We start from the raw sequence: 71,688 nt of genomic DNA on the forward strand, positions 1-71,688 counted from the left end.
TAAGTGAAATTCAACCTCTCTGCACAAAGTCCTAATGAATGGCTGTTCTGGACACAATAAATGGTTCTAGGAACTAAAGGCTCATTTCTGCAGGGTGCTGAGTACTCTGGTCCAAGTCTACTGGAGAACTTCCGCACTTGCTTAATTTTACACTAACAAAATAGTTTCCAGTGATTTCTAGGATGGTATTCATGCTCTTAAACCTGATTGTATTTGCTGACAGACAAGACCTTGTAGGATTAAGTCCTAAACCAACACTGGAAGAAAAGATTCCCTGTTCAGTATGGCAAGGGTATGGGGCAATATTTCATCCTTTCTGCTGACATTTTTCCAGCTTCTGCAATAACGATCTTTTTATTCTGAAAGATCCCAGAGTGCTGTCTAAACTAATAAAACGCAGCCACAGCTAGGAGCAACAATGCATGACATCAGGAAAGGAGAATACATTGCCTGCAGCTTTAAGGAAATGTCAGGGTAGATGCCGAAATCTGCCCCTCTACCCTGAAGCCAAAAGCATAAAGGGCTCTGCATGGCATCCTTTGGGATGTCAGTAGGGGACCTCTGTCACACATAGACATCTAGAGCCATCTGTTTTGGTGACAAGATCACAGAAATGGCCCTTAACATTCATTGTAGGTGGGTACCCCAGTGAACCTTCTACCGATTTTCCTTTCAAATAGATGGATGTCATTCTCATTCATTTTCCTTTAATATGAAAAGCAGATTCTCGTCCATCATGTGTCTGGTACCATTCATATCCTTTCATTGCTGATATGAGGCTTTTACAACAATAAAACTTCAAGCTAGTAAGTATTCCTCTCTTTGGAATTATTATGTAGTTATGAAGAACAATTGAGCCAGACAATGACACAACCTGTTTCTTGTCTCCTCAATGGGAAATGGGCTTTGAGTTTTGTGAGGATGTTCATAAACAGCCAAGGGTGTGTAAGGCGAAGAATGACCTCAAAGCTGAGTTTTACACAGGAGAACAAAGAGATCTGAAGTCCTGATTTGAAAAACACCCGAAGACCAAATCAATGGCATAATATCATAATTATCAACACGCGTCATAATGTTGCTGGAACCCACTCGCCGCTTCTGCCTTTAAACACAAGTAAACACAACCTCCTCTCCTAATTGCTATGCAGCTGTCAAGCTTCGTAAATGATGTTTGTGCTGGCAGAAGCTGGGAGATAACTTCATCTATCTAGCATTCATATGGACTGGAGATTCATCCTCGCTTCTTTCCGCGGGATGTTTTGTGACATTATTGTTTTCAGATTGCTTTCCCTTTGTTACAGTACTTCTGGCTTCCTTCCAGAACCTTTTAGGTTACTTTTTAGTCTCCTTAATCTGCACTTTCTCTCCTGAGCGTAATCAGCGTTGCAGTTGCTCCCAGACTAAGGCACCCAAGTGGTGTGGCTTGCTTTTTCTGTGGGAAACACCGCTTTATGTTTTTCACAGACTTCATTCCCTGAAGACCTTTTCATTATGAAGTGAATACAGCTTAGCACTATACAAAATGTTCCTGAGGGAGAATGCCACGAATCCAAGCTCATGTGATTTGGAGCTTGTCAGGCCTTGATAGCGATTTGAGGTTTAATTAATCACCTACGGATTTGTGTGACTTTTGAGTGACTCTGGCTTTGTGGCAGAAGAAAGTGATGCTTTTACTCAGTTTTACTCAGTGAAAACACAAATAAAAACGACCCAGGGAGAATATAGGATAAAGCATTTCCCACTTAGGTTGGGTATATCAATCTTGAATTTAATTTTGTTCACCAATTTATCTAACTCCTAACTAATTTGGAGTGGATTAGGGGACAGTGAAAATAAATGTCAAACCAGAGACCAAAATTCTCTTCAGGTGCGCTGCTGCCTCTGATGACAGCACCCCTCTAAAGTTAATGTGTAATAAACGAGAGAGACATTTGTTTCACAGGTCCATAGCACCTATGAAGAAAACCAGAAAAGTTGTTTCTCAGAACAATCTTTGGGAATTGCTTTGGCAATAAAATCAACTCTACTGTAGTTTAGATATCTTTTTTCGTGAGTGTTGACATTTGTAATATAACAGATTTTTATTTGATGTATTTTTGTTAACATCGTCTTGATAAGATCTGCTCGCTTGTTCACAGTGTTTGCCTTTGAGAAGTAAAACAGGAAAAACACACGGCTGACTGAACAGGTTCCTGACAAACATCTTGAAATAAGCTGAACCTCCCCCAAGCAGCTCATTCAGTCAGTGGTACTGCTGAGTGAAAATCTTCAAGTCAAAGGTCAGCCATAGAGGCACACACTATGGGCACTGAGGAAAGCATAGTCAGCCTCTATGCAAATCACTGGAAGATACAAATCCTATCAAAAGAAAACCTAAATTAACTTTTTAAATTATTTTATTTTTTAAATAAGCACTGTCACTTTTGGAAACAATTTTGTATTTTAACAGAAAATAGTATATTAACTTTCCCTGAGACAGCTGGGGGATTTGCTGATTCATTATGCTGGGACTGAGAAACCAGTTTGTTGCATTTCTCCAGTGGTTCATTGTAAAGCCTTCAACAAGTATTTTACTTCTCAGGCTCCAGTGTCAGGAAGATTTGAAGCAGGCTTACGTTCACTCTTATTATGAGCTTATAGTTAAGCATATGCTTGAATGTTTTTCTTAGATTTAAAACCAATGCCTTAGTTCTTAGATTGTCCTTCTCCCACATGCCTGGCCTGGGATTTGTCTCAAGCCCTTCAAGAGCTGAAGAAACTAACTGCCTATGATTGAAGGGTCCATTCCTTGGGGAGCCCATGGAAGAAGTCATTGGGATTTACTCAAAACCAGTTTGGCAACTGCAGGTTTCACATATAGCGATTGAAACATGGGTACAAAAATAAAGAAGAAAATATTTAGGAAGTTACATTAAAAATGTTAGCAGTAGTCAACACAAGTCAAGTAAAGAATAAAACAAGGTCAGGATTTAAGGTTTTCACCATCACAAAAAGTATCTTTTTAAACTGTGCGAGGTGGATTGTGAAAGCCATTTTCAGTGCCCATTGCAATGCATGCCACATGCACAGTGTATGAGACAAGAAGAACACAACAAGGAAGAAAAGCTATCTTCACTCGACAACCTTTGTGAACTCAGAATATTCCCAAAAGACAACTCTAAGAAGCAGGACAGTGAGAAGACATGAAAAAGAGGAGGATTAGATCTGAGAAACACTGATACAGAAGTGATAGATTAATTGAAAAGAATTGGATATTCATATGGGCAATGACTCGTCAGGGTGTCTCAGTTAGTGTTGGTGCAAATATTGAAAAGGATCTTAAGAATTAAGCACTAAATCTGTCTGCTACACATGGTTTTGGATGGATTGGAGAGGAGAAACTTTGTATATGGAGTCATAAATGATGAATAAAGTTTGCCCCATTAAATATTTGATGCAGACCACCATTGAAGTGTGGGCATTGGCATAAATGAAACTCAACTCTGATTCAGGATGAATGTTCCCATCTTTAGAGGAATGAGTAACTTACCTAATGATGTTTCAAAGGTGGGGAAGAAGAGACAGGCTTTAAGAGGAGGTTCTGCTTTTCTTCATATTTCTTAAAATACTAATCACTGTGTCCAGAAACTCACTCAGGTGGTCAGGAATAAGCTGTGGGATAGCTTCAACAGACCAAAAAGGAAGTTATGCAACCCGCACACTGAGGTAAAAATAAAACTCTTAAATGTAGGGTCCAAACACACACACACACGCACACACACGTGATTTTCCAGTTCCACATTATTTTAATTATCTGACTTGCAAAATACCAACATACTGTAAATTAGACCGCTGAACTTGGGAAGAGAATGACAGTTGAAAACACGGGTGGCCAACATCATGCTGAGTGTAAGTTTTGAAAAAACAACTACTGAGTTTCAGAGTAACCTGCCTTTCCAGATCCCATGCAGCCATGCTGAGACTAAGGCTCACGAGGATGGGTACGCAGAGGTTCAGCCATCTGCTCTACAAGGTGTTGAAAGTCATCTCTGAAAGAAGCATCCCATTCCCAAATTTCCGGTAGACCCCAGTGGAGTTAAGTAACAATATGGAAAGTCAACATTCTGCCAAAGTCTGTGAACCAAAGAAAATGAAGGTTTAAAAAAGCCCTTGTTCCTTAGAAAGTGTTGGTGCAATTCCAGCAAGCCAAGCCAATTCTGAAGAGCAATGATGGATACTGCCTGTGGTGATACTAAGAAACCCAACAGCCAGATCTGATCCAAAAGAAGAAATCAAAGACAACCCCTTTGCTGACTTCAGTAGGATTTGGATCAGGCCTCTGCTCTCTGAAACCATTTAATATATTTCACAGGCTTTTAAAAAGTGGTGACATATATAGCCCAACAAATGTGGAAGCGTGTTTTGGTTTGGATGAGGAACCTTAAACTCGGGATGCCATGTAGGACTATGGGCCTTGGCTGAGCAGCTTCAGTCATAGGAGCTAAATGATATCTTCTACCAGACTCGAGAGAAAATCATATTTAGGAATATTGGAGGTGGACTTCTGCTGTATCTGTGTTCATAAATGAAAGGAGAGTCATACAAAGCCGCTCAGAAAAGCAAGTAGTCATAAGTAGTCATTCTTGACCCTAGTAATGATTGATAAATTGACTTCTTGAAGCATAGTATTTGATTGCCTGGTTTATCTGACTGCCCGTGTTAATGTCAGTTATGGAATTTTCTGCTCCTTTTCCTAAAAAAAAAAAAGCACTGATACATTGTTTGACGTGGTCCTTAGCTAATACTTATCTCAACCTCTTTGATATGGGAATCAGTGTGGAAAGCTGAGACAACAGGGTTTTTTTCGTGGTATTTCCTAAAAAATTAGGTCATAGGAGATGTGATTCATTTTATTTACATGTTTTATTTTGATTTTTTTTTCCTTCTTCCTTCCATTTCCTCAAATAAGTAACCGAAAATTATATTTTCACTGTTAGACTCTAGTTTAGTTTTGAAAATGTGAGGGCATTGGTGATTTAATTGGCATTTGAGATATTAGGTGGGATGAGACAGCTTCTGAGTATTATAGTGGAACTCCTGCTGAGGTCAGTAGCCCAAAGCTGAGATAGTAGAAACTTGCAGGTGTTCCTGTCTGCCCTGGATAGCCCTCAGAAGTTAGTAACTGGTGTCAAGCTACATCTTAGGGAACTTTCTACTAGGGTTTGGGGGGAAAAAAGAAAAATTCAGAGATCCTCAGGCTTCCTACTCACATCTTACTTCTCTCATCTGTTGAACAGAGCTCACTCATGCTGTTAACTTGGGATCCTGTTTTATTCTGTTCTGTTCCTTACATGAAATACAATAGCAAGGCATCTGATCCAGACTCCATTGACACCAACACAAGGCTGTCCATTGTCAAAGCTGCAGCCTTTTGAATTGGCAGGATTAAAATTTGCACAGGCAATATAAAGGGTTCTCTGATCTTCACATAAACCTTTGGTTAAAACCACATAACCTTTTCTTCTCTCAGCCGTTTTGCTGTGTGTGCACACAGCGAGCTGCAGGACCAGGGAGCACCGAAGTACACAGGACTGCAGGAGCTGACTGTAGTGCCGCAAGAAATACGGCCCTGTATCTCCTTACCTTTCTTATTCTACAGACATACTTGAATAAAGAGCACAATTGGAAAGACAGTGACCTTACGTTCTTAATGTCACAGGGATATTTGGTTTACAATTTACTCCAGAAAACAGGAAAAAAAGGAGTACGCTTTCTGCCTCAGGAAGCAGAACCGCACAAGGTGACGTAAAGGAAATGGCCCCTGAGACTGGAAGAACCCTTTTAGAATATCAGCTCTTGCCCACCCCCAAAATCCTACATTATTAATACCCTGCTGGGTTTTGAGAAGAGATATAACAGAACTGAATTGCAGCAAAAAACAGACCTGAGGGTGTTGGCTCCGTTAAAAGAAAGTGGTCAGCATTATCTAATCTGATTCTATCATTGTTCATGACCTGCCACTTACCTATTGTTGAATACATTATTATATTACATCATGTCTATTAAGAGCTGCAACAAACTGTTCTACTGTTCCCTGCCAACAAGATCTGGTGGAAAGGTTCCTCGAAGAATTTTTCTGTGCCTCCAGGCTGAATGTAATCCATAAGGTTCAACGTGTGGAGAAACCCCACTGCACACATCTGCAGAACTATTGAAATTAACCTTCACTGTGCTTCGGCACAGACATCAGGGTGTCAGGGCAGGAGGAAATGATAATTAGCACTAACACTTGTATTCAATTGCCTCACAGCTAACTTGCATTAAAGCCCGGGGGATTCTGCCTGCTGAAGTAAGGAACAGGTTGGCTACTGATTTCCAAAGGAGGAAGACTGGATATGAAATTTATCTTTTCAGCTGTTCCATGTCTGCGTGTCTGGTAGATTTTCAGGTCTAGGATGTGTACCAGCTATACCACTTTTAAGAACAGAGGCTACAGGAGCTTGACCAGAAAGAGGGACTCTTTGGTCTTATCAGCTCAAGGTTCATAGCTGGTGGGAAGAGAACCAGAAGGAGGAATTTTCAGGCAGGAGGAGATGACAGTGGCCCTGTGTGGATCCTGCTGCTCCACTGGAGGTGTGGGCTGCACTAGGTGCACACAGCAGGGTCACCCTTGAGGGTTGGCTTAGGTGCTCCCATTCGTGTTGTTTCCCTGCTGCGGTTGGAGACTTGGCTCCCCGAGGGAGCCCCGGCCCCCCCAGCTCAGCCCCAGCACTGCTGCAGGGGCACGGGGGCTGCTCACCAGCCGCATTGTGTACCCCCATCCGCGCAGGGGAGACCGGTGTGGGTATCGTGCTGTGGAGTGTGTGCTGTGTCCCGTCCCCCTGACACAGCAGCTGCTGAGAGCTGAGGGTTAAAAAGAGGAAGAGAGTCCTGAGAGTCAACAGTTTTAGGTTTCACCCCTGCCAAATTGTCTGAGACAAAGAATGGCAGTGAGGCCCAAAATCAAGAGTTTCAAGTTGCCAGCACTTTCCATTTCTCATGGTATTTCAGTGTTTCCACTGCTTGTTCCTGGCTAAAACCATGCAGTGCATACAGTGCAAATAAATTAAAATAGACATTTGCAGCTTTCTACAGATTTTGGGAATGGCTCAGAGTGGTGAGCAGGGGGCTGGTTCACCCTTAACCTGTCCTGTGGCTCTGAAATAGGCAACCAGCCTTCATCAAGGGGCAACTTTCAGAGTCTGTCTTCTCAAACTTAAGGGGCCAAACATCTTTTTTTTTTTTTAAATTTTGTTTTGTTTTGTTTAAGGAGATCTGGTTTCACTTAGATGAATTCAATGTCAATATATCTGTTACTGTGAGTTGTTCCAGTGTAGATTACAGCACTATTGTATGACTTTAAAATCTGTGCAAAGGCCTGCTGCTCTGTGCTATTTATGTCTATCTTTTAAAATGTCTAGTAAAACAAACACTTTCATATTGATATTTTAGTGCTTGTTTGTGTATGAAGGTTTTGAATAAGAAGTCTTAAGAAATATCCTCTTTTTCTCCAGCTTTTTCTCCAGCCTATTCAAAGTTTTCTTTTAGTTCTGCATTTGCAATCTTCTTTTCTGCTGTTGAAAGACCTGTATAGACAAAATGATGGAGAGGAAAGGTGTTACTTATAAGGTGATGCTTGCAGAGCTGTGCGTTACAATTTGATGGAGTCCCATTGGTGGTTGGTGAACTGCAGCCCTACCAACCTCCACTGCATTCAGTCATCTAAGCTGAAGTGATCTGAAAAACAAAACTTCTATTTTAAAGGGAAAGTCGAGCCATTTAAAAGCTTTGCTCCGGTGGCTTCAGAGACATTACTATGGATATAAGAAAGATCAGTGATTGAAGCTCCCAGCTGAGGTGTGCTCCAGTCCTGCAAAGTCAGCACAAAAGCACTTACTGAGCTGAAAGCACTCTGGGTCACGCTCTGCAGTGGGAAGCCCTCTCCTACATCCCTGCTCCCTAGAGGTGTAGCTCTGGGTTCAGTTTAGGGGATTTTGTGTTCCCCTTCCCCTTGTAGAGATGCCCTTTAGTCTATTTGTGGGGATCTGAGCTGGGATGAGGACCATTAAATAAAAAAAAACAAACACTTGTAACATAAAGTTGTGCTTATCAGGGTCTCAGGCCTGACCTGTTAGAGACCAAGAATATCAGACACTTTCTGAAGCTGAGCTTTGCTGTTCTGCCAGAGGAGGCAAGTGAAAGCTTTCACACCATAAAGAGAAGTCTATCTTGCGGGCTAAGGGTAATCAGACTCAGAAGCCAAGCAGGCAGCAGACTTACAAGCCCACTCTCATGTGTCCTGAAGCATACCTGGGGGGACTGCTGGCAAACACCTCCGTGGGGCAGTCGTGTAGTGCGCATGATAGGAGATATAGAAATGGTGAATCACAACATGTGCCAACCCTGCTCTGAGAGTTGTCAGAAGCAGAAAGACTGTCTGTAAGTATTAGAATAAGTTAGGTCCCTTTGCAAAGAAGAAGAGTGAAAGGAAGGAAGGAAGGAAAGAAAGGAGGAAGGAAGAGTCTCAATGATGTCCTGTAATAGATTTATTTAGGTTTTCTGGGTGGTGTTTTTTTTTTTTAAAGGAACAAGTATTTGAGTCAATTCCAAAGCAGCTCAAAAGGTTTCTGCTTGTCACATTTCTCGTCTCTGAGCTGAAAGTCTTCCAGGGTTACACAACAATGACTAAAACTGGAAACCTTTCAGACCATTTCCAAAATGAAGCAGGAAACTGAGGTGATTGCTAAACCAACGCTAGAGAGAGAGATCCTCTTCCATCTGTGTGGGGTTAGAGTGAGAGTACCCAATTTCATTTGGAGGTTTCAAGTTGTTTTCTTTTTGATTTAATCTCAGAGCAGAATTATTCTGGAACCAAGATCTTCACATTGTTTTGCTTAATGTTTTACAAACAGGCTGTTGACTGAAGTTGTCACTGAACAAAAATTCACCCCTACTTGTTTACATAATGGGAAAATATAGTCATAAAATGGGTATAGCAACAACTCATTAGGTATTAGGTTAAGGTTCAATATAGGGTTTATCCTTATAAAAGACTGAGCCCTAAACTCAAAATATCAAGATTAAATTGAGAATTACATTTAGTGGAAGTCCTTAAAAGGCTAAACTCAATGCTTAAGGCTTTTAAGTTACTGTTGTTCTGAGTGAGTTGATGAAAATGAAGAGTTAAAGTTCTTCTGATACTGCTTCTTTATTCAAGAGGAAATAGATGATGATGATAAATCTGATAAAAAGGCTTGCTTCTGCTAGTGTTTGCTGTGTGGTAGCTCTTTACTGGATATAAGCAAATGTTGGGTTTGTTCCTATTTCTGCCACTGCACTGCTTTATGACCTTTGAAATATAGGCATTTACTTACCTTTCTCCCATATCTAATTGGGGTGAAATTTTCAAAGACCCTGGTTTGGGGGGTCAATGCGCAGACCCCATGAACATGGGTCGCTAGAGCAGTTCTGTGTCTCCCTGAGCATGTTTCAGTATCCATCACAGTAAGATCCTAGCCTTGGCTTAGATAATGAAGAATACATGCTGATTTTCCAAACTCTGAGTCTGATACATATATGCTTTAGAAGAACTTCTAAACCCTCTCTGCCACTTACCCTAATGCAATCTTTGAGATTTCTCTGTTTCTGTCTTCTTGCTAGCCTGCGTAGCTTTGCTGCTCCTTCTGCTCCTTTTTTCATCTCTGGTAAGTTTTTATTCTGGGGGGAAATACGTTTATAAGAATGGTTAGCAAAAGTACTACTAATTTCAGCACACTTCCTCCTCTGAACAACAGAACAGTATGCAAGAGGAGGCTCATGATGTGTACAAACATGCCCAGAAATAAAAGGAAAAAAAAAAAAGCCCACAGAAAGTAAAAGCCAGACAAAAAAGGGCGAGGGTTTGTGTGCTCGTGTTAGAGGAAGGTGAAAACGCTTCCTGGCAACATCTGAGAATCATTTGCAGCAACCGATCCATGAGCTTTAGTGAGTAGAGAATGCTTTTAAATCCTCCCCCACCCTCTTTGTTAATCTTTACCAGGTAGTAGGACCTTTAATGTAATTCGTATGGCTTTCTTAGGGATGTGTAAAATATTTCCATTTTGAAAAACAAGATTTTTGAAATGGCACTAAGCTTTCAGTTCATAAGTCTGGTGGTAAGTCTGTGGTCTTCTCCCCTTTAAAATTTGGTAATAATAATAGTCTTCAGACTGTTCTGCAAAAGGCAGCATGTCTCAGTAGAGCGAGCAATGAACATCTGGCTTCACAGCCTTGCTGCCTCTCATTTGGAATAGGAAAATCACGTGCCCGTTTAAAAGTGTCCCTATGAATGAAGTACAGATCATAATACTGACTTACATAATTCAGAAACATTGAAGGATGGGTTTTTAGCCTTAAATGTTCTGAGCAACATCAGACAATGTAAAAGAATTCTTAATTATGATGCATGATGATTATTGCACTCAAGAGACTTTAAGAGGTAGCCTGGAAAAGTTCAGATTTGGCTTACCTTTAAGCACACCCAAAATACTGGGCAACATTTTTAGATGTTTTTGAGTGGCTGAGGAGGCTATTTCCTAAGACTTTCAAGCACATTTGGGATTTTAGGTCATCTGGGGCACGTCTCCACTGTGCAATGCCAAATGGCTCTGAGCAATCCAATTTTCAGCACGATGGAGAAAGATTAACTCAGATCCTGACAGCAATATATGTCTGTTAGTGTTGCTCTGCGCGGATTCTTTTTTACTCCATCCAGCTTCAAGGGTAGATTATTTGGTTCTGGTTCTGCATCACGTTCCCTTTCTTATTACAGAAATACTTTTGATAGTTTTGCAAAATCCAATCTGACATCTTACTACATGGCTTCATTTGTGCCAGCCAAAAACCCATCACAGACATCCAAGAGCAAATATATAGTACCACAACCTGTACTTAGGAGAGACCCTCAGTAGAGTCAGAGTTCCTAATGCAAGATGCCTCCCAATCAAAGTTGTCTCCTGCGTGTGACAGGCTACCATAAAATCAGAGTGGACTTTGCCACATAGCTGCATGTGTGACAGTCTGTGACTCTTGCCAGCATCAACAAAATCTAAAGATGGTGCCAGCAAAGCACCAGTTTTGAAATATGATGATTTGCTGATGGCAATAGCAGAGAGTGGAATCAACTCAGTAGTCTTTGATTCATGAACTGTTTAGTGCCTTTTAGAGTCACAGGATGTTTGTGAGTATTTTCAAGGAACTCTAGCTTGAATCAGTCAATAAGAAAAACCGTATAAGCCCAAGTATGTTTTTTATTTAAGACTGTATTGGCTCCTGATTACAATTTGCTTCATTTTCACACCTCATATTATGAGGTTCTTAAAAAAAATAACTCAACTGTTTCCAGTTTTTGTTTATTGTTAAATATGACTTATAAAATGTTAGGTCAAGAGTCTTCAATAGACTAGGCTACACTGTTTGTTTAAAGCTATGAGTAAAGCAAGTCATATGAATGTTTCCAAAGACTGTATTCCAAGAAGTATTTTTGGAAACATTAATGTTGTGTTTTTTAATGAAGGCCACATTCTGAAGCTACGACACCATATGTCACATTCATTTCTGTACTGAAAAAAAAAAAAAAAAGAAAAAAGAAATGGAAACTATGTTTGGCTTTTAAGTGTTTTTGGAATAGTATCTATGCATGCTTGTCATTGTTCCTTGGATGGGAGAAGAGTTCTTGGTCTGTTAATCTAGTCCATCCAATATATATTACAGTCTATGGGCCTGACTCTCTTCTGCCTTGAAGTGTGCGCAGTCATTTATACTCAGGCAAAGTGAATGAAGAGCTGAGGAAAAAGACTACCACTAGGAAACTTTTTTTTTAAATTCATTTTCCATGAATATGTTGGCTTCATTGTAATCCTACATCTGAACTTTTGTCAGCTGAAACCAGCTTAAAAATGGGAAAAGTACTTGTCATTTTTCCATTGAAAACTTACAATTTTTGGAAGAGTAATGACAGTTTTTCCTCAAAAATATTAGCTTTTTTTCTTCAGAAATGTCAGTTACAAGCATGACGTTTGGCAAAAATCTTGAATTGTTCTAGCTGTGTACCCTATCACTTCTGACTTGTCAGTGTGTTAGCGGTTGGGGTATGGTAGAACGAGCTGGAGACCTGCAGGAAAAGGCATTTGCCTTTTTCAGTGCTGTATCCTGCAAGTAATTCATAAGCATCCTGTAACTGATTACTTCAGCTAAGTCTTTCCTTTTTTATTGGATTCCAGTTGATGAGGTCTCGGTATCTAACATAAGTTCCTGTTATTAGTCACTAAATGTATAGCCTAGCACTTCGTACTGCTGAAGTTCATATGGTTGCAATCTGCAAAGACATCCATTTTTTCTCTGATCTGACAGAGGAATCTCCTAATTCACATCACTTACTAAATTTGTGTCATCCACAAATTTTATTAACATACTGCATGTTTTTTTCAAACTCATTAATAAAAATTTAAATACTTTTTGGCAGCTGGATTTTTTTGTTGTTGTTTTAAGGAATGATTTGTGAGGGTTTCCAGGACCTTAGAGAGGTTTCTTTTTTGTTTGAAATGTAAATACTTTTCTACAAATTGAACAAATATGTCTCTGTAGCACTGGCCCAGTAAAGTTCAATTCCATGACCAGCTTTTTCTGGGCAATACTGGAACACAGATGATGATGATGAATGATTGTGTTTAATACGTTTTCTGGTTAAAACACATCAGCACTGAACTTGCCTGCCCATGCTACTGAAGTCGTTTGTCTAAAGGAGGGTGTTTTCCCTGGCATTTCTTCTAATGCAGGAAAACAAACAAACATGCAACAAATAAATAATTAACTACCTCAAATATCTGGCTAACTTTAAGAGGGTTCATGCCATTCCTGTGACTGTTCATGAGACCCGTCCTGATTTGACTGTTACTCCACCAGAACATTAGAAGAGAGACTCACAAGGGGGTCACCACAAAGGTTTTTGATTTCTGTTTGCATCTACATACCAAATTTTAGGGTTGATATGGACATTTCTGACTAGTTCAGTTTCTAGCTGCCTCGTATTTCCAGGCCTAGGGTTTTGAGCTATGTTGTGTAATGAATGTCAGATTCTGTACTCTTCAGAAAATTGCTCATGATGGCCACGGAGTGGATGTATTTAGATTTGGTGTTACACAGTTCTGGCATAGGAAATTAAAACAAAAATAAACTTTTTCTTTTATTTCATAGATTTCCAATGAACAAAGAAAACAATAGCCCTTGGGACCACGTGTGTTCTGTAAACTGACACCACAAGGCAGATATGAGAAAGATGACCGAACAGAGTGGTTGCTATAGGCCTGTAAGCATACAGGGCAATAAGATCAGTTACCGAGGCACTTGTCAAGAAAGCCCTGAAAAGGGGATGAAAAGATTGCAGAAGCGATTTCTCCACAAGGATGGCAGCTGCAATGTGTACTTCAAACACATCTTTGGGGAATGGGAGAGCTACGTAGTGGACATATTTACCACGCTGGTGGACATCAAATGGCGTCATATGTTTGTGATATTCTCATTGTCGTATATTCTTTCATGGTTGTTCTTTGGACTAGTCTTCTGGCTGATAGCAATCCAACACGGAGATTTATTCAATGATGAAGAAATAACCCCCTGTGTTGCAAATGTCCATAGCTTCACAGGAGCATTCCTGTTCTCCCTTGAAACCCAAACGACCATCGGTTATGGTTATCGCTGTGTTACAGAAGAGTGCTCTGTTGCAATCCTTATGGTTATCCTGCAGTCAGTATTAAGCTGCATTATCGACACCTTCATAATTGGAGCAGCCTTGGCTAAAATGGCTACAGCTCGAAAAAGAGCTCAAACCATTCGTTTTAGCTACTATGCTGTAGTAGGCTTAAGGGATGATAAATTTTGCCTCATGTGGCGCATTGGTGATTTCCGGCCAAATCACATGGTTGAGGGCTCTGTACGAGCTCAGCTTCTGCGCTACAAGGAAGACAAGGAGGGGAGAATGACGATGGAATACAAGGACTTGAAGTTGCTAAATGATCAGATCATACTTGTTACGCCAGTGACGGTCGTACATGAAATTGATAGTGAGAGCCCCCTGTATGGTCTGGACCGGAAAGCTCTGGCCAAGGACAACTTTGAAATCTTGGTCACATTTGTCTACACAGGTGATTCAACAGGAACTTCACATCAGTCAAGAAGCTCATATGTCCCCAGAGAGATTCTTTGGGGCCATAGATTTAACGATGTCTTACATGTAAAGAAAAAATACTATAAGGTGGATTGCTTACAGTTTGAAGAAACCACGGAAGTTTATGCTCCTCACTGCAGTGCCATGCAACTGGATCGGAAGGAGCAAGAATGGAACCGAACCGAAAAGACACGGGAAAAAGAAGCAGAGACCTCAGCACTGGGGGTCAAGTCATTTAATACTAACCAAAAGTCTTTTAGTGCAGTTGCCCTCATCACTAGTTGTGAAGATCCAGAAGACCCAGTAACAGCCATCAGTCAGCCTTCTGGAGAAGTTTCTTATCAGAAAGCAGCTGTGACCTTGAGTAGGCTGTCAATAGAGTCCCAAATCTAACTTTTTACTGCAATTAAAATCCCTTCCAACAAATTCTCCCATCACAGCTTTTAGAATGTAAACAATGAACTCATATGCACAAGTATGTATATTATAAACCTCGCTGACAGCATCCCTACGTTGTAATACATTGCTGAGCTGCTAGAAAGAGCTTCGTGATGGTTAGCGTGGGTATCAGTAACAGCTTAGCATTGGCACAAGAGAACAGCTTACATTTAGGTTGACTAGACAGCTACTGTACTCGAGCAAACTTATTGTAAACTTTATTACCCTGCAGGGACCAATGTTGGACATACCCAGAGACAGATAATGATCTAGGCAGGGAAAAAAAAACAATGGAGTGTGCCCTCTAGGTCAGATTTTTCAAAGCTGCCTAATTTATTTGGAAAGCCAGTTCCCAGTCTCTCTCGGAGGCTCTGAAACTCCCCCACCATCACAACAAACAATTACTCATTTCATTGCACCTCTCTAGTGGTTCAGATGAAGCTCCCAACCCGGGGTTACATTGGTGAATCTATGGGGCTCTTCTGTGGAGGAGGGAGGAAAGAATAACTGAACCCAGTATCAAAGTGTAGCTTTGGAAACCTGCTTACACCCTGCCTGTTCCTGTGGGATCCACGGTGGGATCCTGGAGAGCTTTTCTCATTTCCTAGTCGTGAGCCATTCCCAGAACTGCCACTCCCTCGGCAGCTTGAGGTATGTGGTATGGCAGCTGGCTTGGGGCTGCCTGAAGATTTTGTTATGTGGCTCTGACGGCTGGAAGGAACGGCCAAACTGGCTCGTTTGCACTGTTCAGGAATCAAAACGAGACCTCAAGTTTGAAACTGAAATCAGCAAAATCAGGTTGAGCTTCAGAAAGAAGATGGTGTTTTTAGAGTGAGCTGTGCAATATTTTAAATCAAAACGTCTTTCATTTCAGAATGTCAGCCTTGCTTTTCTTTTTAGTATATTATGCTTCTTTAAAAAGACGAAGATCAATCTGGAGACCAAACAGTGTGATTTTGTCAAAACAAAATATTTTTATTCATCTGAAATGACTGTAAAAATGATCCTTCACAGAGAAATTCAACATACTCAGCTGTCAGCTCAATTTAGCAAAAAAAGGAAAATCTTAATGTTTTGAAGTTGTCTGTGACATGGACGTTCCATACTCTGCACATCTCTGTAATTATTCAATAAGCAATACCTCATCATGCTTTTTTCCCCTGATGATTATGGTTGATTTGCATTGTGTTTAATTATCATGCTAGTGTAAAAATAATTATCTCTGAGTTAGTGGTTGCCTAAAATGGGATTTATCTCACCTGACTTCAGCCATCAAGAAATTAAGTGTTTGCCTACTGGTCGAGGCTCCCTGTGGTTACTGGAACTCTTCTGTCTTCACAGGGGAGTTCATCCCTCTCCATTTATTGTTGGAGGAGATGTGATGACTGTCGTGGAAATGCTGGCTCACTTTAGGCTGCTAAAATTAGGTCTGACGAGTCATTCACATCATCCTGACTAATTAAAAGTTGTTAGGAGCTCATCACATTTAACAAAGAAAAATAGCATGCTGAAGCTTTTTTCCTGAAATTTACTCCATATAGGAGTATTGCTGCATTATTTTAATGTATCTTGCTTTTCTCTTCTGCTAGCACTTGACTTTGGATATATGCGAGCCCTTTAGGTAAAACCAAGCATATTAACAAGCTTGGGGGGAGGTGGTTATTACGAAGCTCATTAATGAACCTATTTTATATGCTGAATCATCATCGGCATGCATCTATAACTGCAGTAGAAAACATCTTATTGTGTCCTGGATTTGAGCACTGGTAGGCATTGGGGAAATAGTCTTAAAAAATGGAAAGGGATGTAGGAAAATGGAAAGGGATGTATGAAAATGTATATGGATCTCAGTACTTACCTGGTGTTGGAAAAAACACCATCCGGATTGTATAAAGTAGAATATAACCTTCAAGACATGTGAAGTAATCCTTCCACACTCCTCTGTATTTGAAAGATCTTGGCTGGGTTACTTTATTCACTGTTGGGTACCACGCTTTGGGAAAGACATGGAACAATCTGAAGAAAATCCAGAGATGTAGAAAACATGTCAGTGAGGAAGTAGGAAAATAACTTAAGGTGTTTCAGTCCAAAAAAGGGGTTAGGAAACAACAAAACAGTTCTTAAAAATTGCAATTCAAGAGAGGGGATAATCTATTGCCTGTATCTGGTGGGTGGGACAGGAAAACATGGCCTTAACCTGAAGCCAAAGAGATTGAAGTTAATTAGGAAACACTGTCATAGTGAAGGCGAAGCACCGACAGATCTGTGGGGTCTGTGATCTCTGTGGTGGTGGCTCTCGGGACCCCGTTGGAAAAGACGGCTGTCAGGAGTGGTACAGAATGGTCAACCTTGCCTTGAACTTTCCAACCCTGTTTTTCCGTGGTCCTATGATTTTTCAGAAAAAGGGAATGCCTAACGTGAAATCTGCTTAACTGAGCACTTAGTACTTACACACATGTGAATATTTGCGTAATTACACAGGTAAAGCTACTCAGAGAGATGAGATACTACTGAGATATGTAATCAAAATCCCCAAAATATCTTCAAAAGGCGCATATTTCAGGTGCTGTTTGTAAAAGTAGTTTCCCTTGCTAAGCTGTGAACCTCAGCTGCCTTTCCCTCTCGCAGTTATGTACTGTGTGAGCCTCTTGCGGTGAAGAAAATTCTTTTCCTCAGAATGACTTTCCTGTAAGTGAAAGTACCAGAGTCTGATTTAGCGTTTGGTCACGTGCTTCTTGGTATAGATAGATATAAATACGTGAGCATGTATAGTAATGTATGCTTTGGCATATAAGTCAACCACTAACTGATGAGGGTCAGGAAGAAACGTCTCTCCTGGGCATGTTAATTCGTAACAGGCTACTATACAGTTTCTTCTACTTTTATCTGCAGCATCTGATACCAGCCAGTGCTGGAGACAGGATACTGGTTGAACCACTGGTCTCAACCAGTCTGGCTTTTTCTGTGTTTCTCTGTTTGATATTTTAATTTCATTTATCGCAGTATAAGAACTATGTATAATAATGTCTAGTAAAGCATGCATTGCATTTTTATGAATAAAGACACAGAAATAAAGAACATGCCTCTACCACACACCTTGTGAGAGCACAGTTTACTTCTCTCCCCTTCAGCCTCAGTTTTAAGCTTCCATGTCTTAGGCACTAAGAGGTCACGGAAAGATTTATAAGGTGCTGAGTAGTCTTTTGACTTTAAAAGATGCCAAATCACAAGCAAACCCACAAAGTTATAAATACATTCTGTGGAAGCTTCTTAGCATGAACTCCGTTTGTTTGGAGGAATGAGCCAAACAAAGCCGTGCTCACAGACGTGCTCGCACACGCTTCTGCCTGGCAGTTGCATGCAGAGCTTGCATCCCGAACCTGCAACCTCCTCACCTGAGGAAGGACCTTTGATAGCACCGGGTGGGTAGGACAGGAAGGGACGGAGGTGCAGAAGGGATACACAACCACACAAAGTGTGCAGACTCCATCCATAACTGTCATTTAGGTGGACCCTGACTGTGCTCTTGATAGGGCCAGTTCTTCCATCCTCCTTGCCTTGGAGAGGACCTAGGAAAGACTCTTGAGGTACGCTGGTGTACAGCAGCTTTGGGAAGTAGAAGGGAGGATCTCTTTCACCCATCTGCTCTTTCTAGAGGAGGATGTTTTCCAAGGATTTCCCTTTGGCGCTTTTTTTTTTTTTTTATTCATCCCAATTGCAGAGCTGAGCAATGCAAAAGCGAGCAAGACTCTCAAAAACCCTGCAAAAGTATAAACGGGTGCATCCATACAGCAGAAACGCAGACCTGAGCCTTGAGTCATCCCTAACGAATGGATGAAAGTGCCCACCAGTTCTAAAGTAAGTGCCGGGCTGCATTTTGGGCCCTTCAGGGAGTTGGGAGCTGAAGTACCCTCCCACGCTTCCAGAGCATTCAGAGCATTCCAGTGCTCCTGGGGTCTTCAGCAGAAAGCCAGGACGTCGTGGGAGGGGGGGGGACATCGTTCAGCAGCTTCTTCCCAGCCACCAAGAGGCAGCAGTTGGCATTTCGTTCTGCCTCAGCTGGAAGTTGCTCACCCTGTTCCCATCTTTTCCACAAAATTTACCAGATGAAGCAAAATTTTAACAACAAAGAGAAAGTACAAACCACTTTGCGCTGGACTCCCGTATCGTGATTCTAGCTGCATCTCGGTTATTTTCTCTTGGAAAGTAGCACTGTTGTTCTGGGTCGAGATTAGTTTATGTCAAAGGGAATGTAATAAGAGATTATTATATAATTTATTTTTCCAGCTTTGCCTACCACCGTTCATTAAGGCAGCTGGCATTGCCTTCCCCATTATCATGTATCATTTAGCGCATATTTTCTGTGAAGTTGATTTTCAGATGTGGGACACAATACATATCCCTTTGTTTATCCCTTGGTTCTGACACGCTGCGCGGGAGGTCTGACGCCGGCTGCCTACCTAACATTACAGTTACGCTCACTTCAGGAAATAACAGGTACCTTTCGGGGCATCAAAAGTGTTTGTGCGGGAAGAAAACGAAAAGGCTTGTCAGCTTTGTTTAGCTCTTGCTGGTTTTGAGCTGGGAACCTGCAAACAGAAAGCGTTGGTGTCTCTGTGGTGGGCCTAAGAGGCCCATTCAGGGAAGCATCTGACAACAAATTCGGTTCCAAGCAGACGAGAGGAAGCATGACAGAAACGAACCAAGAGTGAAACAAGGAGCAGTTACAGTTTTAGTCTGGGCTGGAAGAATGCAGATCCGTGTTTTCATGGGGCTTAAAATCACAAGACAAGAGCTACTTCCAGAATGTAAAGGTTTTCTTGGGATCGGACCCCGTGGCTGAGGAGATGATGGGGGAGTCAGATAAACATCAGGCAAAAATGCTGTGAAGTTGGATAATTCTGTTTTGGGCTCATGTTGCTCCCTAGAAAGGTACAGCACAGGGCTACGGAGATGATGAGGGGACTGAAGTGTCTTTCTTACAAGGAGAGGCTGAGGGACGTGGGGGTTTTGAGTCTGGAGAAGAGAAGACTGCGGGGGATCTTCTCAACGCTTATCAATCCCCAAAGGGCGGGTGCCGGGGGATGGGAACAGTCTGTTTCCAGTGGTGCCCAGTGACAGGACAAGAGGGAACGGGCACCAACGTGACCATGGGCAGTTCCATCTCAACCTGAGGAGGGACTTCTCTCCTGTGGGGGCGGCAGAGCACTGGCACAGCTGCCCAGAGAGGGGGGGAGTCTCCCCCTCTGGAGCCATTCCAAACCCGCCTGGACGTGTCCTGTGCCACTGCTGGAGGTGCCCCTGCTCTGGTGGGGGGTGGCACTGGGGGGGGGGGGGGGCTCCAGAGGGCCCTCCCAGCCCTGACCACTCTGGGATTCTGTGAAAGATGGGATTTTTTTGAAGCAGTGATATTGCCACCTGTCAGCCGCTGGTCGCTTCCCGCTCCGCAACACCTCGGACTGTCAAGAACCGCCCAAGAATCTCCTCCCCGGCAGTGTCTCCCCGGAGCCCCCCATCTTTCCGGCCCAGACCCGGGGCGCCCCCGCCACCCCCCCCTACGGCCGCCCGTGGGCTTCACCCCCGCGGGCACCCCCCCCCCCCCCCGCGCGGGGCCGCGCCGCCGCGGGCGCTTTGGCGCCACCTGCTGGCCGACCGCGGAGCAGCCGCGCCGCTTCCCCCCCCCCGCCCCACCGCCGGGTCCCCCCCCGGCCCCTTCCCGGCCGGTCCCCCCCCAGCGGAGCCGGCGCTGCTCTCCCTCGCAGGGCACTGAGCGGCCTCCCCGGGGCATCTGTCGGGAGAAAAGCTCCGTAAATGCCAATGAAGGCCCCGACGCTCGGGCCCCGTCTCTGCTCCGCTCCTCCGAGCGCTCCTGCGGGGGTGGGCTTTGCGGTGGGGCACCGTGGGGATGGTTTGGGGGGCACGGCGTGGTGGGGGGGGGTGGTCCCCCACCGGTCTGAAACGGCACGTAGAAAGGTGGTGGTATAACCACGGCATGAGCGGAGAACCCGCTGTCAGCAAATTCCTGGTTTTGCCTGACCTTCCTGGGCAAAGTGGGGAGCAGAGGTTGGGGCTGCCTCTGGCCGCCCTCTGAGGGTCGGCGCAATAAATCAAACACAGAAATACAATGATTTCAGTATAAAAATCGACTCGGCGTGCGCTCTGTCCGGCTGATTTATTCTATATCATTCCTTTTTATATATAGAAGCAAAAGCTGAGAGGTGTCTTGATTTGCCAGCTTAGGTATATATAGCCAGTCAAAACTGGCTACACTCCACCAGGAACTTTTCAAATAGGGCAATGATCTATTTGTGGCCGAAGATACTTACTTCAAGAGGTATCAGTGACAAGAAGCGAAAAGCTGCTTGTTTGTTTGGGCCGGGGAACGTGTGTGCGTGTAGAAAGGCAACGCTAACGTTTATTATGTAAAACTACACACAGAAGGGCTCCAAAATAGAAATGCCTTAATAATTATCTCATATTCAGTGCCATGTCCACTTCTGAACGCACATTTTCCATTGAACAGCTTCGTGCGTTCTCTCACGCATGGGAGTAGCTCCAATTAAACATCTGCTGAACCATCTATAGCATCATCCTTCTTCACATCCTTTCTTCAGGCTCTCCTTCGCTGCGGCGTGTGTAGGAAGCTCCACAACTGTCAGGCAGCTGGTCCGCTGCGACTACTGGGCATTGTATTTGTTCCTCGTGTTTCCCCATCTTTGATCACAGGGTGTCTCTCAGACTTGCCTGACAGGGGAGGGACTATTTTTGGTCTGACGTTCGTTCGGCACGATTCCTTGCTTGGTCCAGGTGCCAAAATGAGCTGACGGCCTCTGTGGGACCCATTGTACAAAATAGCAACAGAGAGGAGACAGTCCCAAAGCCTCCCCGATACCACTGCTCTGTACAGTGCCTCGGTGAAACGTCCGCGTGGGGTGTCTCTAGCACACCGTCCTGGCAGAGCTGCCTGTTGGGCGTGTCGTAAACTTCCACATTTTGACTGATATAAATGTTTAGTTGTGATAGGCATGCCCTAAATAGGGCAGAAAAAGAGGAATTGGGCATAAATGGGTAGGTCTCGTTTGAGATCTCCAAGTGGAAATCATGAAAGGACCCTGAGGAGTGTACCCAAGGGGAAACCTTCCCTGCCCGCCCGGGTCGAGGGCCTTACTCATGTGAAGTAAATGTGACCCCACCAATTTCAATGGGACGGTTTCCAGAGTGACCCGTGATAGGATGTGAGTCGGGAGACAAAATTTGGTAAGTACTTTTTCTGCAGTTCTTGGAATTACTCACTGTACACGCTGATTAAAACCTCTTCTCTTCAGTGATCGCTTTTTCCATAGTCAAAAAAAAAAAAGCACCTTTCTTTTGCCACTTGTTTCGTTTGAGAGGGTACAGCAGAGTGCCGCCCCCGTGCTGGCAGCCGCTCCGTCAGAGGACCCATAGTGCTTTGCCTCACTGGGTTTTCGCTCTCTTTCCTCCCGTTTTATCTTTTCTTTTGTGGAAATACCAGGTAAACCCATCAAATATAGTTCTTCACAATCCCGCAAAACCTTTACACACCACCCGCCACAAGCTGTTTCCCAACACCCTCTGGCCAACCTATGGCTGGTAGGACAGAAGACCCAAACCCACCAACCTCCCTTGATATCGTCTGTCCCAAAGATGTGGAGGGTTGATTTGGAAAACCTTATGCTGGCATTAGCAATCCTCTGGAAGGCGGGTGCGAAGCTCTAGCAGGGAAAATCACAGCCGAGGGGAAGCGCCGCATGGGAGCGTATGTCTGCACAAGTGGATGTGGGACTGAAATAGCTCCCATCACTTTCCTTACGTTAGCCTTCATAAAGTAAAAGGGGATGGTGCCTGCCAAGTCCACCTCAAGTTTCATCCCTCTGAAATATGTGCACTTTCACCAGCTGTATATTTGGCCCATGGGTAATTACCATAGTGCTAATTTTACCTGAGATGATGAAAGCGCTGGAACAGCCTAACCATATAAAGGGAGGGGATGGACACAGCTGATCCGGTCTTCTGGGTCCTTTTTTGAGCAAAGGAAGTCATGACTTTGACTTTTAGATTTGCTCCGTAGGGAGGCTTCTTCTTACAAGAGTTAGCCGAAACTCAACTGAGGCTGGAGAAGAGCGAGGTCAAGGATACTTGTGTGCTGGAAAATAAAAGCACTGAGTACTGAAGTGTTGCCTTGTAGTAAATTACCTTATACAGATTAAATTACTCAAATAGATCTGCTTCTTTTCTTTTCTCTCCTGTGAGAGAAGCCACTTCCAGACACCAACAGCACAAAGATGCTTGAAAGTCTTCTATTTCTCTCTGGACCTTCCAAAAGGATTCAAAGTCAATTGACGTTTCTAATGAAGATTCAGAACAGACACTCATTCTACCTAAACCAGTTCAGCTTGAAAAAATTACAGTGAAGTATGGTCAGAGGAAAAGCAATTTGCCAGAGCTTGAAGAGTGTGAATAATGCAAAGCAAACAGCTCTCTGCAGCGTTCACTTGTGCTTTCAAATGCGCTCACCTTAATTGTGCACCATCCTGGCTTCCCCTGGCGGTTCTGGTGACCAGTGTCACAGATGGGGATGAGCTGGTTGGTGACTTCTGTAACTTGGAGGATTTTATTTATGTATTTATTTTTTAACAAAACACCCAGAAATGATTGGTATTGTTGGCACTTGATCCTAAGCACTGGAGTCACCCCATCAGGAAAGATTAACAAAGCCGCCCCGTTGTGCTCTGCTCTGGTCTGTTCTGCAAAGGTTTTTTATGTCACCTTTGCTGTCAGAGAGCACAAGCGCCTTCCAGTACTGTAACGAGCGACGTGACGAGCCTCTGTTCATTCTCTCTCCCTCTTTGTCTCTCTCGCTTGCTCTCTCACTCTCTACTCTTTGCCACCGGTTGCCTCTCCACGTGATGCCTGGCCTTTGTCAAATCAAGATAGTCACAACCTGGGGGCTGGATGTTCCCTCTGCCCGAGCCCGGCACCGACGGCCTCGGTAGGCGTTTGGCTCCCAAGTTAATTGCGTGCTTAGATTAAAGTGAAATACGTCCCAAAGTGCTGCTCTGAAGAAAGGTAGTTTTCTAGTCTGAGGCCTCCGAGGAGGAACGTGGACTTCTTGTAATCAGCCTGTCTTCTTCATGAGCTGCGCACCGGCGGCGTGTTTCCGCACATCGCTTGGCGCCGACAACAAACTGCAGAGAGCGGTGCCGGGTGCCAGCGTGGCGTGCAGGCGGGGAAGGGCCGGGCAGGGGGCCCTGCACCCCCCCAGGCAACCCGCTCTCCGCAGCACCGTCCGCAGGCGGGAGGAGCAAGCACAGCCCTGGGAAACCGCCGGGGTCCTGGGACCTGCCACGCCACCGGCCGGCCATGCCGTCACCGGGACTCACAGCCACCGTGGGCTACGGCAGCTTCGACTTTTCACGACTCTCCGTGCTGATTTTTTAATACTTGATGGGAAACGGCACAATCCTTTCCCCTCCAGTCTCTGTCACAAGGTTGCTTAATAGGGTTTGGGCATTAGCTCAAATAATATCAGAGGATCAAAGCCAACTTTTGAAGTATTAGGGAGATTACAGAGAAACACATGGCTCCTGCCTTCTGAGGTGCAACATTTCCTTGTGCAAAACAGGGATGAGCCTCCTCCTGCCGCCAGCCTTTCCCGCTGCCTCCGCGTCTCCATCGGGCCAAACCAGAGCCCGGGACACACCGTCTGCCCCAAGTTTTGGTGCAGGATGCCCGAGGGTGGGTGGGGGATCCTCCTTCCCCTGTGCTTCTGCATGTAAGTGAAAGGCAGAATTTAGCCTGGAGGCACAAAATGGCATCAGAAAAGCAAATAAGCAGCACAAGATCATGATAGCTGAAGAAAGGAAGCTGTGGCATTTACTTGCTGAAGATTATTTCCTCTCTGACGACAGATTTTTCAAACGACAGAGGTGTTTCGGTGGGTGGGCCTTGGAGGGCTGGTCCAAATAATCAGTCAAAAACAATATCAGGAAGTTTAAACAGCAATTTGAGCTTGGTTTGGTTTTACTCATCTGTTCAATTTTAGTTTTGAGGGAAATTTAGAAAGGTGCCAGCTAATTTAATTTGTCTCCCTCCTTCCCAGCCGCGCAGGAGTTACGAGCGGGGCTGGACTGCCATTTGGTGCCAGCGATCTACTCCTCTGATTGCCCGGGCGACGTGTCTCCCGGCCAGGCTCTCCGGGCTCAGTTTGGCTTCCTGACGGGGGATGTGCAGGCGCAGGCAAGAAGAGATGCTGTGACGGCTGTGGAAGGTCCCCAGGCTCTCCCAGGCAAGGTGGGACTGCTCCACACCAGCCCCAGGACCCTCTCGGGTGCACCTGCAGACCCGGTAGAGGAATTGTCGCGTTCCATCGGAGCTGAGGGTGCTTTGGGACAGGCAGCACAAACCCACGCACCATCACCCGGGCTCCTATCGGGGACCGCTCCGCACCACTGCCATCAAGCTGGAAGTATCGCATCTGATGTGAACAGGCACAGCGTTGGCTCCTCGGGAAACTTAAGCTTGTTTTCTGCTGGGTTTTTCCTTCCACAGTGGCCAATGATCTAACTCTCCGTTTTTAGCAAAGTTTATTTGCTTTCCAGGAGGGAAAATAAACTCTGATATTGTCATTTACGTTGTGGCCAGGGACTCCAGGCAAATTTTTAGGTTCTGGTCCAAACTGATAGAAAACACTGAGGGCATTTGCATCTAAGCTAATACACTAAAATAAAAAGTGTGAGAAAGTAAGGAGAGCCGTAGTTCATGCGGTGTTAACGCAAATCAGATGCTTCTGAGTTTATAAATGCAGTTTCCACTGGAGTGGCAACACTGATAGGTAATAAAGTGCAGTGATAATAAATGATCATCAGCAGAAATGCAATATGCATTTGCAATGCAGTAAAAGCATGTAGGGTTTTAACAGGTTCTCTGAGTCACTTCTGGGTATAGTGTTCTGCTGATGGAAGCAGGTTTCATCGTGTACCCAAATCTTTCTGATCATCTTTCTCTCAGAAACTACCAAACGCCCCCTGAGAAAGTGAAAGTGCCCAACTTGAATCGCTTTGGTGAACCAAGTTGTGTAATACAAAAGGGTCAGTAGGAGAGCTGCAGAAAAAGCATGGACTTTGCATCAATTTTGCTGAGCAAAGCTGAAAGGTTTCTACCTCTTTCTATTGCAATTGAGTTTTTATTCTTTCTTGCCACTCCCTTTTCCCAGTGGAAATTTTCCACATTTCCGCCTGTGGTGGCACACACATGGCGACAAAGGCCGAAGCAGATCTCTGCTTCAGCTCTCCTCTTGCAGCCGTGGGGAAATGAGAGGAAACACGGGTCTGTAATCATTACCCCTTCCTCACCCTCCACAGCCCACCAGAAGGTAGGTTACCCCTTTGTTGGGGTTTTTTTGCTAATTAGAGCATCGTTGTGCCAGGAAGGTTGGCGGTAAGATGCTGCAGGGGCAGAGGAGCAGAGCAGAAAGTCATCTTTACCCCTCGCAGCTCTGCCCACCCTCACACCTTGGCTGACAACTGTTTATAAGGCCCAACTCATTAAACTGTGGCGGAGGTTGAGGTGTCGTTCCTGCCCGCGGGGGAGGGACCCAACTGCTGTCCCTGAGCGCAGTGGACTCTGCAGGTGGATGTTTGAAAGTTGGCCGAGCACCACGCCGGCGTTTGAGCAAGTAGGTGACTTGACTAGTGACGACCCACAGCAGGGCAGTCATCGACAAACCTGCGACTGTCCACTCCCTTGAGAGCCCTCCTGCTTACATACGATATTTCCATAACCAAAAGTTTGCAAGCCAGAGAAATGCAAAGATATTCTTACCCTGTTGTGTTGAGCTGAGCGTGAGCCTATCCTGATTTTAGCAAACCTGGCAGGCCAGTAGCACTAGCGACTGGAGCTGCGAGGAAGAGAATGAAAGTGTAGTCACACGGTTTTGTATGTGTAAGTCGCTGGCTCTTAACCCTTTTCCTTCCAGGAATTGTCAAGTTCCCTATGTCAGCTCCATGGGCATGTTCTCACCACCCTGGCAAGTTTTATTAACCATTAACTCCCTTTCCCTTGAGATATCCAAAGAATGGGAACTATGGAAGATCATTAGATAACTGTGAGATTAATAGGAAAATATTAGCCTTATTAATATGTAAGTGCTTGGTCGGTTTTATCACTTATCCTAATGTCCTTCTCGTTAATCCAAACATACATTCCCCATTGCTGCCTTTGAGGACAAATTGTCACAGCTGACTGAGGGCTGGACAAGGAAAAATAAAGAACATCGCCATGTCACAAACGATGCTGGATGCGATGCTACCTTCCCGCTTTTGGGAAAGATTATCCATAGTCCTAAACTGTGAAAACAGATCACTAAATGGTAATACAACTGTCTTGCTACAGCACGGCTTCTAGAAAATAAAGAATGGGCAAAGTGTACGTTAAATAACAGATTAACATTTCCTAATCATTTTAAGGCCTGTGACCCCGCAGAGGTGAGCATCTGTTGAGAGCTGAGAGAGCTCACTTCTTCCCAACGGGTATTTATCATATTTCGTTGGGTCTAAAAGTTTAGCTGGAAATGACAGATCCTTTAAATTCGGCATCTTCATTTATTGAGAATCAAGCCGCATGGAATATAGAGTTGGAAATAAGTTTTTGTTGGCAGAACTTCTTGGGTTGCTGTTGGATTGGTACTTATGCACAGTTCCTGTTAGTTATGGATTACTGCTTGTAATTCATTATTTCAAGATTCCTTCGCCTTGCTTCTCTCATCCACCATCTGCAGTGGCAAAGACTGAAGGTATATACTTAAAAATGTAGTCACTGGCTGGTGATTTGACTTTAGAATAAGACTAAATAAGACAGCCTGAAATATTAAGCAAAGATTTTGGACGCAATTCCCAGATCCCAAAGGATCTGGGAAAGAAAAAGAGAAACAAATACGAATGGTGTGTGAGTTCCACTATTCTCAGATATATAAAACAATTCCATTTCCTATGTCGTATTTCACCCCTTCTATGAACAAACGCATTATTATCCAATATAGCTGTGTCACTGGCGGCACATCTGTGTATCCGATTTGCTTGCAAAGCACAAAATATATTTATTTGCTCTCTCAAGTCTTATCAAACATGTAACCGTCTCTCTGTGGAATTGTCGTTGGATTTACCCATTCCTTCTGTTACCAACGGGGCTTCATTTTTCCTTGGAGATGCCAACATTAGACCTACCAAGATCCAGTTAATGTCTAAACCCCAGGGGTTTACTGTGAATGGGGAAACCACCTTTTCCTGATGAATTTTTTCCAGTTGACTTAATGGTTAGAGAAGAAAGGCTAACTTATGCCAGTTTACATGCATGGAAATGGCGAGACCAAAAGAAAAAAGCCCAATGCGTTATTTATGGCATTTCTTCTCGTCTTGTGGAAACCGACTGCTTTGATTCTACCAGACCGTGTTTTCTTTGCAAGTACAATACAATTAAGCTATTTTCAGCTGGCAATAAAATCCTTGAGAACCAAAGCAGATTTGGCCACTTTAAGAGATGAAGACTAATGCAATCTGATAATTAGGTCATTTCACCGCCAAGACAGAAAAAGCAATTTAATAACATCTCCCGTGCAGCAAGACGGGGGGGCTAAAGCCTCTGGTCCCAGCTGGCAAGGACTCCGCCTGCAGTACAACTCTCAAATTCGCTTCCACGGAGCATCTGCAGATGTCTGCAGGATTGAGGGACGGGGTGGCTCTGACGGGCAAAGGTGAGAACGATGCCGGAAAAGAGAAAATATGGGGAGAAAAAGCCCCTCCTTTCCCTGGTAGGGCCTGGCTGAAATTTGTTGAAGAACAGCGTCCTGCTTTGCGCCTGGCTCCTTTTCTTACGCCTCCCACACTGGTATGAAATATGAAGGCTCTGCCTTCCCGGAGCCCTTCTTATCCCTTGACACCGGTTCTTCTGCAGATAGCGGACCTTGTCTTGAAAACTGCTCAGCCTGCGACCACCTCACGGAGCTCTGCTGTGTGTCGGTGGGGAGGCTCTGCACTGAGGCAGTGAGAGACTTGGGGGGCTACACTGCCTCCAATTAGAAACCCGTTCATTGAGAGAAGGGAAACAAACCCTCGCTCACACTTGAGGGTTAAGTTTTCAGCTGTCCCTCACCCTCTTTGTCCTGGGTTGTTGCAACAGGAAAGGGTTTTTTAGAAACTTTTCTTGTAACTTCAACTTCCCTGTTTGGGGGGTTTGGAAGTACTTCTCTTGCTGAAGTCCGTGCAGCCGAGAGGCGGCTTTGTTACGGTTCTTATGATCTGTACAATAGATTAGAATCGATATTTCATTCTAAGAAGAGCTTTCTGGGCAGAGCCGCTCTGACTTTAAGAAAGCTGCAAAACAGTCATGATGCATACGCTGTAGCCGTCTCCAGTACGAAACGCTAAATGGCCTGACCTGCAAGTCCGCGCCGCTGTGAATAAGTCTTACTCATATCGGCGGATCTGGCATCTCTGGGTCTAGTGGGTCTGTAGTTTTTATCGGTCGGTTTGCATGAGTAAAGGCTGAGTAAGAGTCTGCAAGGTCAGGCTGTAATCTGTAATATCGGGTGGATATTGTGCAGAGATTTGTGGAACCCACCCTCCAGCACACTGCGGGTGTTCTCAGCGCAGCACCTCGGAGCTATAGTGGACCACAGCTCTACTTCATTTCACTTACCTGTAAAGGAGCACATACTTCTTCAAGGTGGGTCAAATCGTTGCTATTTTAGCTGTTCATAAGAAGCTCACATACGCTTGGAGGAAAGAGAGATTTTTTTTCCCTGATACAGGTACATAAACTGTGTAGTATTTGTGCCTATGGCTTTCAGATGCTGTGGATTTGATGATCTTCGTCTTACTGAATGAATAAAATAATTTCAGTCATTCGCCCTTAGACATTTTTTTTCCAGATTCGCCATTCATAAGAAACTTACCAGTGTTACAGGACTTTTCTTCCACTTAGAAATGAACAGACTCACCCAAGAATAACTCATAAACAATACGATTGCCCAACCTGCCCGATTGCTCCATATACACAAGCACTTGTCTTTTCTTTCCCTCTCCCCATCGTGTAAATTTTGCGTATCCTGCACACACAGCGCTGGGGACTTTTCAAACCAGCTGCATTTGGCCATTGTATTTGTTGCTGCAACAATGCGGCGCTTCCTCATTCGGAGTATGGGGAACTCGGCAAATCCTGTAAGTGACAGTAGTGGCAGGCAGTGGATGTTGTTCGGCAGCACTCGGAGGAGTGTGTTCCTAAAGCCTATACACCACGAGAAAGCATTTGGGCAAAGCATTTTCACTGAGTATTTGAAGACAGCTGCTGTCAAAGTTGTAAATTTACAAAACAAATGACGAGGAAAAGGAGGAGGAGGACAGTTTAAGCAACTACGAGTGACCGCAGGCACTGGCGATGCTGTGGCAAGTAGGGACTCATATTCAGAGCCTGTTCTGGATGTTCTAAGGAAGCTCCCCGGAGGAGAGCGGCCGACCCACTTGGACCAGTCTATCCCTCAGCAGCTCCAGGCAGGAGACCTGAGTGCTGGTTAACGCTGCCTTGTCCCAGAAGCATCCCCAGCGCCCCTTCTCCGGGCATTGCAGAGGTTACCGTTGCAGCCCGGGCTTTGCGATTCAAGGTGCTCGCGCCACTTTCTAACGCCTCGTGTGGCTTCTGCGGCCCTTGCGTCCCGCAGCCACCTTCCCTCTCAGTGTGGCAGCGCAGCACACAGGGTGCCCTGATGCCTTTCAGCTGTTGGCACTGGGGAACGCGGCTCTCCCAGGGCAGGAGGAGAGCGCTGCCGCAGCGGCCACCTGCCTCGGAAATTGCCACCACTGCCCTGTCCGTCAGAGCCGGAGCTTGGCAAACTTGAGAGTGTGCTTACAAGGCTGTTTTTGTTCCTGCGAGGCTCCCAGCCAGACATTTCATCCTTGTTTTCTTTGTCTTAGGCCACGTCCACTGTAGAGAGGACAAGCTATTAAAAATCATTTTGATTTTGGCGTATTTCAACGGTGGCCAGCCAGCCTGCGGGTCGAGCTGGTGCAGGTGATGTGTGAAACAAAGAAAAGGATCCTACGTGCTGCAGCCAGGCGGACACTTCTCTTGCTTTCAGCCTTGCTCCGAAAGATCTTAGTTCGGGCATCAAAGCTCTTGTTTTGGAGGGAACGCTCGACTCCAGTGAAAGAGAGGGATGTTAAGTTTGATAGCTGCGCTGTGGTGTGCCGGACGTGTTTCTAGCGCGCGTTAGGGAGACGGGCGTTCGTGATGAGATACCCCCACATCTTAGCGTTCCCCTTCACTGAGATAAAGGAACAAAAGGAACAAAACTATCCCCTCTCTGGCATTTCGCCTCGCTGCGCGGGGCCTCGGATGCCCACCCGCGACACGGCGACTGCAGCGCGTGGGCAGACAGACCCCACACCACAGACAGACCCCACACCACACACCCCACACCACACCACAGACCCCACACCACAGACGCCGCACGGGACCTTCCCCAGTTGCCAGCGAAGTCTGGCAAAACCCCTTTCTCGCCGTGGGGTCGGACACACACACACGACGCACACGGACACGGGGACACCCGCGGCAGGTGCCGGCTGCCCCCGGGCCCCGCGGGAGGGGATCGCCGTCCGCCGCCGCCGCCGGGTACCGCCGCCGCCGCCGCCGGGACCCCCCGCCCCGGGCACCCGCCGCGTCCCCCCGCCCCGGCCCTGCCCCGCCCCCCACCCCCCACCCCACCCCGGGCCGTCCTCCCGCCTCCCATTGGTGCGGGGCCGCGCGGGGGGCGTGGCCGGCGGGGCCGCTATTAAACATCCCATGGCCGCCCCGCAAAAAAACGGGGCCGCGGCTCATTGAGGGGCTCAGTTGGAAGCGGGGCGGCGGCGGCAGGCGGGCACCGGGGGATTGGCTCGCTGCGGGGCTCCGTGTGTCTGTCTGGGTGTCCGTCCGTCCGTCCGTCCCCTTCCCCCTCCCCCCCCTCCCAGCTGCTGGATCTTACAGCCTTTTAACTCTATAAGCGCCTCCGTTAAGGCCACCGGCAGGTAAGGAGCGCCTTCTTTCTGCACCTATTCGAGACCTCGCAGCGCCTGCCCGGTTCCCGGGGGCGGGATGTGTGTGTGTGTGTGTGGGGGGGTGATGCCTCCCCCGACGGGGACCCCGCCGCGAAATTCCCGGGGAGAAAAAAAAAAAAAGGCAAAAAAAAAAAAAAAAAAAAAAAGCTTTCCGTGTCGGGGAATGCGTTGTTGCAGGCTCGGGCATAACCGTTCGGAAAGGGGGGGGATGGGGGGGAGGGGGGGAACTCCTGCGTTTCTCATGCACCATCCACGAGCTATTCTCAGTGCTTAAAATAATTAGATAGGTATGCTGGGAACACTCGAGCATCTGCTTGCAGCATCTGTTTATGTTCATAACTTTCCATGCACCAGCTGCTTCCCCCCCCCCCCCGCCCCTCCCCGGGATATTTTATTCTGGGGAAGGGCTGGAAGTTTGCATGACAACTCCGTGTCGCCGAAGCAGCAGCACCGCTCCATCCCTCTCCCTTCTTCTCCCCTGTTGTTTCCTGTGCCGGAGAGGTCCAAAGTACCAAACCTTAAGAGAACGGACGCGCGGTTTTGAAAGGAGGGTCCGAAATGGTTTCGAGGGGTGTGAAATGAACCTGTCGCTTCATTCATTGGCATTGTGGAGACGGGGGATTTTCTTTATGTTTGTAGTCATCCTGCCAAAAAAATAGGAAGAAAGGAGAAAAAAAAAAAACAAACCAAACCCAACAAACAAACGTTGCAGCTGGGGAGGCTGTGAAGAGAGCGTATTGTTTCAACTTAGCTCATGACAGTTAAAGGAAAAAATACTGATAAGAAATGGCAGATTTATTTGCGGAGGTTCAGCGACTGCTTTGTCACGGTCCCGGGGCCGGGGACCCGCAGGTGCCGGGGCCGGGGCCGCGCCGGTGGCCGGGGCTGAGCATCCCCGTCCTCCCCCCGCCTGCTGCCCCCTCCCCAGCCCTCGGGCAGCCGGCACTTGTTCCCGTGCTCCAGCCTTACCTTTACACTTGTTTGCTTTTCCATCCTCGCAGCCGGTGCATCAAGTACACCCCCTGGTGATGACTATTTCACTTGTAGATATTTTGTCATCAGCTAGAAATGCCCTCAACCAGTCTCCTTTGCAGGACAGCAGATGCAAGCGCCACTTGTCCTTTCCTTTCTCCTATTTCTTCGCACCCATTTCCCTACATTATCTGCTTTTTTCTTTTTTTTTCTTTTTTTTTTTACTTCATTTCTTTCCCCTCCCCAAACCACCACCTGATCGCAGAGGACAGATCCTCCTCCTGAAGGCAGCTCGCCACTTTGTGTAACTTGAGTCCTACCCAAACCAGTGGAGAAACCCTGGGGAATTACTTAAGTAACGCAGTGGTTTGGAGAGAGGTTACTGAGGTGGCTGTGACCAGCAGGAAGGCAGTGGGGACTGTGGGAATGGGCTTCGCTGATGGCAGTGGCTCCTTTGTTCTGTTTACCGAGGGCAGGCGGGGAAGGTGCTTGGCGAAGGTGATGCTGGTGCTGCTCTCTTAGCAACATGTGCCCGGCTCGCTCCGCAGGGCTGCGTGGCGTCAGCCTGGGAATAACCGCTCCAAGCGCTCATTAGCGCTCCTCTCTCTACCACCACCTTCTCCCCCCCCCCCCGGCTCTTTTTGCACTTCAGAGTTTTTTGCTCCATATTAAACCTTCTGCACAAATTCCCTCCGAGCTGTTCGTCGGGGAGTTTAGACATGTGATGGGAAGGTCTTTCCTGGGGGGGGGGGGGGGGGGGGGGGAGGTCTTGAGGGAGATGCTTGGTAAGGGTAAAATGAGGGTTTGGGCTCCTCATTGCGGCGTTTTCACGAATGTGGCTTCAGAAATGCTGCAGAAGCAGCACAGCCCCGTTTTTATCTGTTCCTCCAAGCATCCCCTTGTAGCAGAGCAAAGCCTGGGGCTCTCCCATCCCATCTCAGCCCTTCCCAGTAATGCTGCGTCGGTGCCAGTGCTGGTAATTACAAGCTGCATTGCTCTAGTCTTGTATTCTCTTCCAGGAGGAAAGGTAGCCTGAATTAATAATAATAATAACACACCTAGTGATGACTGAATTCACAGCTGTGTGTGCGTGTGTCTGGCTGCAGCACGTTGGGCCCAATTATACAAAGATTTGGGTTGGTTTGTGGGTTCTGGGTTGGCTGCTTTGTCTGGTGAGGATTGCAGGGCTTGGCATCTTCGGTGTCGCCAGCACTGGTAATGGGGAGAGGGGCAGCAAACTAAACCAAGTTTTTTTCAAGGCAAAATGAGCCTATGAGCAGCAGGTGGATTAGCGAAATGAGAAGTACCTCTAGATTTTCATGCTAGTTTAATTGTTTCTGGGCTTTTTGGGGGAACCTCTACTGAAACTAGTTGGGAAAGTCAGGGTGACCGCCGATCAGGTGTGGGATCAGGCAGCCAGCAGATCTACCGGGCATCTTACGGGGCTTGTGCTGCCCCGAGTGGGAACAAGAGCAGACCCGCTGCGTTGCGCTGGCCGGTCCCCGCGCACGGTGCTGGTCGCGCTCCCATCCCGGCATCCTCCCCGCTCCCAGGGGGAAGAGATGCAAGTTGTGCTGTAAAAGAAAGAAGTTAAGTCTGCCACGGTGGAGCATGCTGGAGCTTTGTGGGGTAACCTTCAAGCAGTCTGTAAAGGGAGCACAGGGTGCCCCCAAACACACCCCCAGTTTAAGGATCGTTAGAGCGGAATTGGTGCAGGTCCGCTCCCAAGGGCAGAGCAGCGACAGCGTGCGGCGGGGAAGGAGAAATGCTGCGTAAGGTACAGTAGGTAGAAGGTGCTCGGCCATTCGGAGTGGGAATACGATAGTGTACGATACCTAATTCGGGTCCCAAACTTCTAAACGCAGGCAGCTCACCGCAGGAAGCCGGCGGTAGGATTTCAGCGATTTGTGGAATTCAAACAAATGTCCTTGGGTCAAGACTTTTGTGGAGGGAGCTGCATATTCAGACACTTGAGACTTTACAGCTTATCTTTCCCTCCACCACAAGTTTTCCTCTAAAATCCAAGAGACAATGCATGGGGGGGAACAAAAAAGACTTCAAAATAAAGGGTTTCATAGGCTGTGTGCTTCCATCAGCCTGGAACAAAACAGACTTTGAATGTAGAAGTTGAACATGACTGTGATTATAGGATGTGGTTTATAAAAGTGGTCGATTTGCAGACCAATGCAATGGTTTTTCAAGAAGTTTTTTGTGTGGATCATATTAACAGTAATTTCACTTCCCCCCCCTGTGTTCAGGTTTCTAATAAAAGAATTCTTCAGCCAAAAGAAATAATTTAAGTGAACATTAAAAGAACTCCTTTGTATTTTTGAGAATGAGGTCCTGAGGGGAATGAGAAACCCCATGATCAAAAAGGTGCGAAGGGGAAAAAAGCGAATCCTCACACAGCGTAGGCAATAGTCAGATAAGCAGGAGCGCAGCTACACCATCCCATGAGCCGACATTGCCGAGCGCCCGGCTCAAACCCCGGCGTTCCCGAACCTACCGAAAGCTGCCAAAACGTCTTGTACGCCGCTGAAGTCACAGATGACTAATCTCGGCAAGTAGGCGTTGGGACGCATTCTTGCACAACAAACAGAAGTGAGGGGGGAAAAAAGAGAAGGTAAAAGTAAACCCGCCCGAGACTGCGGCAGGAGAAGCAGCCTGCGTGCAAGCGCGAGCCCCGTGTTGTTTTCTGTTTGTCACCTGCTCTTTTCCCAACAAGTGTTTGCTGACCTAAAGCCCTTGAAACGCGCTTGAAGGATGTGGGAGGGCTGAGAAACTGTTTGAAATCCCTGGAGTTTTTGGAACACCTCTGCAGGGCTTTAGGGGCTGCTCTTGGGAAAGGAGATAGACTTTTATCTACGGCTGTTGTCAGATAGGAATCAGAGGAAGAGCCACAGGGTACTGAAGCCGCCCTGTGGGCAGAGGTCGTGCTCCGTGGCGTCTGTAGTTTTGTTGGGCTTTGGACAAACTCAAATGAGTTTTGATAGTATTGATTTACGTAGGGCACCGTGGTTTAACCTCGCACGCCTGTAAACAGTACCGAAGTCTCCTCTCTCATGACAAGTGCACAGCAGACATTCCTCATAGCTCGCTTTTAGTTTTATTTCCTCCACGGGGCGCATGTGTGGATGGAGCCGTTGCATTAATGCATCTCTTCTCCTCTGCAGAATTTCAATTACATTTCCTGATATACAGTACATGACTTAATGGATGACGCACTTGTTAAAAGCTAAACCTGGGTCTAAGCCAGACCTCCCTGAAACAAGTTTGGTGGCTTCTACCCTCAGGAAGAAGGTTTTGCAGCCTCTCGGCTGAGTCTTAATTGCTGACATTTAAGGCCCACGGGACACTCGGAACCGTTACCCGTCGGAGATGGGGCTGGCCGCCTCGGGCTCCCGCGGGGAAGGTGCTGGGACTTGTTACCGAAGGTGTTAGGAAGACACTCGGCTGGTCCTACTCCATCGTAGCCCTTTGCTAGTTGCACGAGCGGGAGCAGATGAGGGTCGTTACAAGGTTTAGTTGGCTTCGTACAACTTGAGCCTAACGAGAGTGTAAAAACGGCGCAGATCCCCGTGAGTTTACGGAGTTAAAGAGGCACTAACGCAGCCCTTATTCCCGCCATTTGCAGAGAATACACAACTCCTTTTTTTAGCTTCATTAAAAAAAAAAAAAAAGTTCTATGTGATGTAATTTCATGGAAATCACTGGCATTTGCCCTTTCCAAGTTTATTGCTTTTCTCAGCACGCGTCAACGCCCCTTTTGCACACTCCCTGATTTGTCGTAGGTAAAACAGTCCAGGAGACACGTTGTATGTCACTAAAACCTGCTTCGGTATTTATATTTAAACAGACGGATGTTAATGCTAATTGTTTGTTGCAAAATAAACAGAACGCACAGTTGTAAATAGTAGATAGATTCTTTGCGTGTCCAGCTTTAAAGCGAATATTGCTTCGGGGCTTGTGTGATATGATCACTTCAGAGCTTTCCCTCGGGAGGAGTGATGCCGTCTTTGTAGTAATGATGTCACTTCTGTCGATACGCAACTGCGTCCGTTGTGCGTTCCAGAAAATGCTGTCGCTAAGACTAAGGAGACTCACCGCAGGTCCGCAGGAGTAATTTTACTTGATTCTTTCAGGTTTGATTCCTTTTCCTTTTCCTCCAGGATCTAATATGCCATTTCTCTTTCTCTTGCAGACCATGCCCTCTCTATGACGGTTACTTGTTAAGCTAACTCTGCATGCCAGAAGACTGTCCTTGGTTGACCCAAGGGCTTTTGGGGACTCCGGCCTCTCCCCAGTTTTTCTGTGTGTGTGTGTTCCTCTAGAACTTTCAAAACTGTTTCTCCAAAGGGTTTTGCAGAAACTTAGACTGTTTTCTAAAGCAGAAGCACCTCAGTCCACAGCAGTAGTGATGGGCAGCGTGCGAACCAACCGCTACAGCATCGTGTCTTCGGAAGAGGACGGCATGAAGCTGGCGACCATGGCCGTTGCCAACGGCTTTGGGAATGGAAAGAGTAAGGTACACACCAGACAGCAGTGCAGGAGCCGCTTTGTCAAAAAAGATGGCCACTGCAACGTCCAGTTTATTAACGTGGGTGAGAAGGGACAGCGATACCTGGCAGACATCTTCACCACTTGCGTGGACATCCGCTGGAGGTGGATGCTAGTTATCTTCTGCCTGACCTTCATCCTCTCCTGGCTTTTTTTTGGCTGTGTGTTTTGGTTGATTGCACTATTGCACGGGGATCTGGAGAATCAAGAAAACAGCAAACCTTGTGTCTCTCAAGTGAGCAGCTTCACCGCAGCCTTTCTGTTCTCCATTGAGACCCAGACCACGATCGGCTATGGCTTCAGATGTGTCACAGACGAGTGCCCCATCGCAGTTTTCATGGTGGTTTTCCAGTCTATAGTAGGCTGCATCATTGATGCCTTCATCATTGGTGCTGTCATGGCAAAGATGGCTAAGCCAAAAAAGAGAAATGAAACTCTAGTCTTCAGCCACAATGCCGTGGTGGCCATGAGAGATGGGAAGCTGTGCCTGATGTGGCGTGTCGGAAACCTGAGGAAAAGCCACTTGGTGGAGGCACACGTGCGAGCACAGCTCCTCAAATCCAGGATCACGTCGGAAGGGGAGTACATCCCCTTGGATCAAATAGACATCAATGTAGGGTTCGACAGTGGGATAGACCGCATATTCCTGGTCTCCCCCATTACAATAGTACACGAAATAGATGAAGACAGTCCTTTGTATGACTTGAGCAAACAAGACATGGACAATGCTGACTTTGAAATTGTAGTAATATTAGAGGGCATGGTGGAAGCAACCGCCATGACTACCCAGTGCCGTAGCTCATATCTGGCAAACGAAATCCTCTGGGGCCACCGCTACGAGCCCGTACTCTTTGAAGAGAAAAACTACTACAAAGTGGACTACTCGAGGTTCCACAAAACATACGAAGTGCCCAACACACCCATCTGTAGTGCCAGAGACTTAGCAGAAAAGAAATACATTCTCTCGAACGCAAACTCCTTTTGCTACGAGAACGAAGTGGCCCTCACCAGCAAAGAGGAGGACGAGATTGACACTGGGGTGCCTGAGAGCATGAGCACAGACACCCACCCAGACATGGACCACCACAACCAAGCAGGGGTGCCTCTAGAGCCACGGCCGCTACGGCGGGAGTCGGAAATATGACTGACAAACTCTTCCTCTCTCTTTTGGTTGAAAGGAAAAAAAAAAAAACAAAAACAAACCACATCTATCGGTCAAAGGCACGTTGACCTGAGAAGTTGGCCCAGAACAGTTTTCAGACAACGGTACTGTTGAAGAGTGGTGTGAAGGCAAGCAGACCTGAGAAACCCCGGCTGGTTTTAGGGCTGTCCTCAGAGGAGGGACGACAGAAAATGAACTCTAAACACAAAGCACTAAACATGTCTAAGTATGAACAGAAGGCACATATGTTGTAGAATAAATTATGTATATATTTTTTTACAAAACTTGAACTTGCAGGCAAGCTTTGGTTGGGTTATTATTATTTTTTTTTCAACTTTTTCCAGAATGCTTCTCTCTAGGGAACAAGAATGTTTTTAATGGCATAACAAAGGCAAGATTCTGCCTTATTATTATTATTATAATTATTTTTTAAAAAGCTGCTGCTAACTACATGAACACAAATGGTTATTTTTGTTGCAGTGTAGTTTTTATTTTCTCTTGTGTAATTTAAAAAAAAAAGAAAAAAAAGTCAGTGTTGAACTTTTTGGGTTGAAAAGCTCGTGATCACTTCAGAGAGGCCGATGTTGCCAGAAAGTCTAAACTCCTTTTGAGGCCAGTAGTTTGATAGCTAGAATCAATTTCTCTCTTTCCAATTACATAAGGGGCATTATGTAATATCAGGCCAATCAGTAGCCTCCAGCAAAATTATGATTTTTGGGGGGAGAATTTAATTCTCTGTCTAAAGGAAAAATGAAATAAAATATATAGAGAGATGGGAAAAGTACTAAGTTAAAACTACCTAAATGGATACCAAAGAAAATGCACAGTTTTGCACAGTGGAGTTTATTTAAAAAACAAAAAAGAGAAAAAAAAAAAAAAAAAGGAACAGGCTGCTTTAAACAAAAAAAAAAAATTCAAACCTCAGACACTTTTTTTGGTTTTGATTTTTTTTTTTTTCCTTTTCTTTTTTAAGACCTTTATTTTTGCACCTTATTCTAAAAGCTTGAGACTCGGATCTAAAGGGAGCGAGGGCTCCTCCCCTTCCCCCCCCCCCCCCCCCGCTCTCCCGCGGGGAAATAAATTATTCCCTTCTTTTCTTGCGAGGGGAAACGCAGCCGGGGGAAGGCAAACGAGCCCCACGCGCGTGTCCTCCGCGGGCGCTCCGCTGTCGGCGTACGCATTCCCAAACCGCCGCCGGTGCTCGGCGCTGGCACCGCTCTCCTGGCAGCGGGGACCCCCCCCTCGGCGGCCGCCCGCCCGTCGCCGCTGGAACCGGGGGCGAAGGCGACGGGCGAGGCGATCGCCGCCGGAGAAAGCGGTCGGGCCACGCCGGATGAGCCGAGCGATAGATAAATCCCCCGGGAAGAGGTTTTTGAGGAGGAAGGGAGAGGAAAAAAAGAACTTTTCCAACGCAGCACTTGGGAACGGCGCGGGGGGGGGGGGGAAGGGGGGGAGGTTTGCAGCATTTTGTTAAAAAAAAAAAAAAAAAAATGCTTCTCTTCAGCTGGGCCCGGGTGTGAGAAAAAGTGTATTTTCCAGCTCGTTTGGGGAGGAGGAGGCTGCAAAGACCTCCTGCCGCCTCTCCCCGGCACGGACGGAGCGGGCAGCGGCTGAGCCGGGTCGCCGAGCTCCGAGCAGATTTTGTGACCTTCTGCGAAGCTGCGGCTCGAGCGGCATTTTGGCTCCTTCCTTCCCCCCCCCCCATCCCCGAAGGCTTTAAATTCTCTGTGCCTCTAAGATGAAGGAGAGAGCGAACCTGCGCTTGGCGCCTGCTCCCCGAGGGCAGGTGGAGAGGGGAGGGGAGGGGGGGACGCACGATAATCCCAGTCGACTCTTGCAGTATTGGATCACTGTATGCCATTAAAAAACAGCTTGTTCTAGGTCTAATGTCTTCTGCAAACGGATATCTGTGAAGGCCTCCGGCCCCTTCCAGCCCTGCCTGAAAGAAATGCCTGCAATGAACTGGTTTCTGATAAGATGGTATCTGCAGTGGGTGGGTTGGAAACTGTGGAAATTCGACATTGTAAACATAGATTTGGCTACTGGAGAGGGCAGATGATTAAGTGCAAGTACTAAAGGCTGTTACTGGGGTGGGGGGACGTCAAGGAACGGAAAGGCTGAACACGTAAAAGGCGATTTGATTGCAGTTTCTGGGTCAACAGTAGTGGAGACAACGGAGCGCTGCTAGTGCTGCTAGTGGGAAATTCTTGTGAAAGAAAAAATAACTAAACCAAAGAGTATTCAGCGAAACAGAGGGCGCATGGAAACGCGACGGGGAAGGGATGGAAAAGGGAGGCTGATGCGGAGAAAGGGGACCGTTTCTCCAGGTCAGCATCCCCCAGGTGCACAGTGCCCCCACTCCATGATACTTGAGGTGTTTGAGGGAGGGGTGAGAGGCGGGGGACGGGGAAACGCAGGATTCAGTTTGTTTCTTTAAAGCAAAAGAAATTCATAGAGAGAAAAAAAAAAATAATCCCCTCCCCCTTAACTTTTCTGGTGCAGAGGTTTGGGGGTTTGTTTTGTTTTGTTTTTCAAGTCAGTTTTTCAGAAATATTTTTAAAAATGTACATTTTATAAAGTTTATCAAGTATTTTCATATTTAAAGCCAAATGTAAATAGAAGTCTGTAAAGGAGGACAAGGAGAAGAAGAAAAGGAAAGGCCACAAAAAGTATAAATTCTGCTCGGCGGTCTCGGCTAGCTAGTACCTAGATGCTACCGGTTAGCATGATTTTTAGCAAATACTTGCAAGCCTTATAGGATTCCTAATGCTATGAACTTCTCTATTTATTTTTAAGCATGGACTTTTAATTTGAAAACATGTTCTAGTTACCGGCATTTTTAAAAGTTACCAGCTTTCCGAGTGCGAGTCTTGTCGAGGGTGTGCATTGAGGTAATCCATTACACTCTCTGCCGCATTCTTCTTTTTTTTTTTTTTTTTTTTTTTTTTTTTTAAATAACCCTTTGTCTTTGCCGATTGAATCTTACATTGCAGAATTGCACTCGGCCTCTGGCTCCGGGAAGCTGCTAGAAAGAGACCTGCAATGTATGCTCCACGGTACCCTTCCCCCTTGTCCATCATTTCCGTATCTCTCAACTCGCCGTGGTAAGCCCGGCGCAGGACAGACTATTGTAGCACACTTCTACAGCAGCAAATTGGGTTAGTCTTTTTTTTTTTTTTTTTAAATGTTGTTATTTTTAAGGACTACACAGTGACTGACAGTGTTTCTTCAGTTCCCGATGGTCCTGGGCCAAGCCGATGCTTCATTAGGGGTCCTTTAGACTGACTGAGCTCTACCCACAGACTCCAACCGGCGTTGGTTCGGCCGCTTTATCGAGGATAAGGTTGGCTCAACCGGCTCGCACAGAAGGTTTATACTGTATTTCGCTTAGGGTCTGGGGGGGAATATGTTATTTCTGCCCTTCCCTGAAAATACTTGAATGAGACACATTGTCTAAAACATAATACTGCGTACAGTGACAAAAAGCATTTCCGAGGCAGGTGGGGACGGATCGCTTCTTTCCTCTGTCTCTTCCGTGCGAGGTGTCCTTGGTTAAGTAGCAAGGGTAGAAATCATTACTTATCAGCTGTGTTTAATGATACCCTCTCCCAGCCACGAGAAAGTTCGGTGTTAGTTTAGCACTCTTCTTGGAAAAGACAAAGGGTCCAGATGTTTTATTTGTTCTCTTCGGTCTTTCTTTTTCTAATGGATTACAAGGTAAAACTGAGAAGTACTGTAATGTCTTTAAATTATGGCTGCTCACGACCATTGTGAAGTAGAAGGGTGCTGCGTAGTTGCCATCCCACAGCCAACCAGAAACTGATTTTGTAATGACTTTTTGGCCTGCAGCTATTGTAAGGTGAACAATCTAGGCATCTGACAGTTGTCCATTACTATTTTCCTGTTTGCAGCCTTTTTGTATCAAAGTCTTCCTAATGTACTGCACAAATTGTGGATTGTACAGATTTTTATATATTATGTCTTATTTTATTATTTCTAAATAAATAAAAAAAAAATTGAGAACGATGTGTGCAGCATGTATGTAAATGAAGGGGGGAGACGGGTCTGGAGGCGATTCTATAGCTGTGTTTATGGGCACAGTCATTGTCGGAAGCACTTTAGGAAGAGACAGGTCGTTCTCTCCCTTGACAAAAGGCAGGAGGAGGAAAGGCGATCCCATCATTATTTCGCAGATGAGAACACAAACGCGGTGTGCTGTAAGGCAATTTGCACCAAAGGAAGTTCTGCCCCAGCGAGACTGAGGGACTTTCTTAAGGTCACACCTGGAACTGCAGATCGTTAGCTACAAGACCATGAAACAGAGAAAAAGCCCAAAGTCTGCATAAACTACAAAGCCCTGGGGGGAGGGTGGGGGGGGGGGGGTAGAGGGGGGGAATGAAAACACAGAGCGTAAGCATTGAAAGATTTGGAAAGGGATTAAAAAAATTAAGCAGGAAACTCATCTTCAAATCCCCCCGTTTCGTGTCTGCCGGGAACATCCCCTTACTGAAGGGATGCTCCTCACTGGAGCTCAGCTGGATTGCGAAGGCCGTAATCTTCACGCGTGCCATGTTCGTGCGGAGCGCTGAGCCTGAGCCCGGGAGGGGTTTGCGTAAGGGCGCGGGGAGGCGGAACGGGCACGGGCCTCCCGTAACCCAAAAGGGACGCGATGCCCTTATTTGTCTGGGTCGGGCAGCTCCTTTCCCGCTGTTCGTGTGTGGCCTCCGGGGCAGATACTGAGGCTGCACAACTGTGACTCAGCTCCAAACTGCTGAGCTAACCGGAATCAAACAGGCTGCAGCGGCTGAGGGCGGCCGTGCAGCATTTCAAGGCAGTTTTGACCCCTCTGCTGATTTTTTTCCGCCTTTTTATCAGTCCGTAATGCTATTAAATGATGCCTCGGACGGGGCCCTGACCCCGTCTGGAAGGACTCCATTTATAAATTCAAATTTACTTTTCAAATCTAATGGTCTCTTGCAAAGCTTATAATAATAATTACCGGGCTGGATTTAGAGATACAGATTAGCTGTCACAGCCTGGATCTGCTTATTCTCCCTCCTGAAAAGCATCCTCCGGGAGAGCCGCTCGCTGATCCCACCCCGGCTTTGAGGTTTGCCGCGGGGGGCAGCGGGTCGGGGGCCGCTCTCTGCGCGTTCTTGCCCGGCTCTCTCCCCTTGCCTAAATCGTTAGCACCCTCTCCCGTCAGTGCCTTTCCCTTCTCTTGCTGGCCACTCGTCCGGTCAGGTGGAGTCGGCATAAATATAGCAACAAAACACAGACGGAGCGGTTCGGTAGCTGCGGGGTCGGAGCTAAACCCTTCTCCTCCCCACCCGAGCGGGATGCCTCGCGCAAGCATCACCCGTGCGCCGCAGGACCCGCGCGTCCGCTGCCTGAATCGAAACGGCACGGGTACAAGGACACGGGAGGTGCAACGGGGCGTGCGTGGGACGCGCAAGGCTGGGCGCTGGGCGCGCGTGTCCTCGGCAGACAGCCCCGGGGAGGCGCCTTAGGGAAAGCTGCGTGAACCCCCTCTTCCCCGTTTCCCCAGTTCTCTCCTCAAATGGGCACTGCTTGCTGGCTCTTTTGGCGTGCCAAGCGCGCGCTGAAGGCCGCAGGTTTCGCCGCTGTGCAAAAAAATGTATAAGAACGTCTAAAGAAATGTCCATTCTTTCAAAGATGGTTTAACTAAAAGTCGTGACTTCAGGGGAGCCCGTTCCGGGGGTTTGGATTCTCGGGGGTTTGGATGTTCCCGTGCAGCACAGGTTTAGGATGAGACACGCACACCGGGATTCAACACCCACCTCGTCCGGATGAGCTGGTTTGGCCCGACGGGACGGGCTCGGCGGCAGTCTGAGGATGGGGCCGTCAGCTTTGGAGGGGGGGTCAGTGCCCGACCGGGGTCCCCACGGCCTCTTGCGCCCCTCAGGCAGCAGCGCAAGGAGTCGCCCTTTGGCAAACCTGCGTGAGATAGACTACGGGGGAAAGTTCGCAAACTTTTCAGACTGATTTTTGTTTCTCTCTCCACCTGCGCTACCATCTGTATTCAGCTGTTCCATCTGCATTCAGCTAACACATCCCCCCCCCCCATCGGCCACCAGACAGGTAGGACCTCAAAGCGCTTGGAAACTTGGGTCTGAATTCAACGAATTGGCAATTTTTAGACCTGTTTGCAGCTCAGAAGCCGCGACGGAAGTCGGAACAGGACTGTTGATGCTGACAAACACAGAAGCCGCGCGTCCTCACAGGGGGAAGCCAAAGAGCAGGAGGGGCCCTGCGGCCCCCCAGGCCAAGCCGGACGCTGGTCACCCACTGCAGTGGCGTTTCACGGAAATTAGAGGATGAGGAAAATCAGCTGAATGATTGCGGAGTCGCTCGGTGGAGCCTGAGATGAAAATTTCAGATTTCCAGGGAGGGAACAGGGACAGGTTTGTGTGAATTGAGCAGCTACGTGGGAACGACGGCCGCCGAGAGACGGGAGGCGACAGCAGCGCGTTGCCGCTCGCAGCAATCCTGTGGTTCTTCTACCAGGAGAAAGGGAAGGAACGCCGTCCCGGGCGCACACGCTGCCGGGGCAGCACCAGCAGCGCCGCGTGGACCGTCGGTATCGCACCCAGCCGGAGGGTCAGAGGTGGACATGGTCACACAAGGTCCTGCGTCGCACCGAGACCCACAGCAGGCTGCTCCGTGCTCAGGGCGGTTCTCCAGACGGAACCGAAATCCATAGCTAAATCCTTCCACGTATCTTGTGCCGAGGGTAGGCTTTCTTTTATAAGGAGTTGACATAATTTCGTAACTCTTGTGGCCACCTGAAACCTTTCCCTCTTTTTTAGCCTGATGCACTGCCTCTGCCTTCTCCTCTCCTGCCAATGTTTCTCCTGCTTTTCCAGTGGCTGGGGTCAGGACGGAAAAGTGAAAGCAACGAAAATTATAGAAAGTTCAAGAATATAAAAATGAAACATGAGTCCTGAAAACATCCTTCCTTTTCTCCTTCCAAAGTTTCCTCTGAAGTTCAGTCTTTACTCCAGCACCAACAGTTACAGCTTGTTTGAGTGTGCAGATTCAGGTTGTTCTACGCAAGGCGACGCATTTTATAGTTTTGGGTGGGCAGGACAGGGAGGGGCTACAAACACACCTGTTTCAGCAATATATATATTTTATATTAGTGTTTACAAAAAAAACCCAAAAAAAGTACTGCTCTTATTCACTGCCCTGGATTTCAAACCATAGATACTGGAAACAGTTGGGGTTTTTTTTAAATCTACATTGAGAATCGTACAAATGACATACGTTAAATTGCGGAAAAAGCTGCTGAATCACTCTGGTTGGGAAGATGGGCAGAAGGGAGTCAGGAGCTGCGGCACAGGTCCCCTGTCCCCGTTGGATACGCTCCTCTTCGCGCCTCCCAGCTGCAGCGGGTCCCCGGCTAACCCGGCAGCCCAGGTCAAACCCCGCTTCGCTCCTGCGCGCCCAAACTTGGCTTCGCTCTGGTTATTCCTCGTAACCAGGCAGCCGGGGGGGAGGATTCCTCAGGGAAACCCCTCTCCCTCCGGCTGCAAGAGGCTCCTTGGGGAGACCCCCCCCCCCCACTGCAGCAGGTAGGAAGCCATAGGCTCGTGCTTTCCAGGATTGATGTTCTACTAACTTTTTTTTTTTTTTTAAGGCAAAATGTCTTGCTGTGCCTAAACTGTATTTGATATGCAAATCAACTCGTTAATTATTTCACATCACGTGGCATGCAAGGTGCCTCACGGCTATGCCTGCGTTTCATCCCGGCTCGGGGTCGGGGAGCAGCGGGACGCGGCTGCTGTGCTGCCCAAAGCGCCCACCGCTGCCGCGGGGCCCCGTCTGCTGCCAACACACCCAACCAGAGCACCCCGAGGTCCCTCCCTAAGAAATTTCTCATTTATTACACTCGGAGAAAAAAAAATCTGGCTGCTAGGATTGCCCAAGACTGATAAACTCAAAGATAGAGCTTCCACCAAAATCACTATCGGAGTTTCATTCGATTGATGTACAATAGGCTGTTAACAGGAAAGGATAAATTTCTATAGTTTAATAGCACAGGATCTTTATGAACAGGGATGAGTCTCACCCCGACACAAAGAGATTACCCAGAGAAATAATACCGCTTCAGCTCTATTTTTGAAGTCTTTTGATATTCTTAGATGGTGCAGTGGCTGTTAGCTCCCAGGAAGGATGAACGCTTACCTTTAACCAAAACGTTTCCATCCCTACCTCTGTATTTATGTGCGAGTCCTTTGCATGCACCGACAGAATTCAAGACAGACCAACAAATCATTAACTTTTTTTCCCCCCCCCTCTTTTTCCCGTGTTGATACTTGCACTGACATCACTCGGGCTGCAAAGGTAGAAGCACATCAAAAGTTGGTATTTTCTCTGTTTGCACCTTAGGCGAAAGAGCTTCGGCTGTCTGCAGCTGACTCGGGGTACCTCTGTGATCTACGGATGGAAACAAAGGGAATTCCAGTTTTCCTTCTGCAAGAGAGTTTGGCAAGAGATGTCTACCTTCGAATGTGAAGCCCAACAACTAACTGAAGGGGGGAAAAAAGGCTTTAAAAGAAAATAAAGTGACTAAAGGTATGGAAGAGCTCACACACGCTGCGTTTCAAAGCACATGGAGAGCAAAAATGCTCCACCTGCTCTTTACAGCGAGCTCAGTAGCTCCACCCGAAGGACACATCTGCGGGGGGTTTGGGCGATTGTAACACCTGGAAAAGGAAAGCAATTAGCCCAATTGAGGAAGGCATAATGTCAGCTGCACCTCGGTGTGCTGATGGAGACAGGTGCTCCTGCAGAGCCCCGGGTCCTTGGCCTCCCTCCTGCCCTCCCCGCAAATCTGATCCGGTACGGAGCGTTGTCTCCGGGAGTCCCGGTGGGGTCTGGCGGCGGCGGCGGGACGGTGCTGTCCTGCGCGGGTGCCGCGCCGGTCGCGGGCTGCACACCCCGTGCGTGGTCACTCCTCTTCTCAAACAAGCCAAGGGGATTAAAAGCAATTAGGGAAGCCCTGACTTGTCCTAATTAGAGCCAGGATGGAGCTGTATTGGAGTCGTTATCTCAACTTTTCCAAAGCTGTCTCCCAGTGGGCTCGGGAGTTTATTTCTGCCCTTTTCATACTTTCCCCCTTTTTTTCCCCTCTCCTCCCCGTGACTCTGCGCCGGGCTTTGATCTCAAGGACCCTCTGCGGATTTGGTCTTTACCTTTATAGTTGCAACATTTTAATCTAGATGGAGCGTCTTGGAATTTTCAATATTTATAGCTCATTAACTCCTGCGATGAAACCCTTCTGCCGTTCGTTATGCTCGGTGTTTAATGAGGAGGGGTTGCCAGAATTGCTGTGCCCGTCCCTTGGCGTATTATCTGACGGTTTTTCTATTGAATTAACTCAAGGTATGCATTGACTAAACATCTTTAGAACCATTGGACAAACAGACTATGTAATATTCATAAATTAATGCAAATCAGCTTCAAGTATGTCAGACTAGCTCCCCTAGGAATCTCTGGACCTCAGCATGTTGTGACAGTTCTTGTTTAAGCAAATCTGGATCTTTCAGTGCGAATAATGAGAGCTCTTTCATCCTGAGCGGTATTACCAGTGAGACTAATGTGCCATTCTCCTTCTTAAAACCGTAGTCTCATCAGATATAAATTAAACCACAGGGAGAGCAGGGAAAGAAAATGTGAGCAGCATTTGCATGTATTGTCCCTCCTTTTCGTCTGCTGCAGGAATCGCATCGTGGCGCCTTTTTAATGACAATGCTGCTATTACAGCCAATGATTAAACGGTGGCAGTCTTTCATATTCCGCATTTTCAGACTTGGAGATTTTGTTACACGTGTAAATTATTTGCATGTATTTGCGATATAATTAATTGTGTATTGCTTGAAAGCTTCACGCCACACACTTCACAAATCTCGCAGGTTTCTTTCCCCGGGAATTTCCATGTCCCTGGAACGATGGCTTCAGGTGATGGTTAGTGCCGATGCCCGTTCAGGACGCAGCTCCCCGACACGTTTTTATCTGCTTTATCTACTCTAAAGGCTCACGGAGTTTTCCTGACGCTCGGCTCGTCGTCCACGGGAGCACGTACACCCTGGGAGCTCCTGTGGCCGTGGCGGTTGGGGTCTGCTTTGCTGCTGCCCTCCCCCGGCTCTGCCGGGGCACAGGTCTTAGTCTTCTTCCAGGGTGCAGAAGTGCCGTTTGCTATTTCCACCGGTGCTGTAAGAGTCCATCGCGTGACTGTTATTCACAAGGGCAGCACTGCGCTGCATTTCTTGGGCTGAAAAACCTAAGCGTTGCCACTCAAGTGTATTACTGCCCCTAACACATCTTCCCAACTAAACGCGTCCAGCCTGTTCCAACATGGCAGATTTTGTTTCAGATAGGAGATGACCACATTCCTTCCTTGAAGTTTGTCTCCTCCACATATCAGAAAATGTTAACAAATAGGCATAATGTATGCCCTGGGGAGCAGAGAAAGCTGCGTTTCTTTTTCTTGGCTGCCTTAATTCATGCTGGAGTTGGGCGACTTTTCATCTCCGCAGATGGAGGGAAAGGCTAACTCGCAGTGTAAAAGCAGTATGATAAATTGTGGAAAAATAACTTGCTGGCTTTCCGACGAAACTCTCCTCTCCAGCTCCTCCTCTCACTGTACTCCTTCCAGCGCCCCAGAATTCATTGCATCAGTGCATGTTATGGCACCTTGGGGATGCGTTAGTCATAAGAATGGAGCTACTGGTGCTTTGCAGGCATATTTTAACTTTGGCTCTCACATGAGCGCTCTGACACATCCCTGCTGTCTGCACGTCTGGGTAGCGTTTGCTTGCGGGTGCCTCCTGGGACTCCAGACAGCTCAAAAAAAAAAAAAAAAAAAGGAAACATCCAATTAAATTTGCTAAGGTATGCGGGAGGTCCTTCTGTTATGCTTTGTTGGTGGGGAGGGCTTTCGGGTACAAGGTGAGCGTGGGAGGAAGGCAAGAGCGATGGCTCAGATGGGAGCTCCGGGTTCGTGCTGTAACGTCCTGCTCCAGCTCTGTCCTTTCCCTCCTGAACGCCGCAGGGCGGCCGGAGAGAGCGGGCAGACTGTGTTTGCTCGGCCGGTCTTGCTCGCGTATTATTTTCTGCAATGGGAAAATTGGGGCGCAGTTGCTCGGGCTGGGGCAGCCTCTGGGCCGCCTGCTCCCCGCGCGGTCCTCCCTGTGATGCTCCCGTCCCACCTGCAGGCAGCGGGGACGGGAAAAACACAGCCTCCAGGGGTTTGGAGTGGCACCAGGAGGACTCGCCCCGGCTGCCTCCTCCACGGACCGAATTGTCAGAGCGATTCTGCCCTGACGCGGGGTTTTCTGCCTTTGAATTCATTTGCATCTCGGAATTCATCTGTAATTGCGTATAATTAACTTCTCCTTACAGGGCGCTTTCGAGATGAGAGCCGATAAGCGAGTGCTGAGCATCGCTCCCGTTGTTACCGACCTTTTCTTATGGAGGCCGCCCTGTCACGTCCTTTGCTCCCAAACAGAGTAATGTGTGGACTAATTTCAGCCATTTCAGGTTTATATGCAAAAAAAAAAAAGTGAGATCAAAACCCACGCTCTGACCATTTGCTTTTGCGTATAAGTGTAGAAGAACTCCCAGTTTGACCCCTGCAGGTTTAGTACCAGCCCTGGTTTGGAAAACTTGTGCTTTTTAGGCCTAATCTGACGTAACCAGCGCAGAGCGGTCAAATATCCAGGCTTGTTATCAAGCAAATGTACCAAGGTCAGTAAGACTTACAATACCGAGGTGTTCTGAATTAAAATACTCGGGCACTACACGTATATTCGGGCCTTTCCATGCTCTGAGTCATTTGCCGATGTTTTGCACATAACCGCGATCATTTTATGGAAAAGAAGGGACGGGGCATGGTCTGAAGGGGAACTGTTGCGGCCTGTCCGCATTAGATGTTCTCAGATTTAAGAAGCTGTAGCTCAGAGAACAACCTTTTTAATTTTTCTCTCCCTCCAAACGCATGACCAGATAGAGATCTGGTGCACAAGCAGGGGAAGAAAAATGCATTAAACCAGCAAAGTATTGCGGTTAGTAAAGGTTTTGTTAAATGGAATGCCGTTTTTGTTTTTCCCCTTAGGGAACAATAAGAAAACTTCTCGTTGTACATATCTCTTTCTGCAACAAGCTCCGTGACTGGTCGCAACCTGTAATAAAAATGCCATATGCAAGAGAATATATTTAATATTGGGGAGGCAAAATAGAACGATATGATCTGTTTGGGGTTTGAAGGTAAATGTTTAGACATTTTTTTCCTTTAAAATAATCTGTGATAGATGCAGGTTAGCTGACTGGGAAATGAAATCACAGAGGATTTATGCCATTAATGACAGGCTATGATGTCAAAGACATTTGGCCTGTAGCCATAACCTTTTGTGTGGCTCTGGTTGATTCTTATAAATAAACAGGACCGCTCGGCTGCTGCTTGGATAGGAGTCCCCATCGCTTGGGAGCACTGGAAACCGGGCGAAGGAGAGCACTTAAAAATATCGAGCAAAAAAATTGAGGGGAAGGGATGTCCTGCAAGAAGCGCTTTCTCCCTTTAGTGTCTCTGGTTTTCCGCAGTGGGGCTTGGTTAATGTTTAAAGAAGGAGCAGGTTACTGAAATAACACCGAAACCGATCTCACTTGCTGAAACTCTGCTGCGTCATGTCGATTTACAATTAGTCACAAGCCCGGACGCATCGTCAATAGCGTACATCACCACCAGTTTTGTTCCTCTCATCCCATCTGTAGTACGAAAGAGCAGCCTGGGTGGGCTTTTGCAGCCGCTCCAGTGTGGCGCCCATCCTTAGCATCGGGTGGGAAGCGGTGGGACCGCTCACCCCGCAGCTCCCGCCCGGGAGAGGGGCAAACCCCAGGACACCCCGTTCCAGTAACCTATGAAAGCAAGCTGCAAATCTGACCCCAGAGAGACAGGGAAACCCTGAACTACGTATAACTTCCGTATGTACCATATCTGTCCCCTTAAGGAGCTTAACAGGCGTAACTTTAATCATATTTTGCCAGATAACGCACAGGATTTGCTTGCAGCCACTTCAGCCGTTTGATACGTGGGAGGGCTTCGTCGTGTTGTTATCGGTGTCGTTTTTCTTTTCACGCAGAGCTGTTTTCTTTTTGGATGTTGCCCTCTGGGGGCTGTGTTGCTGCTGGCTGCCAGACCCCCAGCGGGGTGAAGCAGAGCGGCTGCATCGCTTCGGGTTGACTCTCACCCATTTAAAGCCTCTAAGGATCCCGGTCCGTCTATTAACGTAATTACTGGCACCACACGGCAAAGTGTGGTAGAGGCTCTTCCAAAGGCTGAGCTGAGTGAGCTCCGTGTCCTGCAGGTGTGTGGTTCCGAAAGCCGCGGTGACGTGGGCTGATCCCGGGGGTGCCGTGTTGCGCAGCCCCGTCCCAGCCCTGGCGTCGGGACGCGGACCTGGCAGGACTGAGCAGCGCGCGGGGGGCGGAGATTATTCCCGAAATCTGGCTCGGGACTACCGAAACAGACCTTCGGAAGCCCAGGTAGCCGGCGGCGCGTTAGCAGCCCCAGGGCTGAGCACCGTGCCGACGGCCACCAGGCTTCAAACCGCCTTTGTTTTCCCTTCTCCCCTTTTCTCGCGCTGAACGAAGCGAAGAAAAATCGCCAAGAACGCGGGAAACGTTTTGTGGCGGCAGCGATCAGATTCGGCCTGCGATCCAGCGGTGCCGTGCGTGCGCGGGGAAACCGGTTTTGCTGCAGGGGGATCGATGTTGGTTATGGACCCTGCCAAGGGCTGACTCAGCGGCATCCCCGGTTCCAGAGGGGACCAGGACCAGCTCTGCCAGGCTGGAGGAGCGCCGCAGCCGTGTGAGCTCGCTCTGCCCACCCACCTGCGGCAGCGCCAGCACCGGCCCGCGCCTCCCACCCCGACCAGCCGCCAGCGGCCCTACGGTGCGACGATTGTATTTCACCATTAACGTGTTTGTTTTACGACGGAGTCAGATCATTACGATTGTCTCATGATTCTCTTCCTTTCCCCCCCCCCCTCTCCTATTAGTAGAGGCACTTATTATCATTTTGATAGGGAGAAAAAAGTTCCCTGTTTCTTTTTCCATTCCTAAAAATACAAGACTATATTTTCCAGAGGAGCTTATGACTGTAGATTTCAATGTTGAAATAGAATACATCAAAAAGGCCTCGACGTCAAGGAGAAAAAAGGGAGTCCTGATAGCCAGAGGAAGGTAGGGTGCTGGAGCTGAATTGCAGCAGGGCATCGTCAGATCTTACAAGATCTGCAACATTATTTTTAGGCACCCATCCAATTCGCAAAAATATCTCTCAAATAATTTCAAAAGAACTTCACTTGAAGACTGTTTGTTTTGGAAAAATATAAATAATTTTTCCATTTAAACATATTTCAGCTGAGAGAGCAATAATATTTTATTTGTCTTGAAACAACTCAGGGGCTTAGTAAATATTAATATGTGGTTTACAGCAGGGGTTAAAGTTCCTCTCTTAATATATACTATAACTTTGCCCAAGAGACTTCATTCCTGAGGGAGTATAAGTTTCTGATTAAGGGACTTGGAAATAAAGAAAAAATATATTCACAAGGTATAAAAATGCCAATATATGGGATGCTTTCTGTTCAAAATTCTGCTACGATTTGGACGTTAGTGATAATTAATAGCATGAGCTAATTAATGACAGTATATGACACCTGGCGCGGTGCTTTGCTGAGCACAGGTAGTCTGCTACATTTTGAATGTTAGTGATAATTAACAGCATGAACTAATTAATGACAGTATATAAATACGACACCTGGCGGGGTGCTTTGCTGAGCACAGGTCGTGTGCTCGTGTCCAGGGCAAAGGGACCAGACGCGTTTCTGCATCAGGCTCTTACTTTTAAGCCCCCTGAGACCGAGACAGACGCTGGCAGTTGTGCCAAGGTCAGACCGGGACATCAGAGACGTGTCAGGGAAAGGAAAGGGATGGAAAACACCAAGGGGTCGGCATCGGGAGAGAAAGACTTAGCGAAGAGGGAAAAAGCAGGTGCCAAATCAGGGTAAGTGATGTGCAGAAGGGAGTTCTGCAGAAAGGTGAGTGGGAATTGTGCTTTTCAGTCAAAGCCTCTGGAAACCAGCTGCAAATGATGAAGATGCACTGGGATTTCAGCCTTTAAATCACGCAGGGACTTTTGGCAACTCTAACACAAACGTGCTTGAATCCACAGAGGTGAGGGAAAAGCTTCGGGAGGAGACTTTTTCAAAGGCTCGACAGGGCGGTTGGAGTTTATTGAGTATTTACCCAGACTTCTGATAACACAGAGGCAACTTCCATGCTGGTTCCACGGCCATCGGCCCCCCCAGGGTGCGGGGGGGCTGTGTGACCCCGTGGCCGATGGCAGTGGTCCCCACGTTGGGTTACGCTCGGTTTGGGTCGTGGTGACGCTGAGCATCCCTCCCTGCCAGCGGTGAGGCGCAGTCCCGCGGCTGCGGCACCGAGGAGGCGTCAGAGAGGAGCCAAAGCTGTTTGCTGCACCTTTGGCTGCAGAGCCGTATTGCTCCAGAACAAATTAAGGTGTAATAATAGGCGTTTCGTTAATTTTGGGGGGTGTTCTGAGCCTTACCTAGTTAGAGGCTGTGAAACATCCTGAGACAGAGGAGAACGCTCATTTGTGAATAGAAGGGAACATCGTATTATTTCCACTGCTTTATACCACAGAATTGAAGGGGGAAAAAAAATAAAATCTCCTTGCAGATGAGATAATCCTGGTGGAACAATCCTGTAATATCTGCTGAAAACTGCGTGCAAGACTGAATTGTGAAGTTTCAAATGGGAACGTTTCAGACGTGAGCAGTGTGTTGCCTCTAATTTAAATTCCCCTAATTCTATCCTTGAAGGTTTTTGGTCCTTTAGACTTAACAGGCAGAACTGCTTATTCTTTGTGCTTGGGAAAGGAGATGAGACCTTTAGAGTCTCAAAATGGGCTTTTTTATTCCTTAAGGAAAAATATAATTGCATACAAACTGCAAACCCCTCTAAACAATTCTCATCGGTTGCCTGAAGAGTCCCTTGGCTGAATTGTAAATCACTATAAAGTGCACCAAAAAAAAAAAAAGAAAAAAAAAGATCGGGGCATAAATGAGTTTTGGAGCTGTCTAGTCTGGGGTTCTGTAAGGTAATTAAATCAAGGAGACTTTCTGATCTATAGAAGGGTCAATGTAACAGGGCAGTGCTTTGAACCATGGTCTCATTAAGACACAATTGCCGCCTTCGCTCCCCAGATTGTTTATAACAGAGGGCTTATTCCTGAGCAGTCAATAACTGGAGAACATAAATCACAGCACAGAAAGAGTTATTCCCGGTTTATGGGCCAGATCCTCAGCTGGTATAAATCACGGTTGCCCCAATGATGTCACCTGAGCCATGCTTTATTTGTGCAATCCAAAGATCTGTCTCATACTGTTCTCATTTTATTGGCTTTTATTGACTCGTTCTGCAGGCACATACTTTCATATATGAAATGAAGGTGGAGATAATTGAGGTATGTGAAAAGTAATTTTGTGAAATTTTCGAGGGAAAATCTGAGTCGTTCTCTTCCTTCCCCCTTCATTTTATTAAAAAATAGTTACCATGTGAATTTTTGTCAGCTCGTAACCGTTTCCCTGAATACCACCATGGTGACTTTGCACACTCTCTTTTGCAAAATGTTCCAGGGGTCTTTGTATGATTTAATGGCGCCGCTTCTAAATTTTAATTAAATTCGGAAAGGCCGTCCCCAGGCTCGGCACGGACTGAGGCAGCGACGCGGCAGGGCCCGGGTCCATCGCTCTGCTGGGGATGCGCCCTGCGCCTTGGGCACGTCTACATCTGACTTTCCATGTGTGTGCGGCAGCGGGATACAAACATGCCGTTTGGGACCTTTTCTACTAGCCTGTGCTTAGTGCTGGGCTATAACAGATGACAGAAAGATGAATCTCCAAAAAATCCCCGCCAAAGCTGAAGACCAGCTGAAGACCAGCTTTGGTCCATCGGCTGAGCCGCGGGGCGGCGTAGGGCATACCCTGCAGACCCGCTGTTATGGTTTGAGAGACCCATAACAGTTTATTGTCGTTTAGACAATCATTCTGTCACCCGATGACCCCTCCCCACTCTTGAAACCTTGACCCCTCCCTTGACCCCTCCCCACCCGGGAAAGTGAATCGGGAAAAACAAGGAAACCCAAGGGCTGAAGTATAAACAGATTTAATAGAGTAAGATTAGATAATTAACATTAACAGCACTAAAGAACCAATATTGATCCCGATACCAATACAGAATATCCAAAGATTATACTCAGCCAGTTATATCCGTAGGAATCTGTGCACTCCCAGCAGGGGACAGCAAATGTGGGACCCTGCGAGCGCTGCGGCTTCGGGAGGAAGGGACGGGCTCAGGGCTCCGGCACCGGGGCAGGGAGTTCTCAGGATGGCAGCCGTCACGGGAGAGAGAGAACTTCGCAGCAAACTTTCTCATTTATAGTGAATGTGACGTTGATGGTGTGAACTAACCCTGTTGGCAGCGTGGGTCAAGTGCCCGGATCTCGCTCCTCCTCATCCCCGCACCCGGCGAGCTCGAAAACACCGAGACCTTGAGACCCACACACCATATCTGGCTGTAAAGTCAATATTTTCACAAATTCAGACACTGGAGGCTTCTAAAAGTGCAGTCTTCCCAAGTATTAGAAGAGAAATTAGTCCTGTGTCACTCAAACCAGGACACCCGCTCCCGCAGCCGGGGAGCCGAGGTGAGCGCAGTATCTGCTTTAAACGCCCGCAACACCCATTTCAAACATCCCCCCACCCCGAGCACTGGGGCAGTCCAGCTTTGTTCCTCTCAGTCCCACCTCAGCATCATGCCTGGACGCCCCAGTGCAGACAAGCAACATCCTCCAGCCTACGGAGCTCCTCTGGCACAACATTGTTACTAATAACTAATTAAATTTACACGAGGTCCCTTCTGGTTTTGTTCCAGTGGTAACTATGAGCAAATCTGGCAGTATGAAGTCATTTTTATATGTCCTGGTTGTATTTCATCATGCTGATGTCAGGACCGATGTCACCGGTGTCAATATTCGTGAAGCTGCAGATCAATATTAAATACTGGATTTAGGATCCATTGACAAAGTTGTAGCTCTGACTGCATTCGACCTTCTTTGGCTGATATGGAGCCAGAGGGGTTTTTCCATGTTATTCAGCTAAAGGAGTTTCCACTGCCCGGCTTTCTTCTCTCACTACACCGTAGTGCGGTGACAACATTCATCTGGGGGGAAAAAAAAAAAAAAGAAAAATAAGATCTCTTCGAGGAAATAGTAAAAATTTATGAAAGATATCTCCAGAGAACGAAACATCGAACCAGCAAAGAGACCGAACGTGAGAAAACAGCCAAGGAATAATGTGAAAAATTGATGAGCAGAGCTGCAGATACTTGAAAACAATAAACAAGCAGAATCCACTTAATTAGGGGTGATTGTAACATTACTTCTCTGGGTTAAAAATGCTAACTTTTAGATCCATCCAGGATTTTGGCACTCGGATAACGGCGTGTCCAGGCATTTCGGTTCTCTGCTGTTCTCTTTGTAGCACACAGAAATTATGTCCGCTATTTTTTCCATGAAAAATTACCAGCATTTTATTCCAAGCTGTTTCACAGATCAAAGCTGTCACTACAGAGAGGGCAAAATATTGATGGGGTATCCACACCGTCCTCCTCCCACCGCTCTCAGAGGGGGATGGACGTATGTATTTAAGACCAAACAATAATACGTTGTATTTAAATACCTTTATCCGGCAGAATAGGCACGTGCCTGTGAAGAAAAAGCCAGAGGAGATACCATCGGCACGAACAGGGTACTAGATAACAAGGCAAACGTTTGCATGCCAGCGCTGCAAGCATCGCTTCCTTTCCCTCTGCCCTGCTTCTCCTCCAGCCCTCTGTCCCTCTTCCTTCTCTCTTAAACTGGGCAAGACAGACTTTATTCCCCTCTGTGTTTAAGATGACACCTACAACTACATCTCATGGGGTGCTCCTGGTTGCTGCCGTGTAAGAAAACCTCCAGAACCACAATTTGTTTCTCTAAGCAGACTGAAGCCTATAAATCTTCCTGGTGATGACTTATGTATACGTATACGTACGCACACCCCCCTATATAGGCTGTCTTCGTGCTCACCGTCTGTAAGTTCATCACCTTCACTAATCCATCCTTTTCCCATCAACTTTCTCCAACTCCCCCGAGTGATTTGGAAGACTAGTGCCATTTCTTCCTGAACTCGTGATGGCACTTTCTCTTAACTTCCTCTTAGCCTGCAGATCTTTCTTATGCTCCTAATCTTCCTGAAACCATCATTTCTCATCCAAAGCTGCTTAAGCAGTTGGAGGATAACGTTCATTTCCAGGCAATACGTGCGCAAACTTGGACGAGGGCTGGTTTGCAACTGGAGCTGCCTATAATCCAGAGTAAAATTAAACTTTAATCGCTGTGTTCCGAAGGAAAGATTTGCCACTGCCCAGCAAACATGCCTCTTATTAAAGACTTTCATTCTTGCGGAGCACAAATCCATTCGTACCCACTGGCTTAAAAGGATGCGCATCTGCGCCCAGGAACTCTGGATTTCCCCCATCTGAAGCAGTACGTTGCTGTTGAGAGAGGCTTATATATAAGCGCCGGGGGACCCTTAAAGCAGGACACGTCATGATCGCTGTCTGAATGACATCAGCGCCAGCAGGGCAGGAGGCGCTGGCTGTGTAAGGCACCGCAGCGTAAGGAGCTGCCGCCCGTCCCGCCGGCAGCCCGGGCACCGGGCAGGCAGCGGGCAGCTTCATCCCTGCTGGAGGAAAGGATCCGAGCTGCAGAAGAATTAAAGATTCTTTTTCTCGTGTGAGGCTGGAGCGTGACAGAGGTTAGAAACCGACCTAGGTCTCCTGAGCCACCGCCCTGTGCACTAACCACAAGATTTTATTTGCCCTCTCCCTTCCTCAACTGCTAGTAATTACACTTAGAAATGCTCTGGAAGCCAAAACAAACAAGCGAGATATTTCCAGTGAGCTTTCAGTTTGTTATTAATCCTTCAAAGATGGTTTTGTCCACAAGGCAATGCAGAAAGTTATCGTGTTGCTAAGCCCGCTTCTCTGCTCTGCGTGTTTGCGGCATCATTTCTCTCTGATGAGCGAATTTGCGTACCAGCTGACATCTCCCTTTTTTGGACTGGACGTTTTCTCTCTCACATGATGGGAAAAACAAATTCCATGCTGAATCAGAACACAGCCTGCACAACTAAGACGATCTGGTTTTGTTTCAAGGGACGGGGATTTTGGTCACTCAGGACCTACCTCAGAACCGACTGGAAGTAATTTTGAGCCTGTTTTTTTTCCCCCCACCATACTACGAAGTATTACCTCATGAGCAGAGTGCCCTGGGATGACAGTAAATATCCATACTGGGTATTTGTTTTCTGCCTGAGATTCCCTATTGCTTATCTCTCTTTTTAAATAGAATCTGTGGGGAAAAAAAAAAAAAAAAGGTATTTACTGGATTTTTCTCTACTACATTATTTTTACATGGATGTGAAAATTCCAGCACCTACTCATCCTACATTGAGTCACTGGAATGTGCTTATCACAGGTGAATCTATTGAAGAAAGTCATCCTATTGACACTTTGCCTTCTCCCTTGGAGCCTATTCATGCATGACCTCATGGAGCTTCATAAGAGTTGGCTGCAGACTGGGTGCAGTGTCCCTCTCATTAGCAATATTATCTCACCTGGCATCATATTTTATGATCAGCAGGTGTTATCTGGGAGATCTAATTCAAGAGAAACCGATGGGAATATTTCAATTCTGTTATTGACTTTTCTTCTCAAGCTTTGTAATTAATTCCCACTGCCTCAGGCGGGCTGTAGTAGCGGTGACGGATGAGGTGTGCTCCATCACAAGCGCAAGCTAAAGCCCAAGCCATCGTCTTCAACTGAGCGTCCTGTCCCACCATGGTTGATGACTCTGCCTCTGCTTCTGCTGTCACTGATACAGCCATGGCAATGTAAAGGCAACACACGGTGATATGTATTAGCGACTAAGGAAACTGCAGTCCACAGTAGCGTGACACGTCAGGAGAGACCCCTTCGCCTTTTCTTGCCCGGCCTTCAAGCCTTGCACATTTCTAGGAATAAAGCGTCTCGTGTCATTCTCCAAAGTTGGACACTATGGCGTGAGAGACTATTTCCAGACTTTCAGGGCAATCGCTGAAGAATTCATTTCATGAGACTTTAACTTCTAAGGAAGAGATTGTTTACGAGCATTTGGGCCACTGGTGCAGGTAAAACTGGAGGGATTTCTGCTTGGCTTTGAAGCCAGCGAGTTCATTCAAACGATTGGGATTTAGACCTAAAAGTCTTTTTCAAAAGGACTAGTGGCATTGATGGGCTCTTTAACTAAAAATCTGGGTCTCGGGGTTTGATGCTGCTCTGTTTGATGGGTGTCAGGGTATTCCTCTAACTCAACCGAGTGCTGTAAGTGCAGATCACATTATAAGGCACAAAATTCATATAAAACTGGATTAGAGCCAAATAAACCTTCTAAGACAAACGTCTAAAGGCAGGCTGATGCCCAAGTATCTACGTGGCCGTTTAAACCCAACCTACTGTACATGTTTTACATCAGAAATTACGACCTAGCGGAGTGGGGAGGTGACTCAGATGCCAACGTGTGTAACCACTGCCGGTCTGCCCCGCGGACGCGCATCCCGCAGAGTACACGCCGGCCGACCCAGCCTTCTTGGGTAGTAGGGAGAGCTGGACCCCAGCCAAAGCTGGAAGACACATAGATCGAGGTTTCAGACTCCCTCAATAAAGTTAAAATAAGTTGGCAAACGGTGCTCCAGTGCCGGCCGATTCCTGGTTGTAACTGCTTCTCTGGATAGATTGGGTATAGCGGCTATAAAGTGAAGACTGACTGGCTCAAATTTATTTTTAAAAGCTAAAGTAACCAGATGATTTTTTTATCTGACTATAGGCCAGTCCAACCCACATGAAGAAAAGGCTAGAGCATAGATCAAACATTTCTTGGCCAACATGGCACTGCTATTAGGGGAGATTTCCAGCAACCTCTGTCACAAGTTGCAAGATATTTATCAGAAACAAATGGAGTTTGAAATTTCATGACATTTAATTTTTTAAGACAGTAATTGCCTATTTCCTTACCAAAATTAGAAACAGAAAATGTTTTCAAAAGTCTTCTCTCCAGCAACCTCTATTGTGATTCAGTTTCTTTTCTTTGCAGCTACGGCATTGATCCCCTTCACAAGAGGAGCCCAGCGCGGTCTCATACCCGATGAGCTCAGTTCGAGTGCAGGCGGGAGCAGCGCCAGGAGGAGAGCGCCGGGTCTCTTCTGCTGCTGGAGGAGCAAGGTGAGCGCGCTTGCAAGAGAGTGACTAAGGCAGCTGCAAGATACAAGTTTCACTTTATCAGTCTCTCAAGGAGACAACCTCTTTGCTTGCCATTAAAGTCCTCCTGGAAGCTGCAATACTTGTTCTTAAAAGTTAAAGGATGGAAATGGGTTTTCTGTAAAGTTTGTTCCAGCTCAGAAGCTGAAGAATAGCTGTTTGAAACATAAGCGTGTGTGTATCTATATACACACACACTATATATATACACACAGAGTCATAATCTGGACACAACCTTCCGCAAAATGACATGCAAACCCATGTGGACCCCTTGCAGATTTGGGTTTTCTCTCCGTCCGCCACATTGAGAGAGGGCAAGAGAGTGAGAACGTGGACGATTTGCAGGAGGCGATCATAGAAAAAACAGATGTATTATGCAGTGTGATCATCTCGCTGGTGTTGCTTCCCATCTCCTTACCTTGTCTTGGTGATACGCCCTACAAATCTGCCACCCACTGTAAATGGACGGCAGGTAGATTGCCGCACGGCAGTGTCCAGATGTGTGTGACTCCGTCTGCCTGCTTGAGGTTTCTTCGACGGATCTTGACTGTGACGGCAAATTTTTTAAACAGCTGTCAGGTCACCAGTCACTGCTCGCTGCCTCCGTTTGTGGCACGGGCATGTCTTATGGGTAAAGTATTAACTAGCACAATTATCTTTTGATGAAGTAGTGGTATTAAGCAAACTCCGTTTCAATTATATCTACCTTCCACCCCTTTCCCAGCTGCAAACATTTGTAAAATGCCTCAGTAACTCTTAGAAATGATTGTACCACGGTTAACGAGAAATTCCAGAGCCCCACATGAAATCATGCTTGGAATGCAAACTAAAACTACGGGGCAAAGCAAATGAATTATCATTATTCTCACAAGTACTTCGCGGAGCTCTCGGTGCTCCAGGGATCTTGCTGTACCTTCTGAGGCTTCAGAAGGACATGAAATGATATTGCCCCAAGCATGCATTGTATAACCTTCAAGTCCCTGCGGCATAAGCGTGGGTAAACACTGGAAGAAATAATTAATTGGCATAACGGCAGGACCTGCGGATCCAACTGACAGGAGTGGACAAAGGAGCACATCGCGTGTCTTCCTCTGAATGGGACCCGACTCACTCTCCAAAGCAGTTCATGGAGGACAATTTCAGAGGAGAGCGTTTCTGCTGCTGAATATACTCTGCCCTCAACACAATATAGCTAATTCAGTACTATTTCTGATGGGTGGTGGCTGAAACCAGAGGCAGTTTTAAGGAGATGAGGTGAAAATTGAAGTAATGCCTTGGGTGTGACCATGTGGTTCCAGCCTTTTGTCCTGCTGCGGGGCCATCAGCATCCCACCCTTGAATCCCGGATTCTCCTTTTAATGTTACTTGTTTTCTCTCACATCTCTGTACTGATCTATTTTCCCCAGGTCATTATGAAGTCTAGATCTTCCCCTTTATGACTTCTGTGGCCCCTCCCAATTTGGAAAACTGTCATCATGGCTGAATTTACAATAAAGAAAATTCTCATAGGGATCTCACAGCTTTGCTAAGGACTCTGTGCACGTGTACTCACACAAGATGCGTATAGTTCTGGGGTCTCGCATCACTTCTCGTGGTGGATGGCCTTTGACAGATGCTGGTGGCTTTTAGGTATTGCTGCATATTAGGAATGAAAAGCTGTTTTGAGCAGAGCAGGGGGAAAGAGCTGAGCAAAGACCTCGCTGGCTTCTCCAGGAGCTGGGCTGCTGATGCTCCCTTCTCCCTCCCATGAAGCCTCACGCCGGACAGAGGTGGTTTCCGTGTCCCTACACCACGGATCACCCTGTGTCACACAGATGGGATCACATAGCAGGAGAAACAAGCTTGAACGTAGGAAGTTCCATCTTAACATGAGGAGGAACTTCTTCACTTTGAGGGTAGTGGAGCACTGGAACAGGCTGCCCAGAGAGGTGGCGGAGTCTCCCACTCTGGAGACATTCAAAACCCGCCTGGACGCTGTCCTGTGCAACCTGTTGTAGGCGACCCTGCTCTGGCAGGGGGGTTGGACTAGATGATCTCCAGAGGTCCCTTCCAACCCTGACTATTCTGTGATTCTGTGATTCTGTGAAAGAGGCTGAGGCCACGGAGCACAGCATCTCCCGTTGCATGACCCAGACGCAGGCATGCGGAACGCTGACTGACCCCACATGAGGGAGCGCTCTGGGGACGGCTCCTGATCGTGTCACCAAAGGGACGGAGGTCGCACGAGGTGGGGAAGTCGCATATTGAGAGGCTTGCTACCAATAAATGGGGTCTAAAATCTGAATCTAGGTTTACAGCTGCTGAGTTACATTCAACCCCTAAAATCCTTGCAGAGGCTTTTAGATGTAGGAAAACACCCAGTGGCTGCAAGGGTTACATTACACCTTGTGACTGGGAAAACCTGCGGCAGCAGCGGGTTAGTCATGCAGTCTATAGCGTAATTACAGCTCCACGGACCCAGAGTATGTTTTGGATTTGCTCCACAGACACCGGGTAATTACTACCCTATAGATCCAAGGCTTTTCCAGGATTTATCGGGCTGGCATGTGGTACGCCCCGTGGAAAAACAGCAGATCAGGCATGATATAACAGGTATGATACTGTATATTAATTTCCACGGAAACCCTTGTGGGTAAACTGATGCAAGACCAAACAGAGCATCAACTGGCAATTGTGCCGTGATAAGTGAGCACTCGCTGATCAGTGTTCATGCTTGGGCTAAAGGTTTCTTTGTAGGGTCAGCTAGGATGAGATCATTAGTGCTCTTTGGGGAACGCTTCGTCATACCCACAGGAGTTCTGTGGGAAGAAAAAATGATCACTCATTAAGTAAAAGTGCTAAAAGATTTTTACCAATTGCCTGCTGACAAACCAGTGGAACATCTGAGTAGTCGTCTCTTGGTGCAACTCTATCAAGACCAGCAAAACCACAGCGGAGTTGGACTTAATTTGCCCCATTGCCTTTTGAGCAATTCAGTGTTTTCTAAATTCTTCCCTCTCTCATTTTTCATTTTTGCTGTGGCTTTCCAGCAGGCAGCAGAGACAAGGTACATGCTGAGTGATCATCCTGTTCGGTTTTCCACATCTGACACTCAAAAAAAAAAAAAACCAAACCAAAAAAAAAAAAAAAAAGCACCAACCCAAATGCGGAGAGGAAAGAACGGTTTGCAGTGAGCGATAACAGCTCTGCCTGTTGCTGCCACGGGACATCGCTGACGTGAGAATGTCGGTGTTAACGCACGTGGGCTGTGTAATGGCATGCTGGGAAAGTCGGTGAGTGTGGTGGCGATGGACCACTGAAGGCAAAAGCGATGGGACATGCAGAAAGTCGGCGGCAGGGCAGGAACCGAGCGCAGGCGAGCTCCACGCAAGCCTCTGAGCAGCTCTCTGGATCCATCCCGGGGCTGCTGGGGTGTCTTGGCGTACCTGGGCTGCGTTTCAAGTCGACCTCAACTGATTTATGGGCTGGATGGAGACCTAGAAAACCTGCGGCAATTCTGCATGGGGGTTCTCTGTGAAACTCAGCAAAACTGTGAAACTCCAGCTGAGCTTTGTCCTGATTTTTCTGAAACTCGGATAAATGTAAACCAAAAGCCTCAACCCGAATACTGCCAAATTATGGGGAACGTGCCAAAACGGAGAGTATTTTTAAATATCTTCCCCTGTTTTGTGGCTTATGGGATGGGCATAGGGATACTAAGCAATAAACAAAGGAATACAGAGACAGTGTTTTGTGAACTCTGCACATGACCTTTTCCACGAGGTGAAGTTATTGTATAAGACTTTCCTGTCTGAATGGGAAGGGAATGAGCAGGACAACACAATAAACGATCTCTCAGCAAATGCTGATGACTCAATTACAAGGGTATGGCCTAATTTCAAGGTCCCCGCCAAACTGAAACAGCTGCTGAGCCACAGTTGGGTGTAAGGCATCGCAGGACGGGTCCCCCTCGGATGCGAAGGGCACTCGGCAGTCCAGGGCCATCCAGAAAAAGACAGTCTCTAGAAAAGTCCAAACAGCCTCAGATGCATCTATCTAACACCGGGGAATAAGTAAGCTTTAGGTAGAGAGATGGTTATTTACTGCCCTTAAAATCTGTTTTCTCTTAAAAGTCTTTTTACTAAATAAAACTCTTTCTCTAAATAAATAGCACTTGGCTCAGATAGGGCCCTTTCTTTACTGTATACCAGTGTCATTGCTCCCAGAAAGCAGAGAACCACAGGCAGTGAAAATAGGTCAGGCCTGCTGAGGTAATGGGGATAATTACCCTCACTCCCAGCCTGAAAATGGGAAAACAGTGCGATTTCTCCCCAAAACTCAGGATGCTGAAGCTGGAATGATGCGTGCCCGAGAAGCCCGGGAAGGGAAGGGCAGGTGCCCACACCGGCTCCTGCAAAGCATCAGCAGCCGGACCGCCTGCGCCGTCCAGTGCCTGGGTGGAGAGGAAGGGAAGGAGGGAAGGCAATTAACTCTTCCCCATGAGAGGAAGAGCAAGAAAAGCAATGTTTGTCAATAGGGAACACGGGGGGAAAAAAACCAAACAACCCAACCCTCAAACCCAACCCTCCTAATTCCACCCATCAGATAAGCTAATGGAGCATTAACACTTCTCCATTTCACCCTTCCTGCCCTGCCCTGCAATTTGCAAATGGAACAGACGCCTCTGCATCCCTTTGCTCCTGCAAAGCCCATCCTATCCCGCATTTATCTGCTGGGATCATGGCACAGCACGCGTATCGGTTCCTGTTATTAAATCAACAAAAATGGTGATGTTGACAAATGACAGCAGCTTTCTCCATCCTGGACTGCTGACGGTGTGACGGTGACCCGTACTCCCTGGGCCCCTGCAGGGGCTGTGTCCAGAGCTCTGGAAGTTTTGAAGGGTATGGTGATGGGGCAAAGGGGCTGAATGCCCGGGCTTCCCCCACTTACGCAGAGGGGTTTATAGCCCACATCCTTTCCCATTTGATTGCAGGGGGCAGGGAGGAAGGCACGACTTTCGAAGAGCTGCTGAGTGCAATACAACGCAGCACCTTCTCCTTTGCAGGGATGTTCACAGACAGAGGTGTTTCCCTGAGTGCACGTGTTGCTCAGTGAGCTCTCCCATCCTTTCGCTGGGAGCAAATATCGTGATCGCGTTATGCCTACCCTGCACTCTGCACAGGTCTATAAAACTCTGTCATAGCTTGAAGCTTGTTCATTCAAAAGCAGTAAGTCTATTTTTCACTGAATCGTGAACGTTTTAAGGTGAGAGGTGAAGTGCCACTTAGCCTCTGCCTGGCCTCCTTCCCCCGGTTCACAGCCCGCTGGAGTCCCGGCTTTCAGCCTGCTGTATCTTCCACAAAGGCATCCAGCCTTGCTGCGAAGTGATAAAAAGGTCCACTGACTCCTGCAGTAGTTTCTTTCCAAGGATTATGTCACGCTGTCGTTAAACGTGTTCACCTAATCTCTTGTTATAATTTTGTAATCAGTAGCTTCCACCTACTGACTCTCGCTGCAGCCGTCAAAGCAGAGCACAGTATTCCAGCATCAGCCTCTCCTGCCATTTCTGTCCCTGTATACTCCAATATCTGTGCATTATTCTGCACTCTACTTGTTTTGTGATTTTTTTTTTTTTTAAAGGCAGAATGCATTGGACGAACGTTGTAAGTTGGAAAAAAGTGATCGTGCATTAGTTCCCCTCGGTTATGAATTCCCCTTCATGTTCAAAGAATATCAAAATGTGATGAGCACAAGTCCAGTAAAATCCTGATGGATGCTGCACGAGTCGCTGGCACTGGGCACAGAGTTCCCTGACTGCAAAACACTCCATCGTCCCCCTCAGAAGTACAACAGATGTAAAGAAAAGGACCCAACTGTGGTTGAAAGAGAAGTGTTTTAGACAGAGAGCTTTGTTCTTATCCTTACCGCTCCAGACATATGCCAGAGTGAAACGGAGTAGGGTATGGGGCCAAAATTAATATTATTTTTGGAAAGACATTGATCTTGGGAAGTAAGTACATGAAAGAGGAAGAGAAACAAGGGATTGTTAGTTAAGGTCACTTTGAGGTCTGGCACACATGACCCGAAAAAGCCCGAACGCTTTGGATTCAATCATCCCAAACAATGAAGGAATTGACTGTGATTACATAGTTACAAGAGCGCAGGGCGTGATTTAACAGGCGGAAATTGAATAAAAAAGGGGTAGGATATCCACACGCGAGATGCACTCTGCCACGTTATGAAGGGTTTGACAGCAGCCATAAGCACTTTTAGGTGAGCCTGCCGCTAGCATCAGCCTGCCAAGAACATGACCATCCTCGGGAGCACGGGAATATTGGAAAGTGCTGGGGCTCTATGGCTGGGCACGTAACTCCACTTTCTCACCACTTCCTTCCTTCACAGCAAATGGAACAGTAAAAGAATTAAACAAAAAGCGTGTATCTGGGTAGGCCAAATCCACATCCAGTTTCCCAAAGCCCTTTATTAGAAAGTGCCTGAGTGTTTGAGCACGTAGGGCTGAGGCTATCAGGGAATCGAGGACGCTTCCCGCTCCCCCGCCCATTAGGACATTGGGAATTTAATCAAGGCTGGGACATTAGGACCTGTGGCTTGATTCAGCTCTGCCCACTCTCACTTGAACACTGTGTTATTTGCTCTGCTTTATTGCTGTTTTACAGTGATACAATAAACCGGCTATCAGTAAGATGCTGGTCCAGGATGGAAGTTTTCCTTAGTTGAACGGAATGGACAAAGACCTGGGAAGTAGAAATATTGCTCTGTCTTCCCCTCTGCTTTGGAGATATTCACAGAATCACAGAATGGTTTGGGTTGGAAGGGACCGCAAAGATCATCTCGTTCCAACGCCCCCTGCCCCGGGCAGGGACACCTCCCACCAGCCCGGGTTGCTCCAAGCCCCGTCCAACCTGGCCTTGAACACTTACTATGGACAGCCTGGCTACAGAGTGAGGAAAATAAGTTTTCTGAAATATCCACTGAAGCAGCAATATATATTTATACTAATAAGTGCAGAGTCCATCCCTGGAACAACCACAACACAGGAATAAATGTCACAGCAACCTCTAATGACAGACTGCTTTTGGGCTTATTTCTAAAGAGTGGGCAGGAAACCAGTCTCCACAGAAATCCTTTGCTGCACTTTCTCCCCTTTTTATCAGGCCCCCAGGCTAATTAGCACCTAGCAACACCTCGAGAAAGATGAAACTTCATTTAGGGCTCATTGCTTTGACACACAGTTAAAGGAAGAGGGAAACAGAAGTCTTTTTCGGTATCTTATATCCCACAGACACAGAGTACCTGTAAGATGAGAAGAATATGCTTAGCTTTAATTAGCTTTCTAGAACTTGCAGACACATTTAACAAGCATAAACCCTGCCTGCCTGGGGTCTGCTATCTGCACTAGTCATTCACTCTCAATTGCTTCTCTCCGTCTCGCTTTGCTGAAACCTACTCAGATTTGGAGGGGTGTGGGAAAGAGACCACTTTGCTATGTGCAAAACAGGTAGGAATTGAACTTCAGGAGAAGAAGTGAAGAAAGGGGAAGAGATGAGATATTAATAAAGCTAAATTGTTTTTCAATAAAAAAATATTGTTTTAATAACCTTATTATTGTGAGTATGAATTTGCTTTAAAGGCAATCAGCAATACTCTTACTGAGAGGATGAGCGGTGGCCACCTCCACCTGTCCAACTCATTTATTGACATATCAACAGACCTATTCCTTGAGGAAGCTCAGCCGCTGATGCCACTCGCGGGGACGGCAGACCCCGAACAGGCATGGAGCTCCGCAGAGCTGCTGCGTGGAGCATCAGATGGAGCCCAGCAACGTCTTGCACCAAAATCCTGGCAGCGCTGTGGCCCGGGTATCGCTTCCACTCCGGCAAACCCTCCCGGGTGCGCACAGTGCGTCCTTAGTCGAGGAATTCAGACGGACAAACACTGCAGTCCTGGGAGTAACTGGGGTAATTGGGAGCCGGAGCGATGATTATCCTAACACAATGCTTCCGTCCGCCTTGAGACGTAGGCTGAAACCCACTGCAATGGAAATTAAGCAACTCTATTTTAATTAGCTCCCCATGTAAGTTTGAAAGAAAATAAGCTGTCAGGCTGTTGCGAAGTAATACTTCATGTCAGCGGCAACGCTCTTATAAAAGACCTTGTGTTTCAGATTGAGGGGATTTACCTCTAACCTGAAAATACAACATTTACCGCAGCGAAGAATGCTTCAAATTCCCTGGAAGAAAGTTCCTTTTTATCTTCTCTGGCACTAACTCTAAGAATTTTATAATCTCAGACAATCTCAAGCACTGAAAAGCGCAATATTTCTAGATATGGAATCAGCGAATGCTCAACGCACGCGAGAGAGAAACTGCTTTTTCCTTTTTCCCCCCCAAACTTGTTTACGTCATTAAACTGAGCTGACAATGAGCTGAATTTTATTTACTTCCTACATTTAAGTAGAAAGACATACAACAACACAAAACATCTGATACAATTGACATTTAATACTGTTCATCTGTAATGAAGGTCTCCTGTGACTACTTTTCTAATTCCTGTTAACACAACTTCCTAACGCTAATTACTTTCACACTTGGCTTATGATTTTTTTATAGTATGTGTGTAGACAACAAACAGCTAATAGTAACAATAGTCATAAAACCACAGTCACCCACACCATCAAAATACTTAGCGGCGTACTTTCTAACCTAGGATAGTTTTCCAAACCCTAAATAATCAGCAGAGCTGATTTGTATATTTTGCAAACTTAATTAGACCTCAGTATGGATGAAGATCGTGAAGATTTTTGTTCTGGCTAATAATAGTTGTACTTTGTCTTGCTTTGCCTTTTAACTAAATGTGCCCTAATTGTGTATTTACATTTGCCGGCATGTGCAAAACGTTTTAAGTAGATGGGCAAAGCAGCTAATTAGTATTGTACATTCTGTACTTGCATGGTACAGCAGAAAATTGTTCCGTGGAGGCAGGTTATCAGGCACATAGTCAACATTATTCATTAATTCAAAAATAGGAGTCATATAGGAGGACCATGCATTAGTGCTCTGAAACTTTTATCCAATAGGACGGGATTTCTTATCAAATCCTTTTATGAAATCATACGCAGAGTTTAGCCGATCAACAATTTGGAAAGATATGGATCTCCGATGTAGGTTGTACTTCTACATAAGGTTTTATTTACTACTTGCTCAGTCCCCATTCCCAATCAGAATTAGCAATTCTCTACTCAAGACTCTTTGCGTTCTTGTTCCTTTGCTTGTTCCTCTTTCTCCTGTGGAAGACTTAATTTGTAGCATCAACAAAAGAGCAGCAAAAAATCGATAAACAAATGTTCTGTGTTGAAAATAAGTGGATTTCTTGTTTAAGCATATTAGTGTGATTTCTGCATAAAATACAAGGAACATAAGTGGGCTTTAATGCAGTGCTTTTAAAATACTAGTTAGAAGCAGTCTCAGATTCAAGGGTTTCTCTCTAGAGATTGCAGCAGATTGTTCACAATTATGCAGGAGTGTAATGGGGATTATAAGGAGCTATCTTTCTTCGTGATGGGGATGAGGATAATGTAGTTTAAAACCACAGGCTGTACTTCGCTATGCTTTGATATGCAGTCCTCTGCCAGCTGGTTGCTTTGTCACGAAGGAAGCTTAAGAAGGCAAACACGAGAAGTGGTTGGTTCTGTATCTGGGATCTCATGGGTCGGTAATGCACGTTTTCTGGTAGCGGTGATCCCAGGACGTGTGATTTCCACTTAATTTCTGTTGAGCTGACAAACACGATTTCAGGCATTGGTTTGTGCGTTATGCAAAATGGTCCAGGATTTACCTCCACGACAGAGCCTGGCGAGTGCGGTGGAGTATGGGGAAACTGGAGAAATTCAGCAGAACAGCTGGAAATATTTTATTATCCTTTTATCTCCTTTTTAGTTTTCTTTTTTTTTTTCTTCCCATATCTGTATTAGAAGACCTGTTCCAAATTGACTACTGGCTTTATTTAATTAAATTGACCTTGACTTGCGCCTCTGATGAACACTCAAGGTAAAAGCATAACAAGAAGCAAAACAGACCTCAGGTTGCTGCAGGTCTGGCAACTCCACTAATAAGAAAATCTAGCAGGTCCATTAATAAGAACGCTAATAGCTCCTCTAATAAACCTGCCAATGAGACAGTATGTGGCTTTCACTCAGCCTTTTGTCTTTTCCTGCATATGGGAACAGGTACTCACGAGATGAGAAGTGAAGAACTTTACTATCAGTGCCATATTTGTGTTTTTTTGTTGTTGTTGGTGGTTTTTTTTTGTTTTTTTTCTTGGTGGTGAACCCAAACTCAACCAATCTACTAGAAATCAAGAAGTGCCACTTCTCAAGAGCTTGCGAGCAATTACTGACACTGTTATAGAGGACGTACATGTCTATATTTCAGACTTACCTCCCCAATGCACAGAACAGGCTGGGGCATGGACTACCCACCCCAAGGGCATGGAGGAAATCAGTAGAGTTGCCTGTCTTCCAACCATCAAATTCCCCTTTTCTTTTTATACTCACAAAGCTTTTTCTGACAGCCGAGGTTCGGGGTGGTGACACAGACAACATTAGGCAGAGACCCGCGAGATATGATCTTCCAGGCATCATTGGCAAAGGTTTTGCCAAATAAGTGTCTCTAATCTGCTTGAGAGTGCACATATTTTGGAGCAGAATTTCCATCTCTGCATCAGCA

At 46.6% G+C, this 71,688-nt stretch overlaps 2 protein-coding genes across 2 annotated transcripts; both read left to right on the plus strand.

Annotated features, from left to right (window-relative positions):
• Positions 1 to 13,324: 13,324 nt before the first annotated feature.
• On the plus strand, positions 13,325 to 14,614 carry KCNJ16 (potassium inwardly rectifying channel subfamily J member 16; the record flags this gene model as incomplete). The annotated part of the gene is made up of 1 exon (XM_082492254.1): positions 13,325 to 14,614. The coding sequence occupies one exon, from the start codon at positions 13,325 to 13,327 to the stop codon at positions 14,612 to 14,614; it is 1,290 nt and encodes a 429-aa protein (XP_082348380.1).
• A 16,955-nt stretch (positions 14,615 to 31,569) lies between these two features.
• On the plus strand, positions 31,570 to 40,260 carry KCNJ2 (potassium inwardly rectifying channel subfamily J member 2). The gene is made up of 2 exons (XM_082492107.1): positions 31,570 to 31,734; positions 36,938 to 40,260. The coding sequence occupies exon 2, from the start codon at positions 37,154 to 37,156 to the stop codon at positions 38,435 to 38,437; it is 1,284 nt and encodes a 427-aa protein (XP_082348233.1). The 5' UTR covers positions 31,570 to 31,734; positions 36,938 to 37,153; the 3' UTR covers positions 38,438 to 40,260.
• The last annotated feature ends 31,428 nt before the right edge of the window (positions 40,261 to 71,688 follow it).

Source organism: Vanellus vanellus (genome assembly GCF_965231255.1).
Source record: "Vanellus vanellus genome assembly, chromosome: 17".
NCBI lineage: Eukaryota > Metazoa > Chordata > Aves > Charadriiformes > Charadriidae > Vanellus > Vanellus vanellus.

What these genes read in the sequence shown, in the direction of transcription:
- KCNJ2 (XM_082492107.1), top strand. Translation starts at nt 37,154, where the DNA reads ATGGGCAGCGTGCGAACCAACCGCTACAGCATCGTGTCTTCGGAAGAG.